The 71,442-nt window shown below is 44.0% G+C and overlaps 3 protein-coding genes across 4 annotated transcripts; 1 reads left to right on the top strand and 2 right to left on the bottom strand.

The window, feature by feature from the left end:
• Positions 1 to 772: 772 nt before the first annotated feature.
• Positions 773 to 5,220, bottom strand: RPL28 (ribosomal protein L28). The gene is made up of 5 exons (XM_061589387.1): positions 5,114 to 5,220; positions 3,804 to 3,895; positions 3,243 to 3,366; positions 1,735 to 1,853; positions 773 to 901 (listed from the first exon to the last, which is right to left on the bottom strand). Exons 2-5 carry the CDS (start codon positions 3,882 to 3,884, stop codon positions 812 to 814), a joined length of 414 nt encoding a protein of 137 aa, XP_061445371.1. The 5' UTR covers positions 3,885 to 3,895; positions 5,114 to 5,220; the 3' UTR covers positions 773 to 811.
• Positions 5,221 to 21,692: 16,472 nt separating this feature from the next.
• Positions 21,693 to 30,792, top strand: LOC133366364 (germ cell-specific gene 1-like protein). Of its 2 annotated transcripts, none has more exons than XM_061589386.1 (5): positions 21,693 to 22,009; positions 23,219 to 23,263; positions 25,757 to 25,909; positions 27,536 to 27,647; positions 28,190 to 30,792. In XM_061589386.1, exons 1-5 carry the CDS (start codon positions 21,700 to 21,702, stop codon positions 28,536 to 28,538), a joined length of 969 nt encoding a protein of 322 aa, XP_061445370.1. In that variant the 5' UTR covers positions 21,693 to 21,699; the 3' UTR covers positions 28,539 to 30,792. The 2 variants fall into 2 exon arrangements, with proteins under 2 accessions (XP_061445370.1, XP_061445368.1); XM_061589384.1 differs by having other exon boundaries at positions 23,216 to 23,263.
• Positions 30,793 to 36,875: 6,083 nt separating this feature from the next.
• Positions 36,876 to 43,498, bottom strand: IL11 (interleukin 11). The gene is made up of 5 exons (XM_061591608.1): positions 43,456 to 43,498; positions 40,466 to 40,629; positions 39,879 to 39,965; positions 39,081 to 39,239; positions 36,876 to 37,082 (listed from the first exon to the last, which is right to left on the bottom strand). Exons 1-5 carry the CDS (start codon positions 43,496 to 43,498, stop codon positions 36,918 to 36,920), a joined length of 618 nt encoding a protein of 205 aa, XP_061447592.1. The 3' UTR covers positions 36,876 to 36,917.
• Between the last annotated feature and the right edge of the window lie 27,944 nt (positions 43,499 to 71,442).

The raw sequence follows: 71,442 nt of genomic DNA, 5'->3' as shown, positions 1-71,442 counted from the left end.
ATGTTAATCAGAAAATGAATAAATTTAAAATAAAATTTAAAAAACCCTCTGCCATCTGCTTGCTCCATGTGTTCTAAAAGCAGCCCTCCAAACGGCACCAATTTCTCACTGCATCCCCACTTCATATATACAAATGGACACCTTGCCTGTGTCAGAAGGAATCTGGCTACAGAAGCATTTGGGACTGTAGAACTAGCAGAATCACACTGCTTCAGGATCAGCTGCCAGTGACACAGCCTCAGAGCCAGGCTCTTAGGAGCATCTTTTAAACCTCTGCTGCCCACCAGCACAGATTCCAGTCCTGAATCCCAATGAGATGAGTACATCCTGACTGCCACAGGACCCATTGGGAAAGGGGGCATAGCTCAGATGTAGAGTATCTGCTTTGCTTTCAGAAGGTTCCAGGTTCAGTCACGGGCATCTCCAGGGAGGTCTGGGAGAGAACTCCATCTGAAACCCTGGAGACCTGCTGTCAGTCAGTGTAGACAATACTGAGATAGATGGACCAATGGTCTGATTTGATATAAGGCAGCTTCCTAACCTTAATGAGCAGGTGAAAATGAATTCCTGATTTCTCAAGCAAGGGAAACATCTCAGTGAATTAGAATCAAAAGGGGGTCAAAGCTTATGACCAAAATCCGTATCAGCAACTTTCTGAATTATAGTAATTTTGCCATTTTGGGGCAATTTAAACAAAATGACAACTGCTTGTGTTGTCTGGGGAAGGAACGACCCCAGCAGCAATCTATTAACATCACTCAGCCACTGCATGTTCTGGTTCTAATCCTTTATTAGATAATTTGGCAACTGTTTATGCAGTCTTAGTAGCCCGGGTCCGCTTCTTCTTCACCACCACTGGCTTCTGGCTGCGCAGAATTGCACTGGCACGACGCAGGGCAGCCTGGGGGGGGGGCACAGAAGAGAAAGGGGGGAGAGAAAACAGGAAAAGTGAACTAAAGGAGCCTCATACAGAAAACTCAAGCTGCATGAACTTTCTACGCACCATTTATTTCCAGGCCAGGCTCCCACTGCAGTTTCTTGCAAAACCCAGATTCTGAAGCATACCTTCTCACCACAGCTTACGACAGGGCTCCCCCGCAACTTACATTACCCATCTCCCCTCTCCTCCCCAGCTTTCCAGATCTGCCAACTGAAGACCACCGCACCCCTCTTACTCCCTGCAGGGCAGTTGTTGAAATATATCTCTCCTTCACTACAGGCAAAACTACGCACAGCTTCTCTTAGGTGCGGGATACAGAGTCTAGCCAACCTGCACAGGGAGCTAGGGAGGAGGAAACTAGAGAAGCCGCCCTCCCATGCACCAAAGTAAAGTAGCATAATTTGCACGGTCCTGTATAGTGGAGTGACTGGGAGGGACAACCCATCCAAGGCTTCTCCTTTTCCTCTGCAGGAAAAATGGAAGTCCTTTAGCAATTTCTCCGTTACTTTTGCAATTCATTGCCATAACTCCAACCCCAAAACATTGCCATAACCCCAGCTCCTACAAATGAGCGTTTTTCAGAGGCTGTGCCACACTTTGGATATTCAGAATGCTATACAAGCTTCTTATACATCCTCACTCCTCACTCCAAAATGCAAGTGCTCTTCGGGAAGACAGTTCAGCTTGCCATTTTGTTTCTGATGCATTGCCACTATAAGCTCACTAGACTGGTGTCGGCTAAGAATAGCCAAATGCAAACCCACAGAACGAGAAGACATAGGGCCTCATCTTACCATGCGCAGGTCCTTGCGATAGTTGTTCTTGCGGATGATGTGGCGAAGGCTGCTGAGAGTAGCACGTGCATTTTTGTTGATGGTGATCTTCTCATAGGAGGTGGCTGGTTTCCGCTGGCCTGCAAGAGTGAAGGAAGTTAGACTGCACAGACAGAACAAGAACCTAAAATCTCTGAGGTGGTGGCAGCTCCAGTTCCAGAACGATGGCTACGAGCAATAGCAAATCACACAGCGCACTTAGGAGAAAAATGTCTAAGTGCTTCAAATAAGTTAGTTAAATAGTTCTTATATCAAGGATGCCTAATCTATGATGCTCTGGATGCTGTTTGACTCCAACTCCCATCAGCCCCAGTCAGCAATAATGAGAGTTGTAATCCAGCAAGATCTGGAGGGCCTAACATTTGCCACCCGTCTTACAAGTAGGTCAGTATTATCACCCCATAATACACAACTGCAGCTGAAAATGAGATTGTGGCCTGCTCAAGGCCCACCCAGTCAGCTCAACTGAAATTTTCAGCTTGAGACTTGCAGTCCAAACTCACACTCTTAAATGGCTTAACCCCACCGGCAATTTTATTTTATTAGGAACGCTTTCAATTGCCAGCAGAATGAAGAGGAAGATAGCTCAACTAAGATGTAACTAATGCAGGTAAGACCACAGCCATCCTGACTATCAAGAAAGGCACAACTGACACCAGCTGATACTGGACAAAAGCACTCCTGGCCACAGGCGACAGCTGTGCATCTAACAAGAAGGGTCCAGGAATACTCCCAAGCTATGAAGCTGATCTTTTAAGGAGAGTGGAACACTGTCCAGAACAGGATGACATCCTATACTTGGACGAGTATGTCTCTTAACCAACAACACCTTTATCTTCTCCAGATTTAAATTCAGTTTGTTTAACCTTGTCCATCACTGACCAGACACAGATTCAGTACCTCCCTGGCCTCCTCAGGATTTGATGGCAGGGAGTTATAGAGCTGAATATCATTAACGTACTGATAGAAACCGACTCCCTGATGGTCTGTCTCAGTGGTTTCACATGGATGTTGAATAGCATTGGAACTTTTATGACCCCAGTTGCAGAAATCCTTATTTCCAAGAATTTGGAATTCATTTTTCAACAATGGCTGATATTAATACAGACATTTGGAATTGGTGGACAGAGTGGAGGCAAGGAGCCAGTAAGAATATTAGAAGACCCTCCCTCTCTGGACACAAATCTATGTCCCTCTGACTTTTACCATTCTGCTAAATACTATACTATCTACACACAACTTTTCTATGCCTCCATGAGAACTAGGGACATGATTTTTTAAAAAGATAGCTACATGTAGCTCATTTGCTATTTATGGACTGGTTGGACTGGTTCCACCACTCCTTTGTAGAATTTATAGCCCACCATTCACTGAATAGATCTCAGAAAACCTCTTCCATCCTTCTCTTGTGTCCCCCACTCCACTCAGCATCATTACACAGGATTTCCCTCTAAACTGGGCTAACCCACCTGCACGCTTCTTGAGGACTACAACGATGCCCTTCTGGTCAGCAGCAGGCTCCACCCCAACGGTCTTGCGATGAATCAGCCCATTGTAGCGGAAAGAGTTGCGGGCTTTAAGGTTGTTGGGTTCCTTTGAAGTAACAAAGAAAGCTGTTACTAGGGAAAACCTATAGCTTAGTGGTGGAGTTTCTGTTTTGCATGCAGAAGATCCCAGGTTGAACCCCCACATCTGCAGATAAGGCTCAGAGGTAACCCCCCCTAAAACCCTGGAAAGCCACTGCCAGCCAGTCCCTCTACACAATACTGAACTAGATGGACTATTGGTCTGACTCAGTATAAGGCAGCTTCCTATGTTCCTATTAGGACCCCTGAATTCCAACAGAAAAAGAGTGGAGCTTAGAGGTCTGGAAAAAACTATGAGGGCCGAGAGAAAGGGCTTTTCTGCTTCAAAGAGGGAAATCAAGGTTAGCAGGGTTCCTTAGGACATGAATAAGCCCTAGTATTTTCACTAAGGAGTAGAGGAAATCAAGGTTCCCAATTTTTAATTGGGGGAGGAGGGCAGCTCACCGTGCTGTATGTTTGCTTGTTTCTTTTGATAAGGAAACTTGAGCAGTTGCGCACTATCATCCACTGCAGATGGGCAGACATTGTGCCAAATCCTAGGCATGGGGAGACCAAACAATCAAACTTCTGTTCCTTACAGTCTATGTCAAAAGCTCAGGGCTAGAAACACACAAGATAAGTAGGGTTTCTATCTCACCCCATTTAAACTTTTCAATACCAGCTACACATCCTTTTATGTCCTTACAGCTTTACTCTTCCTTTAGACAACTGCACTCTCATTGTGTGCTCTTTTACATTTATTATTATAGTCATGACATATTGGTACCTCTAAAGATCACACTCATTTCCCAACACAATAGGCCATGCTTATCAGCCCTCTGATGGAGACCACTGCAATACAGTATATGAAAGGGAATTTACATTAGGGCCCAAACTGAAGTAGAGACTGACAATTGGTTTCTATACCGCATATTTTGCCAATGAGCAGTAGTAGAATAACAACATCACTTATCTTCCACCCCCAGATCTATGCAACAGCAAAGAGAAACAAACAACCAATGAAAGGAAATACACATTTAAAGGGCAACTCTTCCTCCCAAAAGTAGAACAACACAGAAATGCTATTATCTGAGAAGTGATAATGCAGTTAGGAAGATGTCACCACACTAGATTATGCATACTGTCAAGACATCATCCACGCTTACAATATGTGATTAAACATATTTCTCCGTAACATACAAGACTAACACAACTTTCACGTTATAACCTTACACCATACCATGCGGGCTGTCGAGTTTCATTAAAGAGATTTTTCATTCTCGTCTGTTTTAAACGGGGCTGAGGCACCCATATGTTCACAAAAAAAGACCAGAGACCAGGAAGCACCGTCCGCACAGAAACGGAGAGGATTCCTTAATCCCAACTTGATAATGCTACACACGCTTACTTACAATTAAGCCCCTTGAACTCAACGAGATTCACTTGTGGATTGTGCTGGGAATTTAGCTCAACCCCAGCTCTTCCCAAGGTGAGCATTACCTGCACACCGCCCCCCTGAACAAGATGATAATTAGGTTAACCCACAACCTTTTTGTGCCTGGTCAACTGAAGTCTACAAGAATTGAAAGGGAGAGGGCTGGTCCACGTGACCTCACACTTTCCCATTCTCCAGAAGCCTCAGGCCCATACACTCCTAGGAAAGGACCCCGAAGCTTGCCCTTCATCGCTCCCAAGTCCCCCAATTCTCTTCCCTCCCACCCAGGGGGGATAATCTCACTTTCCCATCCAGGACAAGCACGCGGCCCACTTCTTACCCTCTTCTCGCTACGGCGACCGGAAACGGAAAAGGAGGAACCTACTCAGCACGACAGGGTTTTTTATGTCCTCCCTCCCACCTCCCAGGAAACTTCTCCATCGTCCGGCAACCCGCCTCTTCCGCCATGAGACATAGAGTCTTTACGGGAACTTCCGGTCTGCTTTTGAACAGCTTTTCCTCTCTGGTTTCCAATGCAAAGTTTATAAAGGGGTTTCGCCACAGAGATGTTAACAGATAGAGCGGCGCCACTGTGCGCTTCTTAGAGAATCGTGGCCAATGGGGGGCTTTCAATTTTAACTGCTTCGGTGATGCTCAGCATAGTCTCCGGAGTCGTTCGGAAGTAGCCGGCCTGATTCTGAGAACGGCTTCGGAGGAGCTCGGTGGTACTTCGGAACCGCTCGGGTTTTCCTTTGAGCAATTTTGTATGACGTCGAGGGCGTTCTGAGAAGGCGGCTATTGACGATCGAACAAAGACTTGGAACCAATCGGAGATGAGCGGGAGCGCCTTTCGAAGTCCCCCTTCGGACCGCTCGGCTTCCGCGGAGAGCGCCGCTTAGCTACGTTGTCGCCCTTTAGTTTAGTGGCTGCTGCCTCTCGCGGGTGGTGAGGACCTGGTCCAGTTTTGCGCATTTCGCTCCAGCGTGATGGAGGAAAGGAAAAGTGGATTGGCTTTAAATGGGCGCCTGTGCTTATCTATTTGTTTTAAGCATTTGTGTGTGTTATGTGCCTTCAAGTCGATTACGACTTATGGCGACCCTATGAATCAGTGACCTCCAAGAGCACCTTTTATAAACCACCCTGTTCAGATCTTGTAAGTTCAGGTCTGTGTCTTCCTTTATGGAATCAATCCATCTCTTGTTTGGCCTTTCTCTTTTTCTACTCCCTTCTGTTTTTCCAAGCATTATTTTTTCTAATGAATCATGTCTTCTCGTTATGTGTCCAAAGTAAGATAACCTCAGTTTCATCATTTTAGCTTCTAGAGATAGCTCTGATTTAGTTTCTTCCAACACTCAATTATTTGTCTTTTTTGCGGTCCATGGTATCTGTAAAGCTCTCCTCCAACACCACATTTCAAATGAGCTGATTTTTCTCTTATCCGCTTTTCACTGTCCAACTTTCACATCCATACATAGAGATTGGGAATATCATGGTCTGAATGATTCTGACTTTAAGTGTTCAGTGATACATCTTTGCATTTGAGGACCTTTTCTAATTCTCTCGTAGCTGCCCTCCCCGGTCCTAGCCTTCTTCTAATTTCTTGACTATTGTCTCCATTTTGATTAATGACTGTGCCAAGATATTGATAATCCTTGACAAGTTCAATGTCCTCATTGTCAACTTTAAAGTTACATAAATCTTCTGTAGTCATTACTTTAGTCTTTTTGACATTCAGCTGTAGTCCTGCTTCTGTGCTTTCCTCTTTAACTTTCATCAGCATTCATTTCAAATCACTACTAGTTTCTGCATATCTTAAAAAGGTAAAGGTGTCCCCGCACTTATAGTGTGAGTCGTTTCCGACTCTTAGGGTGACGTCTTGCGACATTTACTAGGCAGACCATATATATGGGGTGGGATTGCCAGTTCCTTCCCCGGCCTTTCTTTACCCCCCAGCATATGCCGGGTACACATTTTACCGACCATGGATGGATGGAAGGCTGAGTGGATCTCGACCCCTTTTACTGGAGATTCAACTTCCTCCTTCCATTGGAATTGAACTCCGGCTGTGAGCAGAGCTTCAGCTGCGTTACCGCCGCTTACCACTCTGCGCCAAGGAGGGTCTTCTGCATATCTTAAATTATTAATATTTCTCCCTCCAATTTTCACACCTCCATCTTGGTCCAGTCCTGCTTTCTGTATGATGTTCTGCATATAAATTAAACAAATAGGGTGATAAAATGCACCCCTGTCTCACCCTTTCCAATGGGGAACTAGTTGGTTTCTCCATATTCTGTCCTTACAAGAGCTTCTTGTCCAGAGTATAGGTTGTGCATCAGGACAATCAGATGCTGTGACACCCCCATTTCTTTTAAAGCATTCCATATTTTTTTGTGATCTACACAGTCAAAGGCTTTGCTGTAATCTATAAAACACAGGGTGATTTCCTTCTGAAATTCCTTGGTCTGTTCCATTATCCAACGTATGTTTGCGATATGATCTCTGGTGCCTCTTCCCTTTCTAAATCAAGCTTGGACATCTGGCATTTCACGCTCCATATATGGTAAGAGCCTTTGTTGTAGAATCTTGAGCATTACTTTTCGTGCATGGGATATTAAGGCAATAGTTCGATAATTACTGCATTCCCTGGGATCCCCAGAATTGGGATGTATATTGAACACTTCCAGTCTGTGGGCCATTGTTTTCTTTTCCATATTTGTTGACAATTTTTTATCAAAATTTGGACAGATGCCGTCTCAGTAACTTGTAGCAACTCTATTGGTATCCATCTATGCCTGGTGATTTTAAGCATTTATATACTGCTTTTTAGGTAGACAAAGTGGCTTACAAAGTGTGGGGGAGGGGGAATAAACAAGATACAGAATGTAACAAACACAATGAGAGCCAAGAAAGAGTTTTGTGGTTCGTCAATAGATTAACAAAGGTATCTCCTTTCTGTGGATCAGAGCTGGCTTCATCAGATATATGAAGTGGTAAGCTCAGTGGTTCGGGGTGTGTGTAAATACTCTTCATACCTGTGCCTTACTATAACTAAGCCTAACTATGTGTAACTGAAATAACACATTCTTTTCCTAATTCTGCTTGTCTCTTCCCCCTCCCCTTGTTATCTTTCCTATGATTAATTGTAAATTGCAGACTCCTTGGGGCAAGGACCTGTCCTCTTATCCTTTGTAAAGCACCATGTACAAAGAAGGCAGGCATTTTTCTTTGCAGACTTGAGCCCAAAGTATTCATCACCAAAACAAGAGAAAGTGTGCACATTGAACTGAATGTGTAAGTTGAAGCTGAATCTCAACAAAATGGAGGCCCTTTGGGTAGGTGATTCATAGGTCACAAAACTAGGCAATTTTCCTGTTATGGACACGATGGCACTCCCCAGTAGTGAGCAGGTCTGTAGTCTGGGTGTGCTTATTGAGCCATCGTTGCCACTGGATGTCCACCTTTCTACAATATATAAGCACCTATTTCAGCTTTGGCTGGTGCACCAGATAACAGCAGATAAATTGACAACAGTCAAGTCTTGAAGTTACCAAAACTGTTGTAATGCGCTCTGTGATGGCCTGTCCACAAGGCTGGCCCAGAAGCTGTAGTTTGTGCAAAATGTGGTTAGGTTGCCTAAGGGAAGAGCCTACCATAACCATTTATGTAATACCTCTGCTGGCCCAATACCAAACTGGCAGTGGCTGCTGCTCTTTCTTACACAGCTCTGTTGAGTTATAAAACCCTGAACAACTTGGGAACTGGTTACCTGAGGAGATACCTGCACCCATGTAGACCAGCTTGGCTACTGAGATCACAGAATGGGGCTCTCTTGGTTATGCTGCAGACTGTGGAAATACGGCAACCAGGAGGAAGACCTCTTTATTGTAGTTCCCAGCTTATGGAACAATCTCCCCCAGGACATAAGGCAGGCACCAACCTTGCTGAGTTTTGGATATCTCTTGAAAACACATGTTGATTCACCCAGGCCTTGGGGGGGCGGGTATTGATACCTTGCTTTGAGAACTGTTCTGGTTACTGAATTCACAGTTGTATTTGAATTTATTGTAATTTGTACCTTGATGTAATTTTGTACAGTACCATAAACATTGTACATTGATGGTGTAATACAAATAATCATAATAGTATTAGGTGTGCATATATGGTGCTGCATTGATTATGATGATGATAATATCAATTAATGGTTGCCAGGCTCTGAGATTTAAGACTAGCCAGAAAAGACCTCTTTTTGTGGATGTTACATTGTCCTCAACCAGGAGCAGGGACTCTTCTGTGGTGGCTCTGGTGTTGTACAATACCCTACCTTGGGAAGGCCCATTTTCCTGTCTCACTTGTCTCCTTGCAGAGACACAAAAGATTTTAAGAATCTGCTGAGTTGGGGGATACTGGGCTCTCAATAATGCAACCCTCTTCATTTTTACTCATGTTATATTGTTGTTATTACATACTACATTTATCAGTCGCTTTATACAAAGAAAGTGTCTCAGTGTGCTTTGCCAAAGTAAAATACACTGCATAAAAGCATTAAAAACCAGAATTTTTTAAAACAATACAAAATACATAAAATGTTCATCCAACAACATATTAATCAGGACAAGTCCTACCTACTCCACTAAAAGTTGAGCACCACTGTAGGAAACTTAATTATTAAATCCCTGAGAAAACAAAAAGGCAAGAACTGAGAAATAACAGTCAAGCGTGGAGAATTGAATTTGACGAAATGAGACAGGAGCTGAAAGAAATTCAGGATTCTATGAGAAAGGAGAATAAAGAGGGATCTGGAAAACCAAAAAAGGATGAAAGAGAAATTAAAGGCAAGGTTCAAACTATGGAGATTGGATTAAATATGGATATGGAAAAAGATTTGGATTTCCTGGCTGTGATGGATTCTGGAGACAAATATTACGGTTTGGAACTCAGCGCTGTCACTGAAGGAATTGAAGAGATTGGAGATAAAGATATTATCGGTTCAAAAAAATTCCTGGACTGGAAAGATTTGATGGAACTTGAAATGGAGAAAGCTAACAGAATTAATCCCTGTTTTGTGTCAATGGAAAAATCTTCAAGAGATGTGCTAGTGTATCATATAAAAAAGAGGAACAGAGATGCGGCTTTGCAACAATACTTCAGTGATATGTTCGGAACTGATGGCAAGAAAATATCTGTGAAAAAGGAAATTCCTATCAGACTCTTATTATATGACTATGACAGCAAGATTATTGGGCGCGTAAAGATGGAAGATGGAACCAATACGGATAATGGAAGAGCGATTTGAAATTACTGGACTTAGTAGACTTGAAGAGTTGGATTAATTGACATGTTTATCTAGAAAAAAAAATTGATGGACATATATCTCAAGGATTGGAAACTTCTCTTTGACTTTTTGTGGAAGAATAAAATGATATGATGTTAATGAGATTTGTACCCAATTAAGATAACCGCTGGAGGAAGGTGATTTTATAATCTAAGATACAGGCTTGTTATATATTATAGACTTATAGCTGAACTACGACAAATCGGAAGTCAATTTTTTTTATATTTTTTTTCTTTTTATTGTATTAGTTATGGATTTGTGTTTTTTCTTTTTGTATTGTTTTGGTTTTGAAAATTTGAATAAAAAATAATTGGAAAACAAAAAGAAAACAAAAAGGCTTTAACCAAATGCCTAAAGACTGACAAGGATCACGCCAGGTGCATCTTTGGGGAAAATGTTCCACCGACAGACAGAGACGATGACTGAAAAGCCCTGTTCTTGTGTGGCCACCCTCTGCATCTTCCTCAGATGAAAGGGCCTCTGATGAAGAACACAGAAGCCAGGCTGAGTCAAACAGGGAGAGGTGGTGCTTGAGTTTTACTCCCAGGGAAGCATGTATAGGATTGCAGCCTAAATTGCTGACTACTGTTGGTGCGTCTTAGTTCTTCATGTATGTTTTTAGCTTTTCATATTTTTAGGATGTTTTAATTGTTTAAAATTCATTTATGTAAACTGCTTTGAGAACACTTTTGTGTGGAAAAGCAGTAAACAAATTTCCAAAAAGCAGTACTTTGTTTAATTTTTGTTGTCTGAAATTTTGGGAAAAGGCATCAGTCCCTTGTAAAAGATATGCAAAAGCTATCAAAAACAGCCAAAGATGTTTAACCAAATGCCTGCCAACCCAGCCTTCCTGTTGATAAAACCTCTAAAAGACCCTTGGGCTGTGGTGGGGGACTTCAGTGACAGAACAGCCCCTAAAAACTGAAACAGTTACAGAGACTTTAGTTGCAAGTGTTCTGATGATTGTTTTGTTTATTCCAAAACCTTGTGTTTTTCTACACCAATCCAGTAAAAGGCATGGAATCCCCACATAAGCCACAAACAAGAGAGTGAGTGCACTAGACATACAACTTGTGAAAGTGAGCAAGGCCACATCCTGAAGGGACAGGGGCACAAACTCACCAGATCGTAAGCTAATCTGACTCCAGGTGAGGGTGGAAGGGAGGGATTCCTTCCTCACCCTTCACTCCTAAAGATGACCCGGATTTTTAGCAAAGGCCACTCAGTGGATCATTCCAAGGACCCAACAAACTCCACACCATCTGAGCTCCCATCTCGAGTTATGGTAGTTCATGATACCCCCATAAAAAGGGGTGGGGAAATATGTGAAGCACAAGCAAAGAAACTGGAAGGGACCCTTTATCAATTAATTCAGTGCTCTGCTCCCATCAGGTAACTCATTACCTTATCCCTTATTCTCTGAGAACAAAGCAGCGATAGCAGCCTATTAACAGGATATTTTTCCTCCCCCTCCCTCCACATATATACACACACCCTTAGAAGTGACTGCTTACATCCCCCCAATTTCATTTTGCAACCTAGGCTTGTTTTTCAAACACTTCCCCCCCATTTCCCCAGGACTCTTTTTGTAATTTATTTTCCTGCCTCTTGCGACTTTTGTTCAGCCTTCAAGATGCTTTTCTTTTTTTATGCCACCTTATGACTTCCTTTATCTCTCTCTGTGTAATCTTTCACACCTCCCGGTGACTTGCTGTGTACTTCCTTGCTGTCTCACACCCTCCTCCTCTATTTTCTATTTATTTTCTCCTTCCATGTAACCGTTCCATGCTGTGATTTTATTTTAAAATAAAACAAATTCTATGCGCTTCCCCCTCATAATTCTTGGGGCTAATTTCACACTTTCTTCTGCAATGCTTGGCCTGCAAATTGCTTTTTGCTGTTCTTTAGGACACGCTCTGACAGGGACCAGACTGGCAAGGAACACCGAGAAGCCCACTGGAGCTCTGCTGGGCCGAGGGTGCCTGTTAGTCTGCTGGTACTGACTCAAGGGTGCAAGGGTGAGCAGCTAGGACAGTTCGCAGGGGAGGGTTGTCCATTAGGGCAAATGGGGCACTGCCCCACAACCTCCGTCTGCCCTCAGCCACTTGTCTGCTTTCTTACTTGCATCCAAAACACAGCAGAGGGGAAGATGGTGGCAAAACTAGAAATAGTTGGCTCAGCCTGTCATTAGCTCTGACTGCTGGCCTCTCTGCCTTCTGTCCAACCAACCTCAGTGGGCACCAGCCACTACTGCGGCTGTGGGGCATCACAGAACCTGAAGGGAAGAAGAGCGGGGCAATGTGTGCCAAACTGGCAGCATGTGGAGTGGTGGATTGCAGGTACAGTAGGGCCCCACTCATACGGCGGGTTATGTTCTGGACCCCCGCTGTAAAGCGAAAACCGCTGTAAAGCAGAACTCATTGAATAGAATGGTGCACGACGCCCGAAAACCGCCGTAAAAGTGGAACAAGCACCGTATGAGTGGGGCTTTAGCCTAATTGCGTCTAATTGAGACCTCTGTATTAGCAAATCGCTGTAAAGCAAAGCGCCGTAAAGCGGGGCCCTACTGTATCGGAGTCTGTCCTGGGTATCTGAGCGTGTAGAGACATTCCTGAGTCCTTGCCCTTTCTCAGCATCTCATTTTGGAATTAACCGCAGCCAGAGCACCCGGTGGAAATGCTTGAAGGGCTTATAACCTCAGTACCTAGGAGCATAGGAATCTGCCTTATACTGATGGTCCGTCTAGTTTAGTATTCTCTACACTGACTGGCAGCAGCTCTCTATAGTCAGCCATCCCTTGTGCAGGCATATCATAGCAGCTTCATGGTTAGAGGCAGAGGACATGTGGGTGGCTGTTCCAGTGGGTATTTGGGTATGTCTGATGATGGGGTGGCTGTAGCCAGACAATCCTCTCTACCAGGGAGCAGATTAAAGGAGCAGTGAGGTGTTAGCACAACCAGAACCATTTTGAATCCATATATCCAGCTGTTATATGCACCCCAGTTCAGGGAGTGGTGAGACGGAGCTTATACGTGTTTGGTTTCTGTTAGAAGGAGGTCACTGGTGGCTTACTGATGTTATGTAATGTTTGAGTTGATTTACAAATTTACAGGCTGAGCATAGGTGGACAGCCATACTGGTTAAACTGTGGGTGGCTCACCTAGGGGTTGCATCCATCTCCCCAAGTGATTCCTTCCCTCTCCCCCCCATTTGTCATTTTTAAAAATGTCATTTAACATTTTTGTTGGCTGCTTCTGTGGGTCCCCTGCTGTCATGCAATGATGCCAGATGTGTTTTTTTGTAGGGCTCCAAGGCTCCCACAGTTCTTTTTTCATTTTTTAAAAATTAATGACTGCTCCTCACAGATCCTCTGGTGTGATAACTGTGATGCCAAAAGTGTTTTTGTGGCCTTCCAAGCCCCCCATTTGTCTGTTTAAAAATAAAAAATAAACATTTTAAAGAACAATCCAACAGACAGCCAAAATCTACTATTCGCTACATAGCCATGAACTCACTGGATGACCTTGGGCCAGTCACTGCCTCTCAGCCTCATGAAAACCCTATTCAGAGGGTCGCCATAAGTCAGAATTGACTTGAAGGCAGTACATACATTCCCACATTAGATCTCTAGGGAGCCAACCAGCAGCACCCTAAAATGCTGTTAGCTTACAGAATCCTAAACTCATCCCTCGGTCTACTTCAGATCTACAGGTAATTCCTGACCCCTGCCCTGACTAAGGGGTGGAGTGGAAAGGGCATGCCCTCCTTCAAGTATCTCTTAGCTATTCATAAGGCCAGCCATTGAGAGCCATTAGTTTGTCATTTCTGTAACAAAGGGGAAATAGTTGGCAATTTTTCAAGTTCCAGTACTCTCTCCTGTCAATCCCCAGTCTCACGGTACTCTGTGTTCAGTTCCCATGTCAGTCATTCACTAAGAACGATATAGCAACAAAACTAGGAGTGTAGGAAACTGCCTCAGACCATTTGTCCACCTAGCTCAGTATTGTCTGTGCTGACTAGGGGTGGTGGGTCGCGAGGGTTTCAGTGGGGACATTACCAGCCCTAACTGGAGATGCTGGGGATTGAACCTGGGCCCTTCTGCATGCAAAGCAGATGCTGTACCACTGAGCTACAGCCCTTCCTGAACTAGATTTCACTGTGGGGGCAGGTGATCGGTGTGACTGCTTGGTCTCCGCGTTAACTCTTCAGCACCTTCAAAGCCCCTTCTTATGGTTCTTTCGCTTTAAACCAGACTTGGACTTGGACTGGAACAGCTGCTGATATAGAGAACTGTCCTCTGCAAAGTAGGGCACGTGATCACCCTATCTCACATAACAGTAGTCTGGCACATGGGAGAGGGGCCATGGCTGAGCAGCAAAGCACAGGCTTTGCATACAGATGATGCCAGCTCCCAGATTCAATCCCTGGCGTTTCCAATTAAAAAGGATCACACAGGGAGTGATGGAGAAGACATCTTTCAGCCTGAGACCCCGGAGAGCTGCTGCTAGTCAAGAGTAGACAATATTGAGCTAGATGAGCACATAAAATGACAGATTACAAGGCACATCCTATGTTATTCAGGCTGTATACCCCATCCATTAAAACACATGGCTTCTTCCCGAGAATCCTGGGAACTGTAGTTTTCTAAGGGTGCTGGGAACTGTAGTTCTGTGTGTAGGGTAAACTATAGTTCCCATGATGCTTTGGGGGAAGTCATGTGCTTTAAATGGATAATGTGTATGCATCCTCACCTTGGGCACTCCTAGGCACTGGACTTCCTCGGGATGTGAATGGATTTGATTACAGTATGTGGGGACTTAGTGGGCAACAGTCAAAGCTGCATCCCTTTACCCTTTTATCTTGGATATGTGTTAGTCCTGCAGTCCTCTGAGACTTCAGGACTGGGACTATGTGCAATATTTTTGAGATTGTGGGTCAGGAAGGACAAGGGGTAATTAACAAGCTATTGATTGCCCAGGCATGGTGATCGATTGGGAAGAAAATGAGGTTGCACTGAGCACCCACCACTCAGTATGAGGCCGTTGAAGAGGTGTAGCGCAGATGGCATTGATGCTCTGGCCGCTGCTGTCCCTGCTGTGGGGCGGGGGGCACTTGTTCGAGCTGCAAGAGGCGATTGAGGAGCTGCAGAGTGAGAACACCCAAGTCCAGGGCAAGATCCAAAATCTCACGGAAGCTCTGAGCGAACTCAAGCTCTTAATATGGACCAATTTGCAGGGCGAGACCCCAACATCTAGATTGTGGCCACCCTTCTCTGCACCACTAACACTTCTCCATGTCAACCTGTGTTCCCCCACTGTTATATCCCATCCTTTCCTCTTTTATCTGATCCTATTTTTTCATATAGACAGATTTTTTGGGAGCCCTCTATTAGGTGTGTGAAAAGTAGACAATTGGACCCTTGGATGATAAGGGAGTCAAAGGTGTACTAAAGAACGATAAGGAGATTGCAGAGAAGCTAAATGAATTCTTTGCATCTGTCTTCACAGTGGAAGATATAGGGCAGATCCCTGAACCTGAACTAACATTTGCAGGAAGGGATTCTGAGGAACTGAGACAAATAGTGGTAATGAGAGAGGAAGTTCTAAGCTTAATGGACAATATAAAAACTGACAAATCACCGGGCCCGGATGGCATCCACCCAAGAGTTCTCAAAGAACTCAAATGTGAAATTGCTGATCTGCTAACTAAAATATGTAACTTGTCCCTTGGGTCCTCCTCCGTGTCTGAGGACTGGAAAGTGGCAAATGTAACGCCAATCTTCAAAAAGGGATCCAGAGGAGATCCCGGAAATTACAGGCCAGTTAGCTTAACTTCTGTCCCTGGAAAACTGGTAGAAAGTATTATTAAAGCTAGATTAACTAAGCACATAGAAGAACAAGCCTTGCTGAAGCAGAGCCAGCATGGCTTCTGCAAGGGAAAGTCCTGTCTCAGTAACCTATTAGAATTCTTTGAGAGTGTCAACAAGCATATAGATAGAGGTGATCCAGTGGACATAGTGTACTTAGACTTTCAAAAAGCGTTTGACAAGGTACCTCACCAAAGGCTTCTGAGGAAGCTTAGCAGTCATGGAATAAGAGGAGAGGTCCTCTTGTGGATAAGAAATTGGTTAAGAAGCAGAAAGCAGAGAGTAGGAATAAACGGACAGTTCTCCCAATGGAGGGCTGTAGAAAGTGGAGTCCCTCAAGGATTGGTATTGGGACCTGTACTTTTCAACTTGTTCATTAATGACCTAGAATTAGGAGTGAGCAGTGAAGTGGCCAAGTTTGCTGATGACACTAAATTGTTCAGGGTTGTTAAAACAAAAAGGGATTGCGAAGAGCTCCAAAAAGACCTCTCCAAACTGAGTGAATGGGCAGAAAAATGGCAAATGCAATTCAATATAAACAAGTGTAAAATTATGCATATTGGAGCAAAAAATCTGAATTTCACATATACACTCATGGGGTCTGAACTGGCGGTGACCGACCAGGAGAGAGACCTCGGGGTTGTAGTGGACAGCACGATGAAAATGTCGACCCAGTGTGTGGCAGCTGTGAAAAAGGCAAATTCCATGCTAGTGATAATTAGGAAAGGTATTGAAAATAAAACAGCCGCTATCATAATGCCATTGTATAAATCTATGGTGGGGCCGCATTTGGAATACTGTGTACAGTTCTGGTCGCCTCATCTCAAAAAGGATATTATAGAGTTGGAAAAGGTTCAGAAGAGGGCAACCAGAATGATCAAGGGGATGGAGCGACTCCCTTACGAGGAAAGGTTGCAGCATTTGGGGCTTTTTAGTTTAGAGAAAAGGCGGGTCAGAGGAGACATGATAGAAGTGTATAAAATTATGCATGGCATTGAGAAAGTGGATAGAGAAAAGTTCTTCTCCCTCTCTCATAATACTAGAACTCGTGGACATTCAAAGAAGCTGAATGTTGGAAGATTCAGGACAGACAAAAGGAAGTACTTCTTTACTCAGCGCATAGTTAAACTATGGAATTTGCTCCCACAAGATGCAGTAATGGCCACCAGCTTGGACGGCTTTAAAAGAAGATTAGACAAATTCATGGAGGACAGGGCTATCAATGGCTACTAGCCGTGATGGCTGTGCTCTGCCTCCCTAGTCAGAGGCAGCATGCTTCTGAAAACCAGTTGCCGGAAGCCTCAGGAGGGGAGAGTGTTCTTGCACTCGGGTCCTGCTTGCGGGCTTCCCCCAGGCACCTGGTTGGCCACTGTGAGAACAGGATGCTGGACTAGATGGGCCACTGGCCTGATCCAGCAGGCTCTTCTTATGTTCTTATGTTCTTATGTTCTTAAAGTAAGTTTCTAGCTCTTATGGGTAAGCTTGAAAACATGTGAGCAATATCTGTTGAAAGATCAGAAGCTGGTCTGGAGGGAGCAGACTGGGATATTCTACAGTCCGGAGGATCTGGCTTCGGAATCATGTATGCTCCTTTGTGACTAGCAGAAATCTTTCATACTCTTGGTGTCCCAAATATAGGGAAATATATAGAAATGTGCTTCTTCAAACAGAATATTTACAAGTGATGAGAAAGAAAGACTATGCCCTATTCCAATTACATGCCAAGCAGATTATAAATAAACTGTGCTAAAGATATATATATATATGATAATTAATATGCATTTTTTAGATTTATTGCAGAAGTGGGGTGACCTTGAGATGGAAGTTTAATACAGCTCCACTGATAACTGTGCCTATAATTAACAGCACTGATTTTGCTCACTAGGGACATGGGCTCACTTCATAGTTGTACAAAGTGCTTACCTGTCTGGTGTCCCAATCCAAATGGCCCACCTTTGTTGAGGACAGATCTTTTCATGACTTTCGTGTGTACTGGGATTTTGAGATCCTGAAAAATAGTCACTTCTGGGGGAGTGCTGTATGTGATGATAAAAACACACTAATTTATACATATGACAATGCAGCTCCTGTCAACTGTCTGCTGTTAGTAAGCCTAGGCAACAACTAAGCTATGATGCCTTTCTTGGCTGATTGGAAAACAATTTACTATTTATTGAATAAGAGCAATCTATACGAAAATCTGTGCCCACAAATATTTTCAATATTGTGATATTTAATTGAGGATCCAGTGGTTGGGTGCAGTAAATCAGTGCCTGGCTGCAGTAATGGACTGGATGAGGGCCAATGCATTGAAGCTAAATCCAGATACAGAGAGAGGTACTGTGTGGGTAGGTTATTAGTCTTCCCAAGGGAGTGATGTTGGCAGCATGGAGGTTCTTCCAGGGGGCCCAGTGCACATTGGTAATGGTGGGGGAGAAGGCAGGGAGCCTAACAGTAGGTGGAGCCAGAGCCAAGGACAGGCAGAGTCAATTATACTTTGTCCCCATCCTCCTCCTCCTCCCTGCTGAGTTCTACAAGAGCAACCCTGAGATTAAGGAGGAAGGTCAAAGGCAGTGCCACCCCCTGGACTGGTGAAAGTAAAAAGTCAGGCAGCTGGGGGCTGGCTTAGGAGGGCAGACTGAGGCTGGTGGGGGAGAGCCCCATTCATCCCTATGGACCAGTTTTCACTGGTTTTTCTTGATCCAGTTTTGCCACTAGAAGAGCAAGTTGCTTCTGTGGCACAGAGTGCCTTCTTAATGCAGGGGCTATACTATCTTCTCTCTACTGTTCCCAATTTAGTAGAATGTGCTGCCTGCTACCAAAGCAAGTGCCATTTTCAATTGCTCTCTCTCTGCCTCTGTCCACTCCATCCCCTCTGACCCCCCCCCCCCCGCTGCTCCCTCATCTCTGCATCCAATTTCTCATCCTCTCCTGGGAGCCAGGCGATTGCAAAAGAAAGACCAAAGCTGGCTCTGTGATCCTCTCCCCTCCCCTTCCTCTTCCCCTTTATTAGATGCTAATCCCCACCACTTGGCACTGGTGCCCCCTTGGCACTAATGAAGAGGTTTTTTAATCAGCCGCCACCGCACTTCTCTGCCTGATTCCTATCCTCCAGGGACTGTGCCACACTGGAGGGTGCTGGAGCTCTTTGCTGCCTGCTCATTTATCACACTGCTTATGCCACCTCTCCACTCCGCACAGCTGGCTTTGAGAGAACCTCCTGATTCTTCCCTCTTTCTGTGCAGTGACGACTGGGGAACATTCTTCACAGGCTGCACATTGAACCCTTGGGAGTGGCACTTTCCTTTGCATCTCCCTGCAGAAGGGTCCTTGGCTTCTTGAAACCTTTGGAATAGCATCAGCTCAGTGCCAGTTCTTCATTGGGAAAAGAACTCCAGCCCTTCCATCTGGCAGTGGTCAAAGTGTGATTCAATGTGATCTTTTGGGGTTGGTCTCCATTCATCAAATCAGCTGAAGAACTCAGGACACCTGTGATGCTTATGCCTGCAAAGTCTACTTGAACAACGTCCTTTCAAATCTGTTTGGCAACTCATCCTAGAAAGAAAGAAAAAACCAAACTACCTGGGTGTGTTGAACATCAGATCTTAGGGTAGTTTGGAACTGAAGTGGACATTGTCACCTTCTGTTGTTAATGGATGACAATTTGGACTCTTCTCAGAATTCCCTCTTCAACTTCTTCAAGCAACAGACCGAAAGGCCTCGTTCATTTTGTACCCATTGCTGCTTTTGGTGGGGTTGAGATCCACTGGACCACTTTGACAAAGTACCACACCTCCAGAAATAATATTTTCTCTGCCCCGCTTTTATTTTTCTGAATTATTGCTCTTCAGTTTTGTTGAAACTTGGGGGTTTTGTCATTGCTTTCTGGCAGCCGTTTGATTTGGCAGGTCTCAAGACGCTGAAGAGAATCGGCACAGCAAACTGCATATTTCTGGCTTCTTGTAATTGTGGTGTATATTTAAAAACAACAATCATTCTGCAAACTTGCTGGAGAGAATGGGAGCCAATTTTTGAAGGGAAGTGGCAATGGATTCAGGACAGAAGGGAAGAGATTGGATTCCTTCCTGCCTGAGGGAAATTGGATTAGAATTTAATTCTTAAAGGAGGACGAACAAACTGCCTTCTGAGCTGTCTGATCCTAAAGGGACACAGCTGTGTGGGTGTAGCGGGCAGAAAGGCATAACCCTGTGCAGACAGGCTAGATCTGAAGGCAGTTTCTAATAGAATTGGAGGGCAAGAAGAAAACCCGCTTAACAGGAATGAAAAAGTAATTTGAATGAAAAATCAACTCAGAGGGCTAGTTGGATTTTAGAGTGTGCAGGAACAAGCATTGTGGTTGATGAAAAGACTGTATCTTAAGGATCAGCAATTGTGGGCACCTTGGCCTACCACCAAACTCTGACTACCACCAAGGGTACCACTAAGGGATACCAGTCTAGAGGTAAAAGAGGAATGTGAGGTGTTTGAGACAACAGAACTCACTTACACTGAAGAGGCTGCAGCTTTGGCCTTCCATCCCTTTCTGTGTTCTCAAGGGGTGTCTCCAAGAAAACTGGTCGCTAGACCTGTGCATGGTAGAACTGAGGAGGTGGAGGAGGCCTTTGAAAACTCACTGAGCCTTTTCTCTTAGCAGAAGAGCAGAACTGCCAAGCTCCAAATCACTTCATGCCTTGTGACAAACTGGTTTATGCAGTCCTCTGAGCGGTGAGAACAATGCATTCGACTCTCCACTTTTCTTAAGCTGATATCCCAACCCTAACGGGGAGGTTTTCACTCTGAAACTGTTTCAGCTGTTCATATTTTTAAGGGTTACTGTGCAGCATTTAGACTGCAGCAATTGCATTTGTTAGCAGGAAGGAGGGACAGTCACAATGTTAGGGGGAGACACTCTGCCCATTGGAAAGAGACTTTGTTAGTCAAGAACGTGCAAGGAATAAATCTGAAATGGTTTGTAATACTTTGGGAATTCCCCAAGACTTTCTGCATAAGCTTTAAATCCATTGCCATTCTTATAAAGATTTAAGGAATTTAAATTTTTAATTAGAAATATTTAATCTGGGCAATGGTCTAGAACTGCTTTTTAACAGGACTTTTATTTTTTTGTGTCCAGTAATATAGCAATAAAAGGAAAAAGGTATAGCAATGAAAGAGTGTGTGTATTTTAAAGCACTTAGCATAAACTAGCCAGCTTGCTGATAATTACTCTAACCACAGACCTTCTGTCATAATCTGAAGAGTCTAGGAATCGTGCCTCCTAACTCTCCTTATGTTCATTTATTCACCCTCATTTCTTTCTGAGACCTTAGGTATCTTCGGTCCATACAGTCTTCAGGTTCTAAGCACGACTTGTTCCCTAAAGAACACACATTCCCACCCCTTGCATTCTCAAGTAACTAGTCCTTAATAAGAGCAGTACCCCAGGCAGAGTTTTAATTTCCAACTACATCATTTTGTGGTGTGTTGCTTTATAGCGGACATATTTGATGAATGGTCCACAGCATGTGAATAAGGAGAAGAAAATCATGAACAAAAGAAAGGCATTCTTTGTATATGGAGGTTTAGTGGCTTCTAGCCACTAAAACAAGGCAACACCAGAATCATGCAATAGTAGAACCCAGGTTTTTGGGATTGGGGTGAATTTGAACATTTGCGTGTGACTTGGAGCAGCAAAACCATCACCTCCTCAATTTCTTGGAAAACTGGGACAATGATTAAACTGAGCCGAAGGACTCGGTCAGTGCTCTCCTTGGGCCTCAACTCTATGGCCCTCTGCCTCTCCGTGTCAGCATTCAGCACCAGCTACTGGTGTGAGGGAACCCACAAGGTGGTGAAGCCCCCCTGCCTCTCGGCCGTCAAGAAAGGTAACTGCGTGCCCATCGACAGCAATGAGACGATGGATGGGAATGTGACCGTGGACCCCCATGTGGTCCAGTACATCTGGGAGACAGGCGAAGATAAATATGCTTTTCGATACTTCCACACGGGTTTCTGGCTCTCATGTGAGGAGCATCATGGAGGTAGGTCCAGATCTCAAAGCAGTAGACTCCGTGGCTATTATCATTTCAGAACTAGGTCCCCTCTCCCCGCCCACCCATCCACTGCCCAAGGGCTTACAGTCTGGTAGACGGACCAGAAAGGAAAGGGAGGAAGAGGGTCAAGGGGTGGCAGTGGGAGGGGATTGTCAAGGTGCAGCAGAGGAGCAGAATAAGATGACGCTAAGGACTAGGGCCATGCCACAGCCAAAACATATAAGTGTAATGCCTATCCTCCACTCTCCATTTCCCTTTTCTTCCTCTGTTGTCTCCTTTGTAAGTCCCTAAGGGCAAGGACCTTCCCTCTCATTCTTTATGAAATACCATGTACACGGATTGCACTATATTAACAACAATAATGATGAGAAACAGTGTTGTATAATAGTAAGAGTGAATGACTAAAATTGGGGAGATCCAGGTTCAGATCCACCCTCATCCATGAAGCTCATGGAGTAAGATTGGGCCAATCATCCTGTTGCAGACTAATCTGCCTAATTAGGGGGGATTGTAAGCCATCCTGAGCTCAGTGGAGGAATGGTAGGATAAAAATGTAATAATAACAAGTGGGAACCCTCCCGTTCAGGGTTCCAGCCAGCCACTCATGTCCTCTTCCAGGATACTTCCCCCCACCCCATTTCCATTTCCCTGTTTTCCATTTTTGCCCTACACATTCAGCATTTGGTGCCCACTGAAGATGCTAGAACCTCTGTGGACTTTTTGTGAAGAGAGTGGCTCACACCCTTTCTTTACAAGGGGCACATCTCTTGAACCACATGCTGTGTCTGCTTCTGTTGTTGAGGTTGCACCGGGTCTCATGGTTTGTCACCTCTAAAATTAGGCCACCCTAGAGATCATGGGGGAGAACTCTAGCTCAGTTCACATTTCAGTGCAACCTAATTTGTACTTTCCCACACCATCAGCAAACTGAAATTCAGCGACCCTTTGAAATTTGCCCTTTTACAAATTTTGCAATGCAGTTCTCCAATGAAATGTGTACAAAAACATGTATATTATGGGTAAGTGACCATAAAAATGCATATATTTGTGAAAATAACACACAAAATGCATTATATTAGCAAAAATGTCACACAAAAATGGAGTGAGATATCTTGACAAGTATTAGGATTTCATAATTGTCATGCCCATGGCTAAACTTATGCTGCTTTCTTCCACTGTTCCACCCCCTGCCAGAAGAGAAGTGCCGGAGTTTCATTGAGCTGCCCCCAGAGTCAGAAAAAGGTGAGAAGACAGGAGTCCAAAGCCAGGGCCTGTTGGGGGGAGGAGGAGGGCCATTTGGCCTGGGACCTCAAGCTCAAAGGGGGCACTAATGTAGACACTTGTCTTTTTGGGGGGCTTTTTATAAGTTTCACAGCTTGTTTTTATACTCACCAGACCAACATGTGAAGACACACTCTCAGCTTACAGCTGCAAATGTAAGCAAATAAAATATGTGATGTAGTAAAAGACATAATTTTTTTGTTAACTGATATAGATTTTTGTCACCTTCAAGAGTTTTAACTGTTCATATATATTAATAAAATATATTGGTTGGTTCTGATGGCATAAGATTAGACCATGATGAACGTGTTCCCTCACATCAGCTGATTATATAAGGAAAATCACAATAGAGGCTGATGCAGGATCAAGTGCATGTGTCATCATTTTTATTTTTATTATGGCCTCAAAAGCTGGAAGTGGCCCAGGCCTCTCTGGACCTGTGAGAGGGCCTGGGCAAAGCAGGCCATTTTGTTTAAGGGCAAAATGGATGGGAGACGACAGAATTTATACAGCTATTTTATACTGGCACATCTAGCTGACTCCCCCTGTCTGCTCCAACCATCCAAGTTGGCAGCTATAATTACCTCTTGTGGAAGCGAATTCCATAGTTTAAGTATGCACTGTGTGAAAAAGCACTTCAGCAAATAGTTAATCTATGGAATTCACCTCCACAAGAGGTAGTGAGTGAGAGCCACCAGCTTGGATAGCTTTAGAAAAGGATTCAACAAATTCATGAAAGATAAGGCTCTCAGTGGCTAGCTACTAACTAACAGACTAAGTGTCTGTCCATTGTTGCTAGGAATCACAAGGGGGGAGAATTGCTGTTGCACTCAGGTTCTGCTTGTGGGCTTCCCATAGGCATCTGGTTGGCCATGATGGGAACAGGATGTTGGTGATGGGCGTTTGGCCTGATTCAGCAGAGCTGTTATGTTCTTAACTGACAGTAGCTCTTCATGGTCCCAAGCAAAACTCAGATCCCTTTTTAAATGGATGCTTTCTGCATGCAAAGCAGGTGCTCCCTCACTGAGCTATGGCCTCTCTCCGGGAGGGGAGGGACAAACTCATGTACAGTGAAAAGCAATCTCATCCCTGGAAATTACTAGTTTTTGTAATAAAATGTGATTTTCCCCATCCCTGAAAAAATATATGGTGGAAAATGCACAAAAGTTCTGGAAAATGGTAGCAAGAGCTTCTTTTTTAAAACAAATCTTGTGTGTATTACGTTTTCCTCTGAGCCTGCTATTATTTTCTTTAAATTATGTGGATCACATAGTTCCTATAAAATATTGTGATGTAGTATTACATCTGTTGTCTGCTGCTAGATGTATGTCACTGGAAATCACAGATGGAACCTTTGAAAAGGGAATGGTCATTTAAACTGTGGGAACTAATGAAGACAGTGAAATTAATAACTCATGCGGAACTGACAATCCTATACTCTTGATATACCAAGGGGGCGCTTAGATAATCGCAACATTGGTGTAGCTCTGGTATAAAGGGTTACATCCTTAAAAGATCTTATAATTTGTAAATCAGTCTTGGCAACCAATATTTCTGTTTATAGTATGGAAATATGAGCTTAATGATAAATGCTTGCAAAGGACCTATTTGTTCTAAATAGAAGTTTAATTTTGTTCATTATTGAATGATGCATTACTAATTAATTGCAACAACAAAAAGGAAAACCAACCGTTGCTCCTCGTTTACAAACTTTTATTAAATATACAGTGCTCCACAGTCCTTTCATTCATGGGGTAGGGCTGCAGCTCATTTATAGTGCATCAGCTTTGTGTGCAGAAGGTCCCAGTTTCAATCCCTAACTTTCCCAGGAAGGGCTGAGAATGTCTGTGCCTGGAGCCCTGGAGAGTTGCTGCCAATCAGTGTAGAAAATATTGAGCTAGATGGATCAACAAATCTGATTCAACATAGGGCAGTTTTTTGTGTTCCTTCTGTTTCTGTTCTCACAACAACTGTACACTACCAATTACAGCATTTGGCTTGATGGCATTCTAACAGTCATGTCTCCCCTGCCCTAAAGAATTTTGGGAATCTAGTTTGGTGACAATGTTGAGGATTCTGTTAGATTTCCCTCCTCACGTGTCAAAGGCCAGGGTTAAGAAGTCTTGTCTTCAGCATAGGATGGAAACTATATAATGAAGGTGTCAGATGCACATCGGTGGGGAGGAAATACGTATATATATAAAGATTCATAGGGTCTCCATAAGTCATAATCAACTTGAAGGCATATAACAACAAAACTAACTAAATAAATACATTTATTACTTTTTTCCTGCCCCTCTATTTTTTCTGGTGTCCCCCACCCGAACTTTTAGGCTGGCTATGGGCCTGCCAAGCCCCCCCCCAAAAAAAACTTCTGAGGGTGGTGGAACTACCAAGAGACAGTGGAACTACCATATTTATCATCTCCCACTCACCATACATTTTACCTTCCAGGGGTGCTGTGGCTTTCTGTTGCCTCAGAATTTCTTTATATTATCCTGTTGAGTGTGGGATTCTTATTGATGTGTTTGGATGCCGTCTACTATGCCAACTTCATTGATGGACTGAAGATCAATGCCTTTGCTGCGGTGATCACCGTTCTCTCAGGTAACTCAAGTCTGCACTGCCCCCCACCCCTGTCAGCCATCCACAACAGCTATCCACATGCAACTCGGAATGAGCGTGACACTAATTTTTCATGGACTTCCTTCACCTGACTCTTGTACCTCCATCACTAACCCTAAACCCATCCAGATAGTCGTCGATCTCATGGTCCAGTCATTCCTGTTTCATATTCACATTATGTGTAAATGTGTGAAAGGACGTCTCTTTTTTTTAATGAAAAGTATTTGGGGAGTAATTTTTAAGTGGAAAAATGGCTGGCAGGGAAAGAATTAATTAAAACAAAAAACCAACAGTTGTAGCTTCATTATACCCATTAGGGTATAAGGTATAGTTTGCCTCTGAAAAGGTTGCTGCCCTCTGTTGGAGAACAAACCTGTGTCTGTCACACAGCCTGACCTATGCCCCCTGCTACAGTGCTAACCTGCTGCCCTCAGGTACAGTGGAGGGCATTGTCCCATCATCAGTGTTGAAGTAAGATTCAAGTGCCAGGCAATTCCCTTTTTATTGTGCATTCATAATAATTTGTGCTCATGATGGTATTAAGTTATATGTAATCCCACTTTCAATACTGTTTGTGTCTGCCAAAGTTTTTGGGGCAGACATATTACTCTGTTTCCAAACAGTCCATATCCTGTAACTTGCTGAAACCCTGCAACATTTTACAGCACAAATGTTTTGGTTTGTTTTTTGTTCTGCTTTTGTTGCGCTGTGGCACAAGAGTGATCCTCCAGGCAGCAAAAATGTGGTAACATTGGGGAAGCATCGCAGAAGAGCTAATGGAAAAGGATGTGTGGACACATTACAGTATAAATCCTCCACTAATGTACTGTTCTTGCGTCAATGTCATGTTGCAGAGTACACCCACACAAAAAAACTCCAGCCTGGAGGGCCTCTAGTTAGCTTTTGCATGTGGAATGGGGGCTCATCTTATCCTTCATCTCAGGCAACACAATGTCTTGCCCTGGCCCTATTCGGGAAGAAGACTAGAGGAGATTTTATTTTTTATATGTTCATTTTATACGTTCAGGAAGATTGTCGCCATCCCCACCCCCTGCCAATTGAGACGTCTGTATGTACATATTATGACATTTCTACCCTGCCCTTTAAGCGAGTTCCCAAAGTGGCTTACAAAGAAACACATCAGAATAAAACCATTAAAACATACAAACAGCATATTGAATGCAGCAAAGCGTTAAAAGGGCAGTGTATGACCACAGTCAGAGATTAGAACTGATTGAGGTAGACAAACCATTAAGGCATTCATTAATAAAGCCCTTCCCAGTACATACATGTATTGGTCGCTTAATGAGTTACATTCTAGGAAGAACTTTACCGTTGGATTCTGTTAAATGTATAAACTGATGACCCTTTGATTGCCCACTTGGGCACTGTTGTGGCTCCTGGACCCACCCAGTATGTCAGAATTCTTGAAAATGACAGTCTTTAACTGAGATCTGTCAAACCTGCCACACTTGCTTTCTGTTGGGCCACCATGCCTCTGTTGCCATTCAGCTGAAACCCCAGAAAGTGGTGTATGGTGAGTACTCCGAGGGATGTAGGAGCACCGTGGCTGGGCATACTCTCTTTCTGACCTCCCCTTCCTAACAGGGCTCCTGGGCATGGTAGCCCATATGATGTACATGACCGTCTTTCAGGTGGCTGTGAACCTTGGACCAAAAGACTGGAGACCTCAGACATGGTATTACGGGTGGTCATTTGGGTGAGTAAAACCAGCCTTGGAGAGGAGTGGGGTGTGGATAGGGTGGGTGCCAAACAGGAGAGGGCTTGTACACCTTTAATAGTAGCACAGAAGTGGGAATTTCAGCCGCTGTGTAGCTTGTACATATTAAAGGTGCAGGAGCCCTGCTTCCTTTTCCATCTGTCCAGTTAGTGTCGGGTTTCCCATTGTGACTCTGTACATGGATGAAAGGAAAAGGAGAGGAGGCAGAAAGAAGGGAAGAAGAGAGGCAGAGTGATGGATAAAAATGGAAGAAAGGGATTATAAAATGGGAGAAGTGATTGATGTGTGGAGAGCTTATTCTTCTGGCTGTGTTGGTCTTGTTCCTAATATCTCCAGGCACCCAGAAGGAAGAGTGATACATGAATAGGTGAAGGTGGAGTGTGTTGCAATGGGTGGATAAATGGAAGGAGTGGGTAGTGCCAGTCATCATGGGGGACTGGGTGGATTTGGCAATGGAAGGATGACCTTGAATCCCATATCTTTCTCCTTTTGAACCCCCTCTTTGATTTTCTCTTCCCCAGCATGGCCTGGCTCTCATTCACACTTTGCATGTCGGCGTCTGTGCTAACCCTCAACACCTACACTAAGACCATCCTGGAATTCAAGTACCGTCGGCAGATTTTTGAGAAGCACACAGCGTCGATGGGGAGCACCAGAGGCCCCAGCTCACCTGCTCTGGCCCCTGACCTTGAACGTTTCCTCTGGGATAAATATATCTTCAGCGTTAGTGACTCTCTAGACTTCTCCCCTAGCCCACCGGGCCCAATGGCTCCTGGTGGGGGACACAAGGCCTATGCGGGGGGTTATGCTGGGCTTGCAGGGGGTCATAGTGGGGATGCTGGCAATGAAGATGATGGGGAACCATGCTAGAGAGAGGATGTTGGGTGGAGCAGGAGACCTGCCTTCACATCACTTCCCTCTCTACCTTCCATTGGCTCCCTCACCCATCCATCCAACCATTTGCCCCCACAAATATGCTCTCCCTCTGCTTAGGCTTTCTGTGGCCGTTTCACAACCTGCAAAACTTTGGTTCTTTGAGGACATCATGATTCTTTGAGGTTCTTTGAGAACATCATGATAACTCTGCAGATTTTAGGTTGGATAAAAGGCCTATAGATCAGGGCCATCTCAAACCGTCCGAAGAGGTACTTTTTTGGGGGGGGAGAATTATTTTTGTGTGTGTTCCTGCATAAGCAGCCCTACTTGAGGCAGAGCTTGGAAAAGTTACTTTTTTAAACTACAACTCCCATCAACCCCAGCCAGCATGGACACTGGATTGGGCTGATGGGAGTTGTAGTTCAAAAAAGTAACTTTTCCAAGCTCTGCTATGAGGCAAGAGAAGCCATCCACCTTGTGTGGTGAATTTTGGGTGGTGGAGTGGGAGACAGAAAGGTCAGTCCTACAGGGCACAATGTACTAGGAAGGTGTTGTGTAGGAGCCTCACATGGGAGCTGTGCAATAATGCTCTTGTGTTCTTGTGGAGCTCTCATTCAGTTCACCAAAGCTCACATAGAACAACAGCTGGGGCTGGCCCATGATATTTCCCTCTGAGGCAAAGGACAAGAAGGTTCCTTCCATTACACATACAAAAGCCACCTATACTGGCACTTGAGTCATACTTTAAAACAGAGAAATGGGACAGTGTCCTATGCTGCACCTCAGGGCAGGCAGGTTTTTGGGGGGCACACACAACTCTGTCCTCTCTTTGACCCTCAGAATCTGCTGCCTGAGGTGGCTGCCTCACACTGCCTAATGGCCCTGACAACTCTAGTGCAAAGCTGGAAACGGTGGTCCTCAAGATGTTGTTGGACCCCAGTGTCTATCAGCCCCACCAGGGATATCAGGGATGATGGGAGTTGTAGTCCAGCAACATCTGGAGGGCCAAATCCGGAGGGCCAAATCCTAGTGGATTTTGTCCCCATTTTATTTCATTAATACTGTCTGGATGTTCTACTTCAGGCACCAAAATGCATTTGGCTGCTCTTGTATCCCAGTGTTTTGGTTAAAAGTATGGCAAAGGATCATGGGGCATACCTCTTGGATTGTGCACCGCAGTTGCCCATGGGGAGTGACAGGACAACTTAGTCCAAAGCTACTGTGCAACCTTGAATTTTCTGGCCCTCTTCTGGAACATTGTGTGTCTCAGTTCTGTGTTGGTTGTGGCTTGTAGGCTCTCAGCCCATTGGGAACAGCCACTGTGACAAACTTTTAGCCTTGTTATTTAGGTGTTGCAGCATCCATTTATGCCAATAGAAACCAATAGGTTTGCCTTCTGCTTCTTGCTGCAGTAGAGTTCCCCGTGTATCCAACATCAGATGATATACATGACAGAGGGCTGGGGGCTGCATCTATCCATTTGTCCAAGGCTGCCAACCTGTCTGCATTTACTTGGGAGTATATAAGTCTCTTATTCCTCAGTAACCCTGTGCAGGACCTGTCTGTAAATAAGATTACTAGTCAGCACAGCCATTGCAAATCTTCCCTCCTCCAACCCATGGATCGTTCATGAAAGGGAAATACCCACCCTCCTCTGTTAAATTGCGTATTCCTCTCTGCAGATCCCAACCTCTCCCAATTGGAGGCTGGTTCAATTTATGTGAAACAGAAACTTCTACCCCTCTCTGTTCCATTGCATGCACAGCTGGCCTATTCTCACTGCTATGATGAGGAGTTCTGAGCCAGATTCATAAAGATGTCCTCTCTTCAGACTTTTTCTAATAATCAAGGCATCGTGGAGCACATGATATTAAAATTCAGCTTTATACCTGTTGTGAAAGTATCATAACAAATTTGATACCTGCCCTCCAATCCTGTGAGGGAGCATGTCAGTGAATAAGGCATAAGTGTCTTATGTATGTGGTGTGTCTCATATATGGTTGCTTGCGTAGTAGAATAGGTATTGCCTTGCCCTGTTTTCCTTAGCAATGACATTCTCCATTTCAACCAGGCATTGACCTCTCTCTGTTTCCTTTTCATGGCTCTGGGCTCCTTCTGCATCCCAGACTGGGCCCGAACGGCATTCATGCCCCACTCAACATTGTCCCAACCTCACATGCCTTCATTAAACCCATTTTCAGCTGTCTTGATTTATCTCGTCTACTTTGTCTCATATCATCTTTCCATCTGTGGGGAATGAGAAGATCAAGAGTTGTTAATTTCTGGTTGATTAAATAACTTAAAGGATTAATCAGTTGTCAGTCTGCTTCATTTCATAAGGCTGGAGGGAGGAGGCGATGGTAATGCACCAAGCAGGCAAAGATGGCTGTGCTTTCTGGGCCCAACAGAGATAAAGGCAGGCAGAAGGGTTAAGGGTATTTAAGTTCCATACTACAGGGGCAAGGCAGGCTGTGACTCTTCAGATGTTGCTGGGTGACAGACCCCAAAATCCCTTGCCACTGGCTATGCTGCCTGCTCCTTTTCCAGTAAGACTGTCCTCTCACCCTGTAGAGCAGCCTTTCCCAACCTGCTTGCCTCCAGATGTTGTTGGACCACAACTCCCATCAGCCTCAGCCATTGGAAATGGTGGCTGAGGCTGATGGGAGTTGTGGTCCATCAACATCTGGAGGCACACGGGTTGGGAAAGGCTGCTGTAGAGCCATCTACTACCAACTACCCTGTGGAAAGGATCCTAATGACTTTTTTTGTTGATTATTATTTATTGCAGTTTTTTAAAAGTTATTTTAATTTTACTTGTATGGAGTTATTTATTTCCTGAAAGGCAGGATACAAATAATTGTTGTAATAATAATAACAATAATAATTAGAGAGTACAAAAATGTATATAAAAATGTATATTAGGGGAAAGGATGCACAAAAATGCACATATTATTAAACATAGCATACAAAAATGCATTATATTAGGGGAAATACTATACAAAAATGCATACAAATTTTCATACCAACTTTAATTTTTTAAAAAAAATTGCAAACTGATGTGGAAATTGGGGCAAAGTGAACTTAAGACTAAAAAAAGGGGAAACTGAGAGGAACCACAACTGACAGATTCTTCCATCCCTCATTCACAGTGGTCAGGGCCACTGAGAGTTGGCATGGGGCTTGGGGCAAGATGCATTATTGTCCCACCCCCTCCCTAAATCTTTCTACAAACCAAACATTACTTCTTTCTTTAAACAATTTTTAAATGACTTAGGCTTAACTTAGGGTGAGAAAGACTGAAAATAAATGAAATAAATTTGTCAAAATGGGATAGTTAATATGTTTGTAAGAAATACCATTGTTCACAAGCCCAAGTGAAAATAAATAAACAACATATTTAGTACTACTGCGTTACTCAACTACTTAATTAGTAGTCTGAATACTGTTCTGTGAACTGGGGCCTACGACTGGTCTCAAAATATATGTTGTGCTTTGCCATGTCTTATTAATAAATATTGGTGCTTTTTATTTTATTTATTTAACAAATTTCATATACCGCTTGACTGCAAAAAAAACTCTAAGCAGTTTACAAAAATTTTTAAAATTATTGATAAAGCAGTTAAAAGCAAGTAATTAAACATTTTTAAAACAATTACAGTTAACAGATTAAAAATATTAAAACACATCAACATCTATGTGTCAGATAGCTTGCCGAAACAAAAATAATTTAAGCGGACACTGAAAATAATACAATGGAGGTGCTTGCCTTATGTTAGTAGGAAGGGAGTTCCAAAGAGTAGGTGCTGCCACACGGAAAGAATTATTTATTACAAGTGCAGAACTAGTGTTATACGGCACCTGTAACAGTGCCAATTCCACAGTTCAAAGCACTTGAGTGGGCACATGTGGGTTCTGCAAGTAAAGTAGTCCCAAGCTATTAAGAGTTTTATATACCAATAGTAACACCTTGAACTTGGCCTGATAAGAAATCAGAAACCAGTGCAGATCCCTGAGCAGAGGGGGTTATATGCTGACAGGGTCTCATTCTTGTCAGCAATCCGGCTACAGCATTCTGCGCTAACTGCAAAGGAAGACCCACATAGAAGTGCATTGCAGTAATCCAGTCTTGAAGTCACCAATGCCTGAACTACTGTGGTCAGGCTCTCCTGGTCTAGAAACGGCCATAGTTGTCTTACCAGACATACCTGTTAAAAGGCACTTCTAGCCACTACCTGTGCCTCCAGTGCCAGAGCTGGATCCAGAAGCACCCCAGACCACACTTGCTCCTTCAGGGGGAGTGCAGCCCCCTCCAGGGCAGGCAATCGACCAATTTCTTGGACGTGTGAAGTACGCACCCTCCTTCTTGCCAGGATTCAAGCTCAGCTTATTTTCCTTCTTTCATCCCACCACTTTCTTCAGGCACTGGTCCGGGGCCTGCACAGCCTCTCCTGATTCAGATGTTACGGAGAAATAGCTGAGTGTCATCAGCATACTGCTGACACCTCACCCAGAATCTCCTGATGACTGTTCCCAGTGGCTTCTTATAGATGTTAAATAGCATTGGGGATAAGATGGTACCCTGTGGCACCCCACAGCATAACTTTCAGGGGGCCAAAAGACAATCACCCAATGCCATTCTGTGGACCTGGTCCTATAGGTAGGACTGGAACTACTGCCCTCAATTCCCTTTCTATGGAGCCAGTGCAGGAGGAGACCATGGTCAAATATATCAAAAGCCACTGAGAGATCAAGAAGCAGGAGCAAGGTGACACTCCCCATCCCGCTCTATGTAAAAATTATCCAAGAAGACGTGGATATGCTGAGATTTGGCAACATAGCCACTCTCTGGTCTGTTGAGATACCAACATTGTAGGGCCCCGCTTTTTGGCGGCCTGCTTTTCGGCATTCTGCTAATACGGCGGCTTTCAATTAGAGTTAAGGCCCCACTCATACGGCGCTTGTTCCGCTTTTACGGCTTTTTTGGGCGTCGGGTGCCATTTTATTGACAGAGTTCCGCTTTTAGGCAGGTTTCGCTTTTAGGCGGAGGTCTGGAACGTAACCCACCATATGAGTGGGGCCCTACTGTATTTGTTTTGTAATGTATTCTTTGTTTTTTTCACAGTCGAGGCCCCCAGAGGCTCAGACCCCTGGGAATTTGCCCCCTGCCCCCTTCCTCAGCCCTGTCAGTATGAAAGGGACTTCTGTATCTTTAGCAATTGCATAATGGGTTATATCCACAATCTGCCTTCTGGGTTGCCACCACAGTTAGTGAATCTGGCCCTTCTATCCAGTTCTTCAAAGGCACGGGAAGCTTCTCAATCGCACAACCTGGGCCAGGCAACTCTAGCCGCAAGTGTTGTTGAGGGAACAACTGGCAGCCTCTGTCAGGCCTCAGCAAGGATCAGGCTCCAGGCAGACAGGATCTGCAAAGCCCCACCCCACGGAACTTGCTGGCTATTCCAGTAGGCCATAAGCAGAGGAAGGCCCCCAAATAGGCAGGGGTGGAAGTGCCGACGAGGAAACAAAGTCCACATGGGCTGTTCAAGATCTAAGACAGCAACAGAGAATCGGGAAGGCTGATGTGTAGTCAGAAGTTAGGCAGGGGTCAAGTGGCTTGTCAGGAAAAGGGAGCAGGAGCTGAGGAGGCACCCTCATACCACAGACACAGTCTGTGTGAGGTGCAAGCTCCAAGACCAGGCTTTATGGGGGTCTCCTGGACAGGAATTGCCTCTTGAGGTCAGCTGAGTGAGTGCTCAGACAAGCTGGAACTGCAGCCTGGAGGGCGCCCTTGAAGCCCAAGCTCTACCTGCCAAGTTTGCTATGGAAACAGAACTCTTGGTAGTACAGCAGGTAAAGTGCTGTTATAGCTGGAAGCTCTGCTTTAATATACCCTCCCTTCCCCTTGTGGTCCCAAAGTGGCAGGTCAGAAGATTGCTGCTGGTTAACTGAATAATAATACTTGCTATTTTTTAATAATTGAGTTATATTTTTAATGATTTCCCATATAAAAACACAGCTCTTTCATTTTTTATTCATTACATTTTTTATTTCAAATTTATTTCCCCCCATCTTTTTTAAAATCTTTTTTTTTATTACAAAAAAGAAAGAGAGAGAGGGAGACAGAAAGAATGAAAGGGGAGCTGGTCAATAAATACTTGGAAGATGCTCAAAATAAAATAACATTCATAAAATAATAATAATAATAATCACAACAATAATAATAATTAATTAAATGAACCAGTCTTGGAACGGATCATAAATAAAAAATAACTTACAAGGAAGAAACCTAACGGCTTTATAAATACCTTGGAGCAATAAGTATTCATGATAAATACCTGAAACAGGAGGGGAAGGAGAGTGAACTACAGCCAATAAAGGGTATTAAGTATAGGGTGAACTTCTCCATAAAAACAAGAAAGACAAAATTTCTCAGCCAGAGACTGATGTTATCTGTGGATTGTATGGAACAGTTTGGCCAAAATTCAGTTTAGGTAAATTCAGTGGGATACATATCCAAGCACTGCAGGTTAACATTTTTTGTTCTAAAACTCTTTTGAACATGATTTTTTTTTAATTAGTCCTTTTTGTATCCCACTGTGGCAACAGTGTAGACTAGACTGACAAAAATGATCCATCAGGGGGCGCTGCTGGTAAAGGAAAGTAGAATCTGCCTGGAACTTTTGAAGATTTGTTGTTTTTTCAGGAGCATGAAAATTATTTAAAAGTCTCAGCTTTCTGACTTCCCTTCCCAGTTAAATTCTTTTTGAACAAGCACAAGGCCTCTGTGTGTGTGTGTGTGTTTTGCACATCATTAAAACACAAGGAAAGACTCATTACCAACTCAAGTAACTACCCCATATGGCTATAAACACACTAGTCGCCAGATCAAGCGTTTCCGTGAGCCACACCTGGACAGGGAATGGGGCTGATCTGGCCATCAGATGCAAAATCTCTTTGAAGCTGAATTTAAAAAGAAACCCAACACATTCAAGCTGCTCCCACCAGGTTTTACAGTAATAAGGGGCAGGGTTTGAATAGCATCGTGTGCCCCCATTTGCAGAAGAGAGAGGTGGAAACGCACTGGAACCAGCAGAACAGTGAGTGTGTTTCTACCCTACAAGAACTCCTTTTTGAGAAAATATGCCTCAAACTCCTGAAAGCTCCCTTACAAGCTTTTCTGACTCTCTGAGTTTTGACTGATTATCCTAACTGATGAAATCTGCATAAATCTGTATATGAATAACACAATAGTTTTGAGGGGAAAATCAAACTTCCTTTGTTTTTAGACAATACAGGCATGATGTCACATCTTAGAAGAGGCATTCATCCCTGTGTGAGGAAGAACAGGGACTAATGCTTCTTCTAAGATGGTGTCTGCACCTTGCCATTTCTGTATGCTATTTTTAAAACAGTTAACATTTTTTAAAAGGCAACAACCACCACTCTGTGTTGCCCCATTAATTGGGAGAGTGGCTTTTTTAGTTGACCAACAGAGTATGCACACACACTGGCTCCAAATGAGGACATGCTGTATGAGGCATGCTGAAAACCATTCATTCTGGGTTAGAATTGTTGGCCACAGTTCTGGGTTGTAACTAGAGTTTCTGTGGAAGGCCAGGGACAAAAACTGGCAGGAGCTATTACTGAAATCAGGACTGCGACTTAGCCACCGATGAAAGGTCAAGCTTAAAGGAATCCTTTTTCCCCTCAGTCCGTATGCCACAGAATCTCCTAGCTTACTTCAGGCATGTTCTCAAACACACTCTCAATTCACTGGGTGCACTGCCCAGATCTATGAGGCACAGCTTCCCCTGCACAAACTCAGAGGGCACCCCAGATTGCACACATTGTGGGGAAAGATCAGGACTGGCAGACAAGATGTCTTCTGGGCAGGTTATCCAGCATGACTGATAGTTGTTACAGGGCAGGATTTCCACATACGAGTCTACACCAACAAGGGGTCTCCTATACTTGACACAGATCAATGTGTATCATACAGATTATAGTGTTTCATTAACAGGAAGCAGGAGAGGGCAAAAATGTCCTTGGAGGAAGGAGAGGCTCCCTCTCCCTAACCATTTTCCCAAGCATGTAGGGAGAATGAGGAGATAAGATGGGTTGTTCTGAGGGCAAAAGAAGTCACCTTTTGTTCCATGATGTCCCCTCAGAGTAGGAAGGCAGTGTGAGTGGGCCAAAGGCCTTAGCCCCACCCCGAAGCACCCCCTAGAAGAGGAATCCAGTGGTGCCCCATCTCATAGACTTTCTTTCCTTCCTCGCATCCTCCTCCACTGGTATTGCTAAAGCAGCATCTAAGAGTTCCAGGTCCGTGAGAATGCCTTCCAAAATACCCATGGCGGTCCGTTCTTTTGCTGTTCACAGCTTGTTCCGGATCAGAACCAGCACGCGGGCTGCCCAGTCCAGATAAAGGTGAAATGAGTGGACGATGGCATGTCCTGCCTGAACCACGGACCAGTGGGTGCCGTGGGCTGGGAGGGTTGGCAGAGGGTCGTTGGGCCGCGAGAGGCTGAGCTTGGTCATCTGGGGAGAAAGAGGCATGGATGAGCTTGACATTCTGGAGCAAGAATAGTTGTTCCACTTTGGCCCAGCATCCCCAGTCACATGAATCCCTCCTTATTTTTGATTATAGAATCACAGGGCACTTCCAGACGACCTTGTTTATTCAGAGTTCATCCTGATTTGTTTGCAGGGAGTTTAGATGATGCCTGCTATTTAAATGAGCATTTGTTCTGATTTGTTTGTGGGGAGGCTAGATGACACTGCGTCAAGCAAGTATTATCCCACACTTCCCATTACTTTCCTTATTGTTAAAAGTCCTATATTTTGGGGAAGCAGGTTTGTTGCTCCAAATGTGCAACCTGGATTTGTTGGTTTGTGATTGAATCTACCTGAAAATAACGACAGTCTGGAAGCACCCACAGAGTTGAAAGGGGCCTTGCAAGCCATCTAGTCCATCCCACATAATCTATACCAGTGGCTCCCAACCTTTATGAGTACAGGACCCGCTTTGTAAGCTCTAAAAATTTTGCAACCCCCATATGCTAATTCTTGCAATTTTAGTCTCTGTTAATTGAAAAAAGGACGTAATGAAGCATTAAATAATGTAACTAATTCATCACAAACACAAATATGATGATGATATTTATTACCTGCCCTTCAGCAAAAAGTCCCAGGGCAGGTTACAGAAACAGAAACTTTTAACAAATTCTGAAGGAAATGAAAGGAAGGAGATAAAAGTAAACTACCCAGGGTTGTAAACAGACCCTAGTTGATGCCAGGGCATATGGACTCTGGTTTTAAGTGTTCCACCTGTATACAACAATGCCTCCTCTTCAGCACTCCATAAGACAGTAGTAATAATAATAATAATAATAATAATAATAATAATAATAATAATAAATGTCTAACAGAATGTCAACACGTGAAGCTTTCCCCATAATTGTATTTCCATCCTAGAAAAGACTTAATTTAATTTATGTTTAATTTCTGCCTGCCACAGAGGTATTAAAGGCACAAGAGCCCTGTTGTCCCCAATGCCAACCTTAAACCATGCCAAGAACTTGTTAAGAGTAAAAACAAGAAAATATGGGCAATTTAATGTATTGATAAACAGCAACAAAAATACACTGAGCATGCTTAATCTCACATTATAAAACTTACTTTACCCATCATTTTTTTGCTCACTTACTGCCTTGAGTCATCCACTAACTCTCAGCCTAACCTACCTCATATGGCTGTTGGTCCACCGAATTCTATTGGACTTACTTCTGAGTAGACTTGGTTAGGATTGCAGCCTATGTCCTTGTATTATAGACATAAAGTTTTACATCCTTCAACCAGAATGACAGATCTTTGTACTAAAAAGCTTCATGACACCCCCCTCTCCAAAGTGGTACAGCTTCAAAGCTTCAACAGAATCTTAGTCTGGTCTGATTACTACAATTTGATTTACCTTAGTGTAAGCTCTATTAATTATGAAGAAACTTACTTCTGAGTAGACATGTATACATTGTACTATAATTTAACTACACGGTGAATTTTGAATGAGTGTCCAGGTGTGGGGGGATGCTCTGGGATTCCATTGTGTTACTTTTTAGGCAGATGCCCCCCCTCCCGGGTTCCTCTGTCTCTACAACCAGAGCCAATCAGCTTGATCAATCTCCCTCACTGCCACTGACAAAACAGAGGAGCGGGAGAAGCACTGGAGCTTAAATAAGCTCAGTTGGCCCTTCCTCATGATGCACTCGCTCTATTGCTGTGCTGCTCAACTCTCTGTGTGGTGGGAACTGACTGTGCCGGCTGGAAAGAAGGGGGGGGCAGATGCACGTACATGCAGTGCAGGCTCACATGTTGGTGGTGCACAGACCAACCACTAATTAATTTTTTTAATTAATAAATAATTCTACTCTTGGCTCTTGGCAACCCCCCTGGGATGACTTCGTGATCCCCAGGAGGTCCCAATTCCCAGGTTGGGAACCACTGATCTGTACCATCCAGTCCTTGCTGTTTCCTCCTTACCAGGTGCTCCAGTCTTTTGAGAAGGCGCTCGAGCCGGCTGTGTACTGTGCTGATGTCATGCTCCATGGGCCGCAGCAATGATGCTGCCTTCCGCAGCCACTCAAAGTGGCGCTGATAACACTGCAAGTCAGAACTGAGCCGGGCCAGACCCACAGAGACCTGCAGGAGAGGAAAATGATAAGAGAGAGATTATATGGGAAAGAACTGGAAGCAGGCTGCAGAGGCTGGCCAGCTGATGTCTCTTAGAGAGCTGCTGCCAGTGGAGATAATATTGAGCTAGATGGACTGATGGTATGAGGCAGCTTTCTACACAGAAAACCTGGGTGCACTGTGTGGGACAGGGAGCCATTTTGAACTAAGTGGAGCCACTGAGGAGAATGAAGAGGCAGCTCATTTAAACAGGAGTCACAAAAGAGAAGCTGAAGACACCATATGGAAAATGGGGCTGTGTACACACCACACATTAAAGCACACGGCTTCCCCCAAAGAATCCTGGGAGCTGTAGTTTACTTCTCTCATAACCTCTAGGCACCCTTATTAAACTACAGTTTCTTTGAGGTGAGTCATGTGCTTTAAATGTGGACGTCACCTCAGGCTGCCAGTGTGAGGAAACTGGAGCCACAAAACAGCAGAAACTCAGAACCACCAACAGGAGGGACAACTGGAGCTACTGTAAGGGAGCAGCTCTGAGAAGCCAGCATTTCCTAAAGTGACCATTATGAGAGATTTTGCTTATGGTAGAAAGCTGTGGTAGAAAGGATTTCCAGAGGAGGAGGAGAAAGCGGAGGCCTCTTTTACCTGGATGTTGGCAAGTTCTACAGCATTCATGGACAACACAGGCAGCGTTTCCAGCTTGTGTTCGCCTTCTGCTGGATAGCGGTTTTTCTGTATAGGGAAGAGAAACATGGAATCAGGCGATGATGACAATGATAGTGGAACTGAACAAGAAGTTTAACCAATAAATAATAAACTGAGGGAAGGGGGAGCATATCCTCCTCCATTTATTATTTTTTCTAAGAAAATGTTTTGAGAAATTATTTGGAATGTAAATGTGTGTTTTTGGTGTGTTTTAAAGGAGGAAAGTCTAAAATCTAGCCAGCTCCAGCCATCACAAAATTTACCTCAGTGCATATCTCATTTGGGCCTGAAAGCAAAAGGTCAATGCGCTGCCACTTCATCTATAAGTCACGCAAAGCTCACATCTTTGGTAGGCCACAGCTCAGTGGCAGAGCCTCTGCTTTCCATGCAAAAGGTCTTGGGTTGAATCCCCGGCATTTCCAGTTCACAGGAACTCTGGTAGCAGATTTTTGGTGAGCATATTCTAGTCAGAGTAGACAATATATGGACTTGTTCTAGAGCAGCTTCAAGGAGGCTGCTAGACTTACAAAATGGTTGAAGAGGTGCTTGGTGTCACTCAGCAGGTTTCTCGCCATGTGGACGATGGAATCAAACTCAGTTCGGGGGTCTGTAGGCTTTAGACGGGGGCCAGGGGCAGCCCAGAGTCCCTCGCATAGACTCAGTAGCACTACTAAGACCTGACACAAACAGTCTGCAGAGAGAGAGAGAGAGAGAGAGAGACTGTGGTTAAGAAGGAGGCTATAGGCCTGGCCTGTCAACTTGGGGGAGGGGGCTAGATGGAACACCCTGCAAGTAGAAACTGGTCCAGCAGTAAACAGGCTGGAAACAGCCTTTCTTCTGATGTGCTATTATTATTAATTATAATTATTAGTCGCATTTTTGCACCAAGATTTCCCAAAGCGACTTACAAAATAAAGACAGGAGTAATAAAGACATTAAAACCAGGTATAAAAACAGCAACACACTGTTTTGTATGTGCATTTACTTATATTTTTAAAAAATGTGGGGAAGTATCCCCCATGGCAGTCTGAAGTGGTACAGTCCATTCTACCACATCAGGACTCTACCACCTCATTGTGCTGCATGTGGAGTCATGTTAGCTAGCTTAATTAATGTGGGAGATTAAGAGTGAAAATGTCTGGGATCTATGGGTGAAGAGAGGTCTGGTGGTTTGGGGAGGGGGTGTCTGGCTGGAGGCTCTTGGGTGAGGTCCCCTCAGGCCTTGACTCTGTCAGTACACCCGTCTCTCAGCTTTTCCTTATAGGCCACTTTCAATTCCAGAGGCTACGGGTTCAAATTTTGTCCCATCTTGCCTGCATCCAGCCTAGGCCTCTTGCCCCCTTCCCTATAGCATTCATGGAACAGATGGACTGACTTTCTAGCTGTGGGATAAAATGTATTTTCGTATACATTCTGCAATCCCACCACCCACTCCTTCTTCACTTTTTTTCACTGGGTGAGAGAGGAAGCATCAAGAAATATGTGCTGGTTAATACTTGAATAATATTTTCTTGCAATAGTTTCTTTTAAACTGCTTTGTCTCGAGGGCTTTGGGTGGTCTGATCTCTGTGGCTAACAGCACAGAATGTCCGTGGTTCAAAAACCTTCATGTTCTCAGTTCTGTTCATTCATCCTCAGAACATGCCCTGTTCTGTCATAGTATTGTATTAGTCCCATTTTACAGATGGGAGGGGACTAAAGGTGCTTCTAAGGGACTTGTAAATGGGTCATAGAGATATCAAATGGGTCTTTGGATTTTCCTTATTGGGTTTTCCCCAGGATAGGTAAATCTGGATTAAATTGGGGGGGGGATGGTGCATTTATGAGAACAATGTTGTGGACCTGCTGCAAAATACCTACATGCATGAGGACATGTAGCACCAAATCCACAACAAACACCGGTCTGGAAGTACCCCAAGGATGGGAGATTGTGACTGGCCCAAGACCACACATTGAGCTGGGGGGAGCTCTTCAATAACCCCGGGTCTTCTAGATCAGAGCCCAAGTCTAGCTGCTTTCACACATGCTCACAAAACCTCCTCTGAGCAGAAATAGTGTAGTGTTACAGCAGGGTTGGGGAACCTGTGGCCTTCTAGATGTTGCTGGACTGCATCTCCCATCACCCCGACTACTGGCCATGCTGGCAGGGACTGATGGGAACTGGAGTCTAGCAACATCTGGAAGGCCATAGTGTTAGACATTCCAGTGTTAACCCCCTCACACAGCTATAATTCCCAGCATCCTTAACAAACTACAGTTCCCACGATTCTTTGGGGGGGAAGCCATGTGTTTTAAATGTTACAATGTCTGAGGCAGTCACATCCACATCATAAAGCACTTGGCTTCCCCCAAAGAATCCTGGGAACTGTAGTTTCCCCCTCCCAGAACTACAATTCCCAGCATCTTTAATAAACGATAGGTCCCAGGATTCTTTGGGGGAAGCCATGCCCTTTAAATGTATGTTATGAATGTGAATTTCTAAACAGCACAGCTCCCTTGCATAGTGGTAGAAAAAAAACCCCAACATAATAATATACTAACACCACCTCTCCCAACCTGGTGCCCTTCAGTTGTTTTGGATTGCAACTCCCATCAGCCCCAGTCAGCAGGGAGGTCATCAAGCTGGGGAAGGCTGTGTTAAATGGAAGAATTTTTTGCCCTTCAATGGCACCCCAAAAATCTGCTGAATGAGGCAGGCCCCACTAACCCTGCTTGTGGCAGGGCTGACTGTACTTGAGCACATGTGTGAATGCTGTTTGACCACAACAGAAAACCAAAGTTTTAAAAATGAAACATGCACCTCCTTAGCGAATGTAGGTTTTTATGCCTGCAGGGTGGGCATGGGAGGAGGAGGAGGTGGAGGTGGGGGGAGGAGGTGGAGGTGGGGGGAGGAGAGGGAACGACACTGCACCTTTTCAAGTGCCATGGTGTGTGTGAAAATGCCTTGGCTTGGATGTAGAGGGAATTTTGAGGGGAGTAAGGAATGGCCCAAAGGTGCCCCTGTAAGGCCTCTGGCAGGAGTTCTAAGCATACAGCTGCTTGGCAGGCGGGAGGGGTTGGTTGGGTTAGGGAATTCCTGCTCTGCGACAGAGTCATCCCGGCGCCTTTGCCGTGAGGTAAGGAAAAAAGAAGCTGTCCGGTATTCGGAAATAGTGATGTTGTTGCAGGAGGGAGGGGTAAAGGAGGGGGTGAGTCAAGGTGTTTTCATGGAAAAGCCATCCTGTGTTGTCTTAAAGAGCAAACTGTATATTTTCCCTTTGCCAAGAGCTGGAGAATCAAGTCTGGATTTCAAAGGCTGTTTTTTTTCCTCTCTTTTCCTTCTCTTCCCACTCCTAGAACCGAAACTGTTCACCAGTTCGCCAGTGCAACCAAGTAGGCCGATTCGTTAGCCGTGTGGATGGAAAACCATGGCTCCTTCACTGAATATTCACTGAAGCTGATTCTTATGCAACTTTTTTTTTTTTACTGGACCTCTGCTACTGTGCATTTAACAGCAGCTAGATCTGCAGGGCAGCACCTATCTCCATGCTGTGAAAGCCTTCGCCTGCTGATTCCCGCATATCAGGCTGATGCTAACAGAATAGGACCAGGCCAGATAGGCCTTTTCTGGTCAGTTGGCAAGCCTAGTTTGGTAACATTATTCAGAACAACATTTGAATGCTGCTTCATTCTGGCATGTTTGTGCCTATTTTCACACCTGAAGCTTAAAACTGTCTTGTTGCTCTCTGTTTCCAATGCTGAATATTTAATACATAAGAACATATGGAAAACCCTGCTGGATCCGGCCCATCAAGTCCAGCGCCCTGTTTTCATAGTGGCCAACGAGATGCCTATGGCAAACAGGACATGAGTGCAACAGCCACTCTCCCCACTTGTGATTCCCATCAACCGGTATTCAGAGGGATCCGACCAAGGAGGTAGAACATAGCCATGATGGCTACTAGCCATTGATACAGAACCAATATGGGAGAACGAACATATTATGGATGCTTATTTGGGTGTAAGTTCTATTAAACACAGTGGGATTTGCTTGGGAGTAAATGTGCACAGCCTGGTTCCACAGGATCCCTTTGCAAAGAATGAATGACTGGAGTTGTTCTGCAAAGCTCTGGTATTTACACTTGGTTAAGCGTGGTGTAGTGGTTAATAAGGTGTTGGACTACGACCTGGGAGACAAGGGTTCGAATCCCCACACAGCCATGAAGCTCACTGGGTGATCTTGGGCCAGTCACTGCCTCTCAGCCTCACGAAAACCCTATTCATAGGTTCTCTATAAGTCGGAATCGACTTGAAGGCAATACATTTACATTTTTAATTCAACCCTTCAGTAATATGAAAACCAGCCTCCCCTCATTTTAACATACAGGAATACCCAGCTATACGGACCTTCACTTTACGGACGCTTGGGAGTACGGACACATTTACAGTAGCACCATTCCCGTTTACGTACGCTCGCTTCGCAAGAACGGACACTTAACGGCATGACGCCACCGCCCAATCAGTTTCCAACGACAAACTTTTTCTTAAAATAAGGCCTACTGTGTTTATTTTAGTTATAAATGCGTTATTTACATCAGTTATGCCCGTATATAACGACTGCAGTGCAGTATATGCATCGATAAGTGGAAAAAGGTAGTGCTTCACTTTAAGTACATTTTTGGTTTATGTACTCGCTCTGGACCCATTGCGTAAGTTAATGCGGGGTATTCCTGTATACTGGCAAGAATCCCACCATATAACTTTTCCCATCGTGTTTGATTGGAGAGGTTATACCTGGCAGAATTCCCCCTTCCATTGACACGGGTGGAGAACCTCAGGCCGGGGGTGTGTGCGTCTCTCTGGCCCTTGAGCTTCCCCCCTAGCCACATGCCTCCCTAGTCCTGCTCTGCCCCCTCCTTGAATGTTTTTGCCTGGCTGGGAGGTACCCTGGAGCTCTGAGAATGCCTGTTCCTTGCTGGGATGGAGGGTAGAGAGAGGCGTGTGGAGAAACTAGCCTACTGTCCAAAGGTAAAATTGACATTCATTGCTCTGCCCACTTTTGCCTCTGGTCCCTGCCCACCATTGTCTTGGGTCCCCTGGAAGGTTTCCCGGAAGGGAATGTGGCCCTGGGACAGAGCTTGGAAAAGTTACTTTTTTGAACTACCACTCTCATCAGCCCAATCCAGTGGCCATGCTGGCTGGGGCTGATGGGAGTTGTAGTTCAAAAAAGTAACTTTTCCAAGTTCTGCCCTGGGACTGATAAAAGTTCCCCCACCCCTGTGTTAACTTTTAAAGTGACTTTCCAGGGTCTGGAGCTGGCACTCTTACAAAATGAGCATGGCTGGCAGAACTGCCAACTACAAGACAGAGCAGGAAAGAATTTAACTGGTGAGGCTCTTCCGAACATGCAGATACTGTGATGGAAAAAAATTCGCCTCCTGAATGTTGGTTGACTATGCCAGCCTGTAAAGCCCAAGAGTGCTGCCAGAGGAGTTGGCAATCTCATGCCGGTGTGCATGCACATGCCTTTTCTATCACCACTGAGGAAGAGGAGGCAAACTCCCACCCAGCTGGCACTTGGGAAGGCTTTTGACTTGGAGGGTGTGGTGCCAGGCAGGTTTAAATCACCTTTCCTGTTATAAATAAAACACCGCTGCTGCTTGTCTTGCATATCCTCTCAGTCTTCCAGCCAGCCAGCCAGCCAGCCTACCTGCCTGCCTGCCTGCCCTTTACCAGATCTACAGATGTAGCTCAGTGGCTGAGAACAAGTTCTGCATGCAGAAGGTCCCAGGCTTGATCCTCCTGGGGCATCTCCACTTAAAAAGCTCACAAGTAGTTGGGCCGAGGGGAAGGCTTTTCTCCACTAGAGATCTTGTCATCCAGAATTAGACAGTAAACACTGGAAGTGGCTGTATGCCAAATCAGACTTTTGTCCCTCTAGGCCAGTATTGTCTACTCTGACTGGTAGCTAACAGCTCTCCAGAGTCTCCGGGAAAGAAAGGCCTTCCATATTACTTGCAACCTGCTCCTTTTTGTTAATGGGAGATGCCTGGGATTGAACCCGGGACCTTCTGCATGCAAAACATGTGCTCTGTCACTGAGCTATGTGGTTCTTCTTGGGGGCTGGGCTAAATGGATTGTTGGTCTGATTCTGTACAGGGCAGGTGTGCATGTTCCTGCTAAGGCTTACTTCCTTGGCCTCAATATAAGGCCAATGCTGGTAGACTTTGCAGCCACAATGAAATATAGGAGGAAAGAAACAAGAGGCAAAACGGGATCCATAGAAGGTGAAAGGAAAGCAAAGGGATGTATCCAATGCCAGTCCTACTCAGAGTAGACCCACTGAAATTAATGAATCTAAGCAGTGGATACAACCTAAAGTAGTTACCATTGGGCGTTGTTATCCCAGGAGGAGACTCCCATGCACTTACACCGCGAGGCTGGTTCACACAATCAGGTTCCAGAGATACTGAATGCGCATGTGGATCCATATGCACATGCTGCCTCCATCCATCCCATGGGGAGGAATCTTGAGGCTAGCAGGACCTTGGACTAAGTCAACAAGGCAGTTCCTCTCTCCTTATGTCCCTGTGTTTCCTTACGTAGGGGTATTTATTTACACTATGTGATGTCATTGTTTTTCTTTGTATTTTACAGCTTTGCTAGCCATTTGATCTGAGAGGAATTGGACTATCTGGCTTTATTGTACAGTAGGGCCCCGCTTTACAGTGCTTCGCTTTACAGTGCTTCGCTAATACAGCGGTCTCAATTAGACGCAATTAGACTAAAGCCCCACTCATATGGCGCTTGTTCCGCTTTTACGGTGGTTTGGGAGCATCATGCGCCATTCTATTCAATGGGTTCCGCTTTACAGCGGTTTTCACTTGACAGTGGGGGTCCAGAACGTAACCCACCGTATGAGTGGGGCCCTACTGTAATCTGCCTTGTTTCTATGGTGATGAAAGGTGAGATTAAAAAGAACTTGAAAACAAATAGATACCCAAGAAAAAATAGGTAATTGGGTAAATTCGCCCAAGGACCTGGTCAGTTTTGTGTTTACTCTGCAAATTTAGAAGCGAGCAGCTGGAGATGACTTTGGTTCTTCCACTCACAACCTCTTAAAGCACTGAGACTGGGACTCTGCTAAACTCCACCATTAAAGCCCCTAAGCCCTGAACCCCCTCCAGTTTCTCTTGTGAATGAGTGAAGCCAAAAGATCAATGAAGGTGACACACAGCATTAAATCCATTGGGTGCTAAATTACTGGGCCCGCAATGGAAACTCATGCATAAATAGTGTTGCAGATGTGTCTGATTATCAACAGGGAGGGCTCACAAGAAGGGGGGCTCAGGAAAATGATTGGATAGACAAAAAAAAGAAATAAAATTATGGAGTAGGTTGAGTCTGACAGAAGACTGGATAGATAAGTTGGAAAGACAATGCGCATGGGCGCAGAGGATAGACGGATGCTAATGCAGGGAGTGTAAATGGCCGAGCAGGCTGTACATGAGGTGAGATGGATTGATGGACAGACTGACAGATAATGCTGCTCTGCATGGCACATGGTGGCAAATGCAGATTTCCCACTATAACTATTTGCGGTTTACAGCCATAGCTAATCATAGCTCCTCGGAGCAGTATACTCATCAACATGGTTGAAAAGATGTTCCTGTTGTCTGCAGTGTTACATTTATAGGTGGGCACCTAAAACATTCTACTCGCTCAGGTTGGAAATGTAACATTGGTGGCTCTTGAACAGGAACGCAGATGAAGGAAAGGAGAGGTAATAGGTCATTTCTATGCCGCCTTTTGGTTAAAAAGCCCCCAATGCTTATCTACTTGGGAGCTTCTCCCACTTCCATTAGTGGTGATTTAGCCCCAGTCTGGAAGTTCTGTTGCTGTTACCATCTGCCACAAAGATGGGCATGAACCAGGCATGGTCTGAAGCCCCACAGGCACATGTGGACAGGAGTGGAAGGATGTGTGGCACGAATGTGTCAGATCACGAAGAAAATTAAGATATCTATGGACAGCCATGTATAAGGGGAAATGGGTGAAGAGGTATATTGACAGGACAGAAAGGTGAAATACAGAGAGATTAACAGCACTGTGCATGCATATAACGATGAAAGCAAGCAGCAAGCGAGCAAGCAAGCAAGTTTTAAAACTGATATTAAGAATAGGTGGGTGGATCCATATGGATGGGTATGGTGCAGAGACGAAACCAACATTTTGCTGGACATTTTGCCCTCAAATTCTTCCCAGCCAGAGCAGACAAGGATTAAGCTGCAAGAGACAGAAGAAGCCGGCATTGCATGGCACACCATGTAGTCCCCAGGTGGTGGTTGGTTTCACAGCTCTGGGATTTATGGCCCTGTCTTGACAGGATGAAGTCTTGTAAAGTGGCCCAAAGAAGGAGCAAGGGAAGGCACAAGATGTGCAGCAAGTTGGGAGAGCTACAGTGGCCGCTGCAGCAGGCAACCCTACACAGATAACGTCCCATACACACAACCATGTGTGCACTTACTCACACCTCGCCTCTAGTGACACTCACACAAGATATACAGCTACAGCTACACAAATGGGGTATATGTCCAAGCACACATACGTGTACAGTCAAGCAGGCAAACCCATTTGCCAAAACTACACACTCTGGCTGCATTACACACCATACATTTAAAGCACATTATTTCCCCCAAAGGATCCTGGGAACTGAAGTTTGTTAAGGGTGCTGGGAAATGTAGCTCTCATTAAAATCCAGCCCATACTTTTTTAAAAAAAATTGAATCTGGATTTCCCCATACTGCAAAAAATCTGATAAGAAAAAAACCCAACCCATCTGCTCCCATGGAAGCTCATTAGCACATTTTGGAGGATGGGTGGTTTCTCATGAATGTGGCAATACTTTGGTGGGTGGGACTCTAATGCCACACCCATATTTCCATTTGCTCCTCACCTAAGTACAGCCTAGTTATTTTGTTTCTGATCTGATACGAGAGTACCTATTTGCACAAACTGCCACATTCTAAATTTTAAGAATGGTGGCTACATACACACCATACATTTAAAGCACATGATCCCCCCCCAAAAAAAATCCTGGGAACGGTAGTTTACCCATCATAAAACTACAATTGCCAGGCAACCTTAAACTACAATTCCCAGGATTCACTGGGGAAATAATGTGCTTTAAAGGTATGTTGTGCATGCAACCTAGTTAGGATGAGCTATTATCTCCAGATCTCCACACAGTACATTTGGGGATTACCTCGGAGACTGAAAGTGCAGTACATACATTGCTGATTTTTTTAAAAAGTTTTAATACAGAGGTCTTGTGCAAAACTTCTTCATCGCTGTTGTGCAAGCCTTAGCCAGGTAAATATCACTCTTACACAAGATCTGAGCATTAAAAAATAAAAAACCAAATGGAAATAGATACTGATATTGTGTCTCCCTCCCTCCTCGCAACTCCCCGACCCCAGCCTCTAGTTTGCCCATTGGGAAACATTTTAACAAGGGTAGTAACACTTCTGCACTTCCTAGGAAAAAATTGTTGTAAAAATGTGCACAGGAAGAGAAATGCCTGTGTGCATGCCTAGAACAGAAGAATGGAGGGCAGGGAAGGGACAGAAGGAAGGGATCAAAGTAAAACAAAACAAAAACTTCCAGATATAGTCCATGAAGATCCACCCACTAGTATGGATGGCAAACTATAGAATGGCAATTAATATCCATGACTGACAAAACAGGAACGTGTGGAAGTTCACGGGCCAAGCATGCACACAGAAAAATCGGATCTGAACAACCTGTTTGTGATCTAACACCCCCACCTGGAGCACCCATAGAGAGGCACAGGAAAACATGCCCCTAAACACACACACAGTTACACAACAACAGTCTCTATCAAGCAAGTGATCCAGCATCTCAAGCCCCTCATTCTCCCCCATGCAGGAGGCGGCTGGATGTAATGTAATGCAATTCAGGTCAACTCGAAAGGCACTTCGGTTTAAAGTCTGCAACTGTTGCCAAAAAACATGGAAAGGGCAGATCCTAAAACTATCAGGCAAAAAGAGAGGAAGCCAATCAGAAAGAAGAAAGGCTGACATCTTTTATTGGACCAGCTCTCCTTGCTATACAATGTACTTAGGCTTTTGAGTGGCCTGCATTTCTTCATGTGGGTGAGTGTGCAGATCTAGGCAATTACATGATATGTAACCCGAATGTGGCAGACATATTTTTGGGGCATGTGAAATTCACGGGCTTTGTTCATGTAACATGAGACAAAGTGAGGTGGTTGACTCAGGGAATAGATCACAGAATGATATAGGGAGGGATCCCAGGGGTCATCTAGTCCAACCCCCTGCCAAGGCAGGAAACTTACTAATTCAGCATCTGTTACAAGTGCCCATCCAACTTCTGCTTAAAAGCTCCTAATGAAGGAGATTTCATCACTGTTCAAGGCAGATTATGGGTTCCGTTAAAAAGCAGGAGATGTTGTATGGATTCTCCCGCCCCCCCTCCATTTTTTTTAAAAAATTGCTTGCATGATTGTGATGGAAAATAACCTACAAGAGGAGACAAGATATGTGTACATCTTGGGCTGCATACACACCATCCATTTAAAGCATATGACTTCTCCCAAAGGAGCTTTGGAACTATAGCTTACCTACCACAGAGCTACAATTCCCAGCATCCTTGACAAACTACAGTTTTCTGAATTCTTTGGGGGAAACCAGGTGTTTTAAATGGTGTGTACACAGCCACAGACACACAGGATTCCCCTACTGAAATCATTCTAAGAGGCTTATGCATATGGTAAGCATGCCCAGAGCCATCTGGAGGCACCCCGCTCTCTATGGTACCAGAGGGAGAGGACAAGAAGATGTGCATGGGCACAGAAATCTGCCTTCTATTGAGTCAGACCAATGGCCCGTGGAGCTCTACATTAGGGATGGGGAACCTGTGGCCCTTCAGATGTTGTTGGACTCCAACTCCCATCAGCCCCAGCCAGCATGGCTAGTGGTCAGGGATAGTGGGAGCTGTAGTCCAGCAACATCTGGGGGGACACAAGTTCCCCACTCCTGATCTACACTGACTAGCAGTGTCTCCCCACGGTTTCAGGAAGGGATCTTTCCCAGCCCTATTTGGAGATTCCGGGGATTGAACTTGACACCTTCTGCATACAATGCACATGCAATGCAGGCTACTGGGATGGAGAGGTGAAGAGGACAGACCAGTGAAGAACCATTAAAGTCAGCCCCGAGCAAGCAGCTGTATATATGAGAAAATGCGCAGAGGAATTTGCAACCTCTACTTCTCTTATCACACATATATCTAGAGCTGGTCTACACATGTAGCAGAGTGGGGTGGGGTTGAGGTGGTGGTAGAATGCTGAGGTGGCAGAACAGACTTTACCACTTCAGACTGCAGGGAGGGGACCACATTTCTGAATGCTCCCATGCTAAAAAAGAAAAAGTGTGTGTGTGTGTGTGTGTGTGTGTGTGTGTGTGTGTGTGAGAGAGAGAGAGAGAGAGAGAGAGAGAGCCTCTTGTAAGTAGAAAACGGCTCAGCAGGGAGAGGGCTATGCTAGAACATTTGTCTCTTACACATAGTTTTGTTTTTGTTTTATTTTTAATTTGCAGGGAGTTTTTACATGGAGGAACATTCAAAAACGGCATCTCCCACTTGTGGTGCTGTCCACTGGACCACCTCATTCTGCTGCCATGTGCAGAACAGATCAAGAAGGAAAGACCAGCACAGGGGTGGCTGTGTGGCCAAGCTGGGTGAACAATCAAGCCAATGCAATCATACTAAAGCAGATTAGAGTAAGGCCACATCTGCAGCATCATTTAAAGTACTATAATGCCATTTTAATAGTCATGACATCCCCAAAGAATCTTGGGAGTTGTAGTTTCTTAAGGGTGTTAGGAGACTCCTATTATTATTATTTTTATTATTATTTATTGAATTTTTATACCGCCCCACTAGCATAGCTCTCTGGGCGGGGTACAACAAATACTCTCATGGTGCTACGATTCCCTGTGTCCCCTGGGAAGATGGATTGTTAAACCATTCTGGGAATTGTAGTTCTGTGACAGCAAAAGGGGGCCTTCTAACAACTCTCAGCACCCTTAACAAATGACAGTTCCCAGGATTCTTTTAGGGAAGTCATGACTGTTTGAAATGGTATAATAGTGCTGTAAACATATAGTGAACAGCTGGTATAGCACAGTGGGGAGGACAGCCTGGCTGGGAGTCCAGAGTCTGTGAGTTCAAATCCCCGCTTGTGTCTCCTGGGTATCAACAGCCAGCTAAAGATCACCCCCACAGTGAGTGTCTCAGGGGTTACGTGCCCTGCCACCTGTGCAGCCATGGGCAAGCTGCATAGTCCCAAGGAGCCCAGGTGCCCCCCAGCTGGCAGTTGCAGACAAGGAAGGGGTTGGCTTGGGCAGCTGTGGCAAACTGAGCAGGCCCTAGCCAGCTGGGGAGGACTAGCCTCAGAGGGGGGCAATGGTAAATCCCCTCTGAATACCGCTTACCATGAAAACCCTATTCGTAGGGTAGCCATAAATTGGGATTAACTTGAAGGCAGTCCATTTCCATTTCAAACATATAGTGCAGATGTGGCCCAAGTGTTCAGTAAGTGGGGGTTTGGGGGGGACAGAAAGATGCCTTTTTGTGCTCTCATCATCTCATTCACACAAATCAGCCCAGATGGTTTGAAAAACAGAACTACAAAAGCAGAATAATGAACAGCAAAGCCACTAAAAGCACAACACGCTAACTTTGCATCACTTAAGTGACAGCAAAATCTGGCAACATGCACCCGGCACATGTGAGTGTGGGGAATGACCGTTGTAAAGGCAGTCACTAGGAGGTGCTGTCTGATGCCCTACCTAGAGAGTGTAGGATGGCTGAATGGTTGTGTGATTTCCAGCCCTCACTGGAAACTGGCAGAGCCTTTGAGACTATCCACCGTGAACACTTCTTATCCACCCACAATGAAAACCCATTTTAATTTCTTGCTAGATCCACCCTCAGCAATTTCCTTTTTATTCTGGACCTGCCCCATTCTCTGCTCTGCGGATAGCCCATTTCAGGGCTGGCCTAAGGCACTTTGATGACTGCGGCACATAGACACACACAATACACCCAAAGTGCATGATGCACACAGATGTGATGCTATCATCACACTGTTAAATTCATTTTGTTGTGCTGAAATCCCTCTCCATCACCTTCACACACCCCAAAATCAGTTTAATAACACCCAAACCTACTGCCTGAGGCAATTGCCTTGTTCTATCTCATGGTAGGGCTATTTAATTACTTAATTTTCCTCCTTGCTATTAAATTTAAAAAGTATCATCCCGTTTCTCATCTTAGCCTGTTTGTTCTCTGTTTGTCTCACTCTGCAAAATTCGATGTCTGACACTGTCGCCCCATAAAGAAAGGTTTGCCCTTCATCTCAAAATATTACTTAATGTTTATAGAGCACTTTTAATGCACACATCACTTAACACAATCCTTAGCTCATTCATTGGTAAACAACCTTCTGAGGTAGCCATCATCTTACCTACCTCCCAGGGTTGTTGTGAGGCTAAATGAGATAAGGATTGTAAAAACAGTGTACCCACTAAAAATGTCCATAAATGTTCAATGATCATGGCTAGATGCAGACAGCTGGTGCCAGAGAAAAAGAGAAATAAATGACTCAACTGTTACTTCTATTTGATCAAGATTGGATGATTTTCTGTCTGTGTGTGTGCACTTTGAAAAGGGATGTGGCAGGGATGGGGAACCTGTGGCCCTCCGGATGCTGTTAAGACTACATCTTCCATCACCCCAGTCAGCTGGTTCATGGTTTGATGTTAGAGTATGCATAGAACTCTTAACCCACCTGGGCTGCTCATCCACTACTGAGCCAGGTTCGAGGTCCTTGTATTAATTTGTAGTAATTTACAAAGTTCTGAAAACTTAGGTCAAGGTATTGTAGGGACCGCCTGAATCTTTATATCCGTGCTTGATCACTGAGATCATCTGCAGGAGCGGCCTTGGTCGTCCCCCAAGTTGGCGAGGCTCATTTAACATCGACAGGAAATCGAGCCTTCAGTGTCACTGGCCCAGTTTTCTGGAATATTCTGCCAACAGAGATTCAGCAAGTGCCTTGTTTTAACCTTTAAACTCCTGCTGAAAACCTTTCTGTTTTGCCAGGCTTACACAGGCAACTAAGAAGATGTCTTTTGCAATAGCTGGCCTCTTTTTTTCTTGTATTTTTAATGGTTTTTCCTGTATGGGTTGTCTTTTTCTTTAACTTGTAAACCACGTTGATGTTTTTAAATGAAATAGTGGTATACAAATATAGTTATAAATAATAAAATAAATAAAGGTAGCTTCCAGACAATCTGTTTATTGAGTGTTCATTCTGACTTGTTTGCAGAAAGGTTAGGCAACATTGCTTCAAGCAAATGTTATCCACACTTTTTAGTATATTTCCCCATCACTGTCCTTATTGCATGAAGTCTGATTTTGGGAGGAAGCAGTGTTTTTTTACTAAGAGCTCCAAATCAACTTAAAATTGCACAACCTGAATTTGGTATGTGACTTAAACCCCCTGAAAACAGCAACAGTCTGGAAGCGCCCTAGGACTTCTGTGCAAGTTGAAAGCTTGCATCTTCTGGCATCAAGAGGAGAAAAAACTGAGGAAAAGCTGAAGACACTTCAAATATTTATTGTACCGGGGTAGCCATCTTATGCAAACTTTCCTGAGAGTAAACCCCACTCAGCATCATGGGACTGACTTCTGAATAAACATGCACAGGATTGTGTTGTAAGTTCATGCAAGTACAATATGTTTCAAAAGGATCACAGGGGGAAAATGGGGTGAGGGGAAAATATTTGTTCAGCCTATTTTCTGAGAACAGAGCAAGAATCCATGGGTTTAAAACTATAGGAAGGTAGATCTATCATTAGGACACACGTTTCTAACAATAACAGCAGCTTAGGTCACAAGGTGATCAGGTGTGAGATATTTTAAAAAATGCAAAACCTGGAGAGAAATGCACCCCAAAACAAGAGGAGCATATCTTGAGATATGTTCTTTGTTGTTTTCAGGTATAAAAAAATAAATAAATAAACAAATGTATCCTACCACCCACAGACATCTCCTATATATATTTTAGAAGTTGCTTGTCTGTCCTCCCTCTATGATTTGGGCACCTCTTAAGATGCTAGATTGTACAGTAGGACCCCGCTTTACGGCGCTTCGCTTTACAGCACTTTGCTAATGCAGCAGTCTCAATTAGACGCAATTAGACTAAAGCCCCACTCATACGGCGCTTGTTCTGCTTTTACAGCGGTTTTCGGGCATCGTGTGCCATTCTATTCAATGAGTTCCGCTTCTCAGAGGTTTTCGCTTTTCAGCAGGGGTCTGGAATGTAACCCGCTGTATGAGTGGGGCCCTACTGTATTCAGCTAACATTTACTCAGAATAAATCCACTGAAATTAATGACCACAACTAACTTAGGTCCATCAATTTCAATGAGTCTATTGTGAGTAAAAGTCAGTGAAATACAGTCAATTTAACCAAATTTTGTACAATAGATCCTGAGATCAAGGAGCAGGTCTTTGTTTATGTTTGGATACAATTGGACACCTTCTTGAATCAAGATGGCAGACCTTTCAAAACTGCATTGATTTTTTTTTTTTGGTTTCTTAGAATTCCTGAGCAATGCTGGGTATGAGGCTGCTATAAAGGAGGTAGGAAAAAAACCCTGGAAAAACAAAACACCTCAAGGGTTGTCATATGCATTTCTCTTTTTAAACATCAATAGTTTTCTCCTATGTTAATTTCAGTGGCAAAGTATGTACTGGCACTCTTCTTTGAGGACCGAACAGTTACATTCCTTTCCTTCTGTTTCCAGGCTGATAAGAAAGATTATGATTGTCATATAACCCCTTGCAACAAAGGGTTCCCCCCAGACTGGTCGTTTTCTGCTGGTGTATTCTTCAACATGTTACTGACGCAACCATAGTGCATTAGTGGTGGATTTATATTGGACCGTCCACACATCATTTTGCTTTTAGTTGTTCTACAATGCTTCCCCAATGTTACTGCATGATTGAGGCCTGAAGGGGCATTTTTGAGCTATAGTACAACAAAAGTGCAACAGAAGCGGAACAAAACCAGAAAACCACTGGAGCATTTCTGGTATGAAAAGTTACAAGATTTCAGCAGGCAGATACAGGACATGCACTGGCTGGAAATGAAGCAGTATATCTGCCCCAAACCCTTTGCAGGCGCAAACAGTATTGAAAGAGGGATCATGTATAATTGCCCCAATACCATCATGAGCCCAAATAATCTTGAATACACAATAAAAAGGACATATGGAGACCTCCAAATAAAGGACAACTCTTTGTGCCCAAACGGATAGAAGTAACTATGCTCTGTTCTTAAACAACTTGTCACTTTCTCTTTCAAGCTGCCTAGTAACCTACAGCTAATATCAGAGTTCTTCAGCCTTGGGTCCCCAGATGCTGGTGGACTACAATTCCCACAATCCCCAGCTATCTTAGCCAATGGTCAGGGATGATGGCAGTGGTAGTCCTACAACATCTGGAGACCTAAGGTTGAAGAATACTGAGCTAGATCATTGAGCAATAATTTGACAGTGAAGTACCACTGGGTGACTAAATGCACTGGTGGTAAGAGCACATCCAGCATTTAATCCCAGCAATGCAATAATAACGTTCCAATTACAAACTCACTTGGAATAGCAGACTGTGGTTTTTTAAAAAAAAAACTTTTCAAAATGGAACTGACACTGGGAGGAGGCACCTTGCATTGCCAGTGCTGTGATGTCAAAGGCCGCATCCAACAGGCAGGAAATAGCATTTGCCTGCACTTACCAAGTAGTAAGCCCCACTGAAGACAGATTTATTTCCAAGTAAGCATGCATAAGATTATGCTGCTCCATGTCCAGCATTTACAACATTCCAGTTTGAGAGGAAGGAAGATGCCATTTCCCAGGAATGAAGACCGAGCGGGTTTGGGGTTTTTTCCATGGAGCTTGTCCACACAACTCAGCTGTACATCATTTAGTGCTGAACAAACGATGACAGCTTTGAGCAGTGTATTTATGTGCATGTATGGATGAGTTGGCTTTTATTTCCAAGTTAATAAAGAAAAGCACTTCATCCTGGATCTGCTGGCAATCAGCTTCACAGTATGACCCAGACCTTCTGGTGTTTTGACAGAGAGGCCGTGATCAAGCCAAACATTTCAGCTTAATGCTTACTTGTAGATCCCATTGTTTTCCATGGGATTTATTTCCAAGTAATTATTCTTAACATTGCAGCCTTTGTCCCATAGATTTCAATAGGAAATCTAAGAATGTGCTTATGGCTGCAATCCTATGCAGCCCCATTAAATACAGTGGGTCCGACGAAATATGCATAGGATTGCACTGTAAATCTCTTCCACCACCAAAACTGAAGGGGATTCAATATTCATAAACTTTTGCTGGATCATGCTCAGAGTGATTTTTCCTGTCTATTGCTTTTGTCTTATCCTTTATTTTAGAGACCTCTGTCAAACCAACCCTCCCATGTCTTTTTTATAACCTAGCAAGCCCCATGCTATCTATGCCTTTCTTCATAAGGGAGATGACTGATGACTTTTTGTATGTACAAAAGGAACTTTACAGATCATAATGATAGCACCAGACAGAACTTTTATGCCACCTGAAGCAATGCTTTTCGATGGAGCTAGTTCATACATTTAGTCATCAAATGTATAGCAATCAAGCAAAGTACATGCATGTGAGAACCAGTCCAACGTGTTTAGGATTGGGGAGTTACAGCGTCTATCCCAAAGGGATATTTATAGGTCTAGGGACATCTTGTTTTATGGAACAGGAATGTCCCCCAAAGAGATACAAATGTTTAGGTTTCTCCCAGAAGGGAGCTTGTCCAACAGGGCAATGCAGGTGTCACATACAATTCAAGAAATATCATTTTGACATTTGACAAATTGTCTAGCTGTAAACACCTTTATATGCTTAAACAATAAGCCCTGCAAAGGTCTTGGGAAGGGCAAATGAGGCAGTAAGGGACTACTTAAAAACCTAGGTTCAAACGACAGATGTCCCTCCCAATCAGAGTCAAAAGAGGAAAGATGGCAAGAGACAATTCCAAAATTCACAGTTAGGCAACACCTTTATTAGATTTAGGACCGACCAAAATAACACAAAATGGGTTCGTCCTAATAGCAGCATTGGCCATTGTGGATTTTTAATTTTTTTCTCCCTTATGGATCAATGCAGTATTTTTCAGAAGACAATTGTTTTCCCTAGCATACATGTACATCAAGCATCACACCCTCATTTCTGGGGCAGTGAAGAGGCTAAAGGGTGAGGCAGTTTGTCCCCAGCTCAAATGTCACCTTAGCCATGAACTTACTAGTTGGCCCTGGAAGAGCTTGTCAGCCTCAATGCTGTCTCCCTCTGAAATAGTAGGCTACTGGCCTACCTTACAAGATTGTTGTACAGATTACAGAAAAAATCTATGTGAAACTTTTAAACACTCAAAAAGGATAATATACATTATTATATAACAACAACAACAACAACAAAAAGGCATGTTTCTGTCATGAGGAATTTACATCTACATAAAGGCCATTCCATTCTGCCTCTCTTCAGGGTCATTTCAACAACATCTGAATGGGCTGGCCAGATCTCATGGTAAGTACCACTGCCAACACCACAACTATCTGCTGGCTGGTGGCACTGGCGTGGGCACTTATCCTGCAATCTAGCTGACCCACATAGGACGCTGATTCAGACATTCCCTAATGCAGAAAAAAAATTAAAACAAAATGACACAGTTGGCAGCAATTACACCAGCATGTCTATGTCTGGATCCGACTTTGTTTTCTTCACAAGTGGGAGCCACAGCTTGACCTTTCCTGGGGGGGGAGTCGGTCCACACACATGCAGGAAATGCATGGTGTTGTGATAAAGTTCTTTACAGGGCAGTGCATACAATATTAAATATTGTAATAATACAATATTAAAATACACATATCCACTTAATGCTGCACTTATAAGATGAACATGAGACCCCCTCAGATCAGACCAAAGGCCCATCTAGTCCAGCATTCTGTTTTCATAGTGGCAACCAGTGATTTATAGGAAGCCGTAAGCAGAGCATAACTGCAATAGCATTCTCTTGGATGTGATGTAACTGGTATTCAGTGGCATACTGTCTGGCCCAAATCATCAAGCAACTGATGTGGCATGTGTGAATAGGTCCTGTCCTATACCAGGAAAATAAAAAGGCAGCTTCGTTGCATATTTGTGTGACAAGTTCAGCTCTGGAAGTTGTGTTGTTGGGAATGAGGCAGCAGTGGACAAGCTAGTTATTGAGAAAACGAGTTGACAGAGAATGCAAGAGTGTGTAAGAATTTATCTCATCATCTTATCCTCCTTCCAATACAAGGAACATATCTGGGATTATTCCCATTTTATCTTGACAATAAGTCAAGCTAAGTTAGCCTGAGAGATGACTGGACAAAGGTTGACGACTAATGAGGGATTTGAACCTGGTTCTCATCAGTCAAAATCTTTCTACTGGACCACTTTGGTATGAGAGGCTACTCAGCCATGCAGTGAAAGTGGTCTAGGATGAAACATGTGTTTGTGATGAGGGGGGAGAGAAAATGAAACTGCAGAGTAGCCAGATTGGGTTCTTTGCAATTCATAGTGTAATCTCAGCAATTATACTGGACTTTTCTATTCAGCACTTTTCTTTTTCTAAATGCACGTTAAAATATTTGTTGTTGATTTTCCCCTTTGCTTTTGGTCTTTTGTTTCTCTGTTCCCTCTTTGACTTGCACCTTGTTCTTAAGTCCTATCCTTGGAAATCAGTCTGGAACCTCGTTATTTCCAGGTTGAATGTTTTATTAGGACTGCAGTCCTACGCACACTCACCTTGGACTCAGCTGCAACTTAACTCTGAGCAAACGTCTATGGAATCGGACTGTAAGGCTGTGGTGCTAAATAGTGAGTCACAGAGAGACAGGGACACCCCCCAATCTACAAAGATATATCTTGGGGAGAAAGAAAGAAAGAAAGAAAGAAAGAAAGAAAGAAAGAAAGAAAGAAAGAAAGAAAGAAAGAAAGAAAGAAAGAAAGAAATGTATGTATGTAGAGAGAAGTAGCCCAAATTTAATCCACTCAAGAACTAGCAGAGCTACTCAAAAGAAAAGAGTGCAGAGTAGTAGATTATATATATATAATATATATATATATATATGAAATGGACTGCCTTCAAGTTGATTCCAAGGGTTTTCATGGTAAGCGGTATTCAGAGGGGGTTTACCATTGCCTTCCTCTGAGGCTGAGAGGCAGTGACTGACCCAAGGGCACCCAGTGAGCTTCATGGCTGTGTGGGGATTCGAACCCTGGTCCCCAGGTTGTAGTCCAACACCTTAACCACACTGGCTTTCATAATATATATGAGAGCCAGTGTGGTGTAGTGGTTAATATATATGTGCTTACTTTCCTCCCATTGGTATCAATAGGATTCTAAAGAGCCTGACTTTGTCTAGACTGAGCACAGTACATTTAAGGTGGCAACAAACTACACAGGGCATGTGCATCCAGTGAAGTGGGCTGAAGAACGGCAGCTGAGCTTCCTAGCAGAGAAGATACACAGCTGCTGGGATGCACAAGTTTGTAGACCTGCAAGGTACAGAATGATTCACGCTTATGGCCAGCTATGCATATAATTACATCCCTTTCCCCCCAAACCCAAACCCCAGTACCACAAAGAGATATTTGTACATCCTAAGTAATAAAGACTCAGAAAATTCTGGCTAAGCAAAGGATAAGGAAAACATCTGCGTATCTAAGACAAAAATTGACCGCCCCACAAAAAAGCAATAAACCTGAATTTATGAGATCATAAATCATGCAAAGTGAACAAGATACATATATTATCTGTCAATATGTACATTTTGAGATAGATGGTGCTGTCAAGACAGACGTTTTCAACAACTCAGTGGGAAATCGATTTAAACAACAAGTATAATATATATATATATATATATATATATATATATAATATTTAATTTGCTAAGACATTAAAAAAGACAGAGAGAGAAAACTTACTTTTCATGTTTGGAGAAGATTTGAGGGTTTCTTTTCCCTGAGTTAAAATTCCCTCTTCTTGAAAAGGAAAAAAAAGTCCTCTTTGGTTTTAGTTTGGTGTTATTTTTGTAGGGTTTTAATTTGGAAGTTGCTTGTTTTGTGGGATTTTCCCTTAAAAAAAAAGGTTTCTTTGGGTTGCAAATTTCTTCCACATCACACCTGTTCTCTGCCTTTGCAAGAAGTTCGGTCCTTTGAGGTAGATAAGTTCACACACACACACACACACACATTCACTGACAAAAAGGTGCAAGATGACAATAGACTCTCCAATAGATAAATAAATAGATAAATAAATAAATAAATAATAACAAAAAAATCCAAACACAACCAATTTTTTTTAAAAGTATGATCTCCCTGATTGCCCCTTGTTCAGTTCAAAAAAATTATTATTATTATTATTTTAAAAGAGGGTATAGGGAGAACACAAAATTAATTTTTAAAAAGTTACCCAGCCCAGCTTTTAACTGTTCAGTATTTGTACATGTGCATGTGTGTGTTTTACATCACTTACAAATTGGTCTTTTTATACACCCAGGCTCTTGTCTAGGCGCGTGTTTTTTTTTTCTTCAAACGGTGACACATCTTGACTCACACACTTTTCCATTCAAAAAAAAAAATGCAAGAAAGAAAGAAAGAAGAAAAAAAATCATAGGGCACAGAAAAACTCCTCTGAGTTAACCTTGCGTTTTTGAAGTGGGCGGCCCTGGATGACACATATTCTCTGCAATGCTGTGCACTGTCCCTTTAAGATGGATTTTTAAGGGGTATGTGTGAGAGAGAGACCGGATTTGGAGGGGTGGGGGAACTAGGGGTTGAGTGTGTGATGAGGTCATGCTCCATCCCCCCCAAACTCCACAGGTTCTACACTGTCTCTCTCTCTCTCCCCCCCCCCAAGCTCTCAATCACATGCATTAACTTACACCAAAGGAGAAAAACATATGAGAATTACAAAGTTGAAAGTGCAAAACTTTGAGATGGAGGGCAAGAAAGGGATAGAGGGAAAAGGTAAAGGATGCAGAATAAACTCTATGAAGCCCCCTCCTCACAATCATTAACACGCACAGACACTCCTGTGTTTGGGAGATTTAACTGTAAGGACACCCTTCTACTAAGTGAGACCCAGAAGCGTTTTCCTTGTACTCCTATCAACTCTGAGATAACAAAAGTTCTCTTACATTATGCGTTTTTTCAGACTCCGATGCTAGAGATCTTTTCAGAACTCGGGTACATGGTGGGAGGAGTTGAATCCAGAGCCACATACACATAAAAACATAACAATTGCCATGTTGTCTCAGATGATCACAAAAAGTGCAGCTAGACCCATGCTCTGTCTCTGACAGCAGCCAATCAGATGCCACAAGATAATAAACATGGTGGGCAAAGTAGCAATAACCATTCACTGTTGTTCCTTCTCTACCATCCGTCAAAGACAGGCTGCTTCTGTACATGGAGGCTTGAACTCTGGCTAATTGCCACTGCTGTGCATTTTCTTTATGAATTTCTAATCCCTTTCAAAACTGCCTACCCTAGTTGTCATTGCAACATCCAGTGACAATGAGTTCCATATGTTATCAGTGATTTCCATGCATTGCACAAAGAAACTCTTAATCATGGATCTGCCGCCAATCTGTTTCATATGATGACCAAAAATTACAGTGTTTTGATAGAGAGGGTATGATCCAGAAAAAGTGAAGCACCTTTCAGCCCAAATGCTAACCACGGTTACTTGGAAGGAACGCCAGTATTATAGCCTTTATCCCATGGATTTCAATGGGAAAGCTAACAACATGGTTAAATCTTTCCCACTAAACTCAGTGGGACTTTAAAATGCATAAGCCTCATGCTCAGAGTGAAGATTTTTTTTAAAAATGAAACTGTGCGCATATTAAATATGGATGCATCACAATTTCCATAACAACATTATAATACTTGTTTTTCGATCACTCCCTACTTTCCTTTAAGGGTCTACCTTTGAGTTGAATTTAACAGAACTCTTGGGTCTTTCAGTCTGATATAGACTCTTTTACTCAAGAACATGCACAAGAATATTATAAATATATAATTTATCAGCTTTGTATTTCCAGAGCGTCATTGTTGATGGATGGACATATACACGTTTGAAAACAGAATAGACAGAAAGCTAAACTAAGACTAGGGATGTGAATGAAACAGCCAAAGGAGATACTTTAATTAATCAGTCAATCAATTAATTATTCTTTTCATATCCCTCAGAGAGCTCATGTTACCATACATGTTTCCATCCTTTTATTGTCACAACAAGCCTGCAAGGTAGGTTAGGCCCCAGTAAGTTTTATGACAAAGTAGGAGTTAGAATTTGTTTTCGCCTGGCCTAAATACAACTGCTACCATTTCTTCTAAAGTAAATAATGGTAAATTCAAAAACAAGCAGATGGTAGTTATTTAATAATGTCACTACCATTAGTAGTGACTACATTGTGACACTAACCAAGCTGAGGGTGAAACCAGACCCCTGCGCTTGTCGGGGGTGGAGGTGGTTATGGGAAGGATTAATGCAAAGTTACTTCTTACAAAACACTTTTTTGGTATTCAGTTTCCAGCAACTGGACTCTGCAACAAATTTTTAAAGTGTAGAGTGCTCCTGTTCACACGATTCCATCCATCCATCCATCCATCCACCCACAACCTCTTCCAAGATTACTCCATTCCATTCCCCCCAATTTTCCATACCTCGCTTAAGAGGCATTCTGTGACCACTGAACATGCCCAGTTCTCACTGGACTGTTCCCCATCCCAAAAGGTTTTTTCCTAATGATTTGTAGGGGTAGCCACTGTGGTGTCTCCAGAGATATTGTTGGACTATAACTCTCATCACTCCTGACCATTGGCCATGCTGGCTGAAGCTGATGGGACTTGGGAGTCCAACAATGTCTAGAGGGCACTATATTGGCTACTCCATATAAAACACCCACTTTTTTCTTTAGATGGCATTCAATGCTAGTCCAACTCAGAGTAAACTTATGAAAGTTAATAGACATGACTGAGGTTTATTAATTTCAATGGGTCTGCTCTAGCAGGACTTAGCTGAATAAAACCGTGTGTGTGTATGTGTCTGTGTGTTTAAAAGCATGAATATTGCTTCCATTATGAAAGGTGAATGCCTGTGTAATCCTCAGCTTTTTCATTTAAAGATTTGCAAGTGGGAGCTCAGTCATTTATCCAGGCACTGAGTACTCCCCCCAATGATATACACATATGCATCTTTCCTAATGCACACATATGGTGTACTTGAACATCGGTACTCAAGTCTAAAATGCCCCATTAAGAAGCTTCCGCATTGAGTCCCACTGCTGGAGGTCAAGACGGCAAGGATATGGGTGGGTGCGGGTAGGGGAAGAGCTTCTGAATAGGAACCAACTTCAGAAGCAGAAATGGCATGGGAGGTACATACCATACATTTAAAGCACATTTCTCCCCCCTCCAAAGAATCCTGGCAACTGCAGTTTGTGAAGGGTGCTGGGAATTGTGACTCTGTGATGGGTAAATTGCAATTCCCAGGATTCCTAGAGGGAGAGAAGTGCTTTAGTTGTATGGTGTGTGTGCTGTAGTGAAAACTAGAGCAATCCCTTCTTGTCCTGAGCTGGCCAGTGGCTAAGAGCAAAAACCTACCAAGAAAAGCCCTGACTGTTTAGCCCACGAGGCAGGCTCTAAATCTGAGTGACCTGAGCAGACTGGCCCTTCTTCCTGCCTCAAACTTTCACCTCCACTTCAAGGAATTTCAGAGGGGGAAACGTTCTTCCTTGTTTGCATTGCCTGGAGCAATAGCTGGGCCCAGCCACGAGCCTTCCCCATAAGGCCAAACCTGACAGACAAGGTCTCACTGCCAGCCTCCCCATGTGGGGTGTGTGCGCGGTGAAAGGGTCACATCCGCCCCTCTGCTGATTTCCAAACCACATCAACACACCTGCCCACAAACACGCACATTCCAGAAAAGACTCTCTTTCCAGGGAAAGGCAAGTTCGGAGGAGATACAGCTGCCTGGGTGGGGGGGGGGGGCTGTTTACACAGGAACCCCTCGCCTGGGCCCTGAGCACCCGTTAACTCTGAGGTGGGGGAGGCAGGTTATACAGCAGTCCCTTCTCTGAGCTTGAGCTGCAGCAGGTGGCAGGCTGAGCAGCAGTACTTAATGCCCTAAAATGAGATGGCTTGAAGCCCACCTTGTGACCTCTGCAAAGGGTGGGTGAGAAAAGCAGAGTGCCACTACTAGATCCATGAAGCCGGGGGGGGGACCTTTTGCAACTTGAGGGCCACACTTCCTTCTGGGCAACCTTCCAAGGGCCACGTGCCAAAGTGGGTGGAGCAACCAATGTAAATTTTAATTTTTCTACATGAGGGTAGTTTCTACACATGCCTCTCTCTATCCTCCATCCAAACAAGCAAGAGGCATTATCAGGGCAACAGCGCTCAGGGAAGGTGTGAGGCAGAGTCAGTGAGGGGTGTGGCTTGGAGGGAGGGTGCGGCCTGGAAAGAGTTCCAAGGGCCAAACAGAGAGGCCTGGAGGGCATGAGGTTTCCCCACCTCTGCATTAAGCTAGTTGACTGAGATGACTGGCAAAGATTCCACATTCAGGGTAACTGATGAGTCATTTGGTTGTCTTCCTCACTAGCAACGGACCCTCTCAGGGTTTTTGTTGACTTCGTGCTGTCTTCCAACTGTGAATAGAACTGCCTTACCGGTCTCATTATTGAGCACAGTGCTTCCATGATTATGTAACAACTGCCATACTAAATTCAGCGACATCCAATCAGAATACAGAGGCAGGACGCTTCTAATTATATCAGGGGTGGGGAAAGTTTTTCAGCTTCAGGGCCGAGGGCCGGATTCCCTTCTAGCCAACCTTCTGGGGCCGCATGCCAGTAGTGGATAGAGAGCCAGAGGCAAAAGTGGGCAGAGCAACAAATATGAACTTTAGCTTTGTATAGTACCTTAGTTTCTATACACACTCACACACCGCTTTCTATCCTCTATCCAGGCAACCAAGAGGCATGATCAGAGTTCAAGGGCGTATTCCAGCCGGGCAAAAACACTCAAGGAGGGTGAGAAGCAGGGCTAGCAAGAGGTGTGAATGTGGAGAGTCCCAAGGGTCAACCAGAGAGGCCTGTTGGGCTGCATTTGCCCTATGGGCCTAAGGCTCCCCAACCCTGGATCCACCCAGCTGCCAGAGCAGCCCCACCCTCCCTCCACTGTCACCACAGGGGCATCTGCAGTAGAACCATCTTGAACCGAGGGGACAGGAGAAGCAGCAGTAACAGATTCTTCTTAAACAAGCTGTCTTTTCTATTTTATTATAACTTAAAAAAAAATCATTACTTATCAACGTAATAATCTTATGTAAACCGCTTTGTGGGATCTGCCTGAAAAGTGGTATATAAATACCTTAAATAAATAAGAAATAAGAACATCCATCAGAACATAGAATGAGCCCTCCTTTATCAGACTAGGGAAGCACACGCACCATACATTTAAACAGTGGCAACTGGTGGCTTCATGTCACTGGGGCAGTAGAATCCATGCCTTGGTTTAGTCAAAACTTTCAAGGAGCTGTCCGAGGTACTGAAGCACCCACTGACATGGAGCCACCAGCTACCACTGCGTTGAAAGCACATTTAAATCACATGGCTTCCCCCAAAGAATCCTGGAAACCATAGTTCACCCATCATAGAGCCATAATTCCCAGCACCATTAACAAACTACAGTTCCCAGGATTCACTGAGGGAAGTCATGTGATTTCAATGTATGGTGTGTACACTGCCTAAAAGGCCATTGTCTGGCATCCTGCTTCCCACAGTGGCCAATCAGATGCTTCTGGGAAACCCACAGAAAGGGCACGTAGGGAACAGGCCTCTTCCCACTGTTGTTCCCAAGCAACCAATATTCAGTGGTATACTTCCGATTCTGAAGCCTCCGTACAGGATTTGAACTGAACCCAGTTAACTGCAGAGATGACTAGAAGCACCACCAGAATGTTGCTATTTTCAGATGGGATTCGATCACATGTTGACAAATTCAGGTTGTGCAATTAAAGTGGATTTGGGGCTCTAGTGCAAGAAATCCATGTGCAAAAAAATAAAAATAAACCCAGACTTTTTGCATTAAGGAAAGTGATAAGAAAATGCACTGAGAAGTATGTGGGATAAAATTTCCTTGACTCAACATGGTCTAACCTCCCAGCAAACAAATCAGAATAAATGCTCAATAAATAGGCAATGTTACCTCACCTCCCTCCAAACAAATCAGGACAAATACTCTACAAACAGGTTGTCTGGGCCTATGGAATGCCATGCTCACATCCAGTCAAAGGTCATGGTGAACATTTCTACAGGATAGCTATGACTCCTAGTTTAGCAATGAAAAGGGGGGTATATGTAAATATAGTACTGTTAATCTGGAATACTGGTCATGATGCTACTCTACTTGGTTATTCATTAAAAGAGGTGTCAATAACTCATGAAAATTCAGCCTATTCTAGCATGCTTTTGTCCATAGATCTCTTGTGGGGGAGGAGGTGGTAGCAATGGTTTCCAAACCATCTTTTGCATTGTGCAATCTCTTGGAATGTAAAGGTTCCATATTATTTCTTTATTTACATTTATATCCTGCCTACACTGAAGTTGGCACACAGACGAGTTCCCAGGAGAGTCTCTCCTGAGCATCCCTGCTTAGCTTCAACAAAGTTGCTGCTTCATGTGCCTTCAGAACAAGCCCACAGTCAAAATAATAGGGGGAAAGATTGAATACAAATGGAGAGGACAGAGAAAAGGCAGGTAACATATTCAGCCATGAAACAATGTGGATGTCTCATCTTATATCTTGGAAGCCTTGCTTCCTTCAGCTCAGATGTGTGTGTGGGCTATTGGTAATCAGCAGGAAGAGAAATGTACTTGGCACATGCTCAGAAGCACTCTCATTCGGATTACTGTTTCATATATTGCTGCTTTATACTGAGCCAGACCACTGGACCATCTAGCCCAATGCTGTGTGCTTTGGCTGGCAGCTCTCCAGGGCCTCAGGCATTTCACATTACCTACCACCGGACTGTCTTAGGCTGGAATACTTTACCCACTTTCCTGGGAGTAAGTTCTACTGAGTTTAATGGAGCTTGTGTCTGAGTATACATGTACAGAATTGCACTGTTGGCAGGAGATTCCAGAGAATGAACATTCAGCATACAACTCACATGCGCTATTAATGGACTATGGCCCCATGGACTATGGCCCCTCCTTGTCGTGCGCTTCCCTCACCTACCCACGCAAGGGATAGAGTGGATTGAATGCTGGATCTGGAATATGGAGTCCTGGACTAACCTCCCCTTTCAGCCATTAACTCTCAGAGATTGAATTTCAACATGGCTATACTGGAAGATCCAGTGTGGTATGGAAATAGCAATCCCTCTGCCAGAGGGGGAAAGGGGACAGCTTCCTCAACAGATTTGCATCATATCCTACTAATGCCTCACATAACAGACCAACATGAATGACCCCAGTGAAAGTTATGATGTCATATTTTAGGGACATATGTGTGCTTGATTTACTTCCTATCTGGAATCATATAGCTGAACATGGAATTAAGGGAAGCTTTGTAGTGTTATGCCCCAAGTCACAATTTTTAAAGATATCTGGAGAACAGATATATTAATGGCAATTATTGCTGTTGTAATAATGATATCATTGAATCATAGAACAGAAGAGTTGGAAGGGGCCTATAAGACCATCTAGTCCAACCCCCTGATCAATGCAGATATCCATCTTAAAGCATACCCAACAGGTGGCTGTCCAGCTGCCTCTTGAATGCTTCCAGGTTGGAGCCCACCAACTCCCTGGGTCATTGGTTCCATTGTCGTACCGCTCTTAACATTTAGGAAGTTTTTCCTGATGTTCAGCTGCAATCTGGCTTCCTGTAACTTGAGCCTATTATTCCGTGTCCTGCGCCCTGGGACAACCAAGAAGAGATCCTGGCCCTCCTCTGTGTGGCAACCTTTCAAGTATGAAGACTGCTATCATATCTCCCCTCAGTCTTCTCTTCTCAAGGCTAAACATGTCCAGTTTTTTCGGTCTCCTCATAGGGTTTTGTTTCTAGTCCCGATTATCCTTGTTGCCCTCCTCTGAACCTGGTCCAGTTTGTCTACATCCTTCTTAAAGTGTGGTGTCCAGAACTGGATGCAGTACACAAGGTGAGGCCTAACCAGTGCCAAATAGAGGGAAACTGGTACTTTACGTGATTTGGAAACTATACTCCTGTTAATGCAACCTAAAATAGCATTTGCCTTTTTTTGCAGCCACATCGCACTGATGGCTCATATTCAACTCGTGATCAACAGTTATGATTCTTCTCGCATCTAGTATTGTTGAAACAAGTATTCCCCATCTTATAACTGTGCACTTGGTTTCTTTTTCCTAGGTGTAGAACTTTGCTGTATTTATCCTGCTAAATTTCATTCTTTTGTTTTCAGCCCAATGCTCCAGCCCTCTAAACAATGCTGTTTAAATAAGTGATACAGATTACAGTTCTATGTGCATTTACTTGTGCATGTCCCATTAAGAGCCACTGCCAGTCAGCATACACAATACTGAACTAAACTGACCAATGGTTTGACTTAGTATAAGGCAGCTTCCTATGTTCTTGTTTCTGAATAAATGCGTAGGCGTGGGTTACCAGAGGAGAACAGAGAAGGAGCTGCCTTTGGACAGAGGCAACCGGGAAGCAAGAGTGACCCTGGTAGGAAGAGGATACCAGAATGGTCAGTTGTAGGGATGAGGAGCCAGTAAAAAGATTTTAGGGTACAGAATAGCACAGTTTCTGCTTGCAGACAGCAGCAACCAGATGCACTGGGTATGGCCCAACATATAAAGATGGACTTTTGACAAGAAAGCATCTCACACCTGTACCCCCACTACTAGCACTCTAACGTTTTAGTCTTCAGATCCTGGTACCCTCCCGATATTGTTGGGCAAATGAGAAAGCGGCAAATGGTTTAAGAACATTCTGAGCAGAAAGAATCAGGTAGACTAGCCCAGATCCTCCTTTATTTTGAGCCGTCCAATGTCCTTTCTACTGTGCATTCATGATTATTTGTGCTCATGATGGTATCAGGGCAGTTGTGCATGATCCCACATTCAATACTGTTTGCACCTGCAAAACTAACTTTTGAAGTGGACATGCCGCTTGGTGTCCAATCAATGCATGTCCCGTCACTTCCTGTTGGAATCCTTTTCATACCACAATATGTGCCAGGCTGTTTTTGTCCCACTTTTGTTGTGCTATAGTGCCCCTCCAGACAGCAATAATGTGGTGATGTTGGGGAAGAATTGCAGAACAACTAACACAGTGGAATGATGGATGGACGGTCGGTCCAGTTTAAATCCACCACTATTATGCACTATTATGCACGATTATTGTGTCAATGACACATTCCAGAATACGCCCACAAGAAACACCAGTTTGGAGGGATCCTGTAACTCCCATCATCCCAGGCCATTGGCCACATTGGCTGAGGCTGAACAGAATTGTAATCCAACAACATCTGGTGAGCACCAAGTTGGCTACCTCCTGATCCCAACATGGGACCCACAGTTAATTTTCTACAGTGGCTAGAATCTAGCCAGACAGTCAGCCAAGCGGAGTTGAAAGCATTAAATTGAAACATTCACGGCAAAATTGGAGGAGCAAATTTGAGGGGCAGGAGAACAGGGAGGACAGGGAAGGGGAATTATTTACAAGCTTTGAGGGACTTACACAGTAGATACTAGTAAACTTGTCTTCTTGTTTTTCTTTCTTTTTTCACTTTATTTTGCCTCTGCATGGCAGGACTCCTTTCAACACCAATTGCCAGTGACTGCCATTATGATGTAACATTGTGATGTGGCACAGTTTTGAGGGGGGTCTTTTTGGAGGGGAGGAATGGCAGCTGTCAGGAGGATCTCCACCACCGCAGCAGCAAAAACAAAGTTAAAAAATAAAATAAAGGGGTTCCGCTGCCTAGAAAGCCAAAAGGTTGGGGGAAATGTCCTGCCCCTACCCCAATGGTCTCTCCGAATTTGCTGCTAGTGAATGGGGCAGGGCATTTTTGCTCAGCCCAATAGATTATTGATAAAGGCACACACACGCATTCAATGAAGTTATACTCAGAATAGACCCATTGTAATTAATGGACCTAGGTTAGTCAGGTCCATCAGTTTCAATGGGTACAACCCACAGATACCCGTCTTTTTGACAGAAGGGAATTTTTTTGACAGCGAGTGAGGTGAAAAGTTGCAGCTCCTGAGTTTCCATCGTCTTCACA

Source organism: Rhineura floridana, chromosome 11 (assembly GCF_030035675.1).
Source record: "Rhineura floridana isolate rRhiFlo1 chromosome 11, rRhiFlo1.hap2, whole genome shotgun sequence".
Classification (NCBI taxonomy): domain Eukaryota; kingdom Metazoa; phylum Chordata; class Lepidosauria; order Squamata; family Rhineuridae; genus Rhineura; species Rhineura floridana.
This window is presented reverse-complemented; position numbering and strand designations above follow the sequence as displayed.

What these genes read in the sequence shown, in the direction of transcription:
- RPL28 (XM_061589387.1), bottom strand. Translation starts at nt 3,884, where the DNA reads ATGTCTGCCCATCTGCAGTGGATGATAGTGCGCAACTGCTCAAGTTTC. An exon ending in ACAAGCAAACATACAGCACG is followed by an intron (nt 3,367 to 3,803) that starts GTGAGCTGCCCT and finishes GTTACTTCAAAG; the next exon opens with GAACCCAACAACCTTAAAGC. An exon ending in ATCGCAAGGACCTGCGCATG is followed by an intron (nt 902 to 1,734) that starts GTAAGATGAGGC and finishes CCCCCCCCCCAG; the next exon opens with GCTGCCCTGCGTCGTGCCAG.
- LOC133366364 (XM_061589384.1), top strand. Translation starts at nt 21,700, where the DNA reads ATGATTAAACTGAGCCGAAGGACTCGGTCAGTGCTCTCCTTGGGCCTC. An exon ending in ATGTGAGGAGCATCATGGAG is followed by an intron (nt 22,010 to 23,215) that starts GTAGGTCCAGAT and finishes ACCCCCTGCCAG; the next exon opens with AAGAGAAGTGCCGGAGTTTC. An exon ending in GGTGATCACCGTTCTCTCAG is followed by an intron (nt 25,910 to 27,535) that starts GTAACTCAAGTC and finishes CCTTCCTAACAG; the next exon opens with GGCTCCTGGGCATGGTAGCC.
- IL11 (XM_061591608.1), bottom strand. Translation starts at nt 43,498, where the DNA reads ATGCGGGAATCAGCAGGCGAAGGCTTTCACAGCATGGAGATAG. An exon ending in TAGAACTTGCCAACATCCAG is followed by an intron (nt 39,240 to 39,878) that starts GTAAAAGAGGCC and finishes CCTCTCCTGCAG; the next exon opens with GTCTCTGTGGGTCTGGCCCG. An exon ending in TCAAAAGACTGGAGCACCTG is followed by an intron (nt 37,083 to 39,080) that starts GTAAGGAGGAAA and finishes CTTTCTCCCCAG; the next exon opens with ATGACCAAGCTCAGCCTCTC.